This window comes from Magnolia sinica, chromosome 11 (assembly GCF_029962835.1).
Source record: "Magnolia sinica isolate HGM2019 chromosome 11, MsV1, whole genome shotgun sequence".
In the NCBI taxonomy this organism is placed as follows: Eukaryota; Viridiplantae; Streptophyta; class Magnoliopsida; order Magnoliales; family Magnoliaceae; genus Magnolia; species Magnolia sinica.
Genome location: NC_080583.1, coordinates 60,909,630 through 60,981,718, shown reverse-complemented (window position 1 = coordinate 60,981,718; position 72,089 = coordinate 60,909,630). Strand labels below are relative to the sequence as shown.

Sequence of the window (72,089 nt, the reverse complement as noted above, 5' to 3'; positions counted from 1 at the left end):
GTTTGTTAACGCTGAATTTTTGCACTTAACACGGAATGGGGAAAATTTTCCGTGTTTAGTGGTATTTGTTAACGCATTATTAACGTAGAAGACGGAAAGCGCTAAGTGGTTTTTCACTGAATTCTTTCCGTGATAGGAGTATAGCTTAATGGTGAACGCGGAATGCGCTCCGTAATTTTTCATTAAATAAAAAATTTTTGCTTCCAAAAGTATCCCTTTTCAAGTTACTGTGGAAAGTTTTTCTTTTTAATTGTTTGCTTAGTACAAAATCAACCTTTAACCTATGAAACTTCTATATGCCCCACCATGATTTATATGTTTGATCCACACCGTCTATCAACTTTTTTCAAATAATTTAAGGTGTGATCCGATAAAAGAAGCTAAGTCCAATGATTAATTAGACCATAAGGTGGGGATTGAACGTTCACCATTAAAAACTTCTTGAGAGCTGGAGAAGTTTCAGATGAAGATGACATTTGTGTTTTCACTTCATCCACGTCTACATGACCTAATGAATAGGTTAGATCGTTAAAAAAACATCACAGTGGCCCATGTAACTTTGATCTCTTTGAACCGGTCGTACAACGGACGCGGATTGCGTACTACCCCGCCCGTCCCTAACTCCGAATGGTTGGTGGTGGGCCCACCGTGATGTACCTGTACATCCAAACCCTCTATCCCTTTTCTCATATTATTTTAAGGCATCAGAACAAAAAATGAGTCAGATCCAACGATCAAATGGATTACAGCACAGATGACTCTTGCATTTAATGCAACTGTTGCATTTTAATGCAACCAAGATTATTATTTGGTGTGGTCCACTTGAGTGTTGGATCTACCTCATTTTTGTGGTCATGCCTTAAAATAATCTGAGAAAAGGGATTGACGGTTTGGATGTACATATATATCACGGTGGGCCCGCCCACAGAACTGCCCGTTCGGAGCCAGGGACGGGCGGGGGTAGTACGCAATCCGTCGTTAAACACGACGGGAACGGACTGGCTACTCCCACTGCCACCGGCCAGTGGCTAATGGTCGGTGCTCTGTGGGCCCTACCATGATGTATTTGTTTCATCCATGCTATCCATCTATTTTTTCAGATCATTTCATGGTATGGGAAAAAAATTAGGTATATCAAAATCTCAAGTGGACCACATTACAGGAAACAGTGTTGAATAGTGTTGACCATTAAAAACCTTTTGGGGACCATAAAAGTTTTGGATCAAGTTGATTTTTGTTTTTTCCCTTCATCTGGGCCTGTATGACCTAATAAAAATATTGGATGTCAAATAAAAAGTACAGTGTGCCTTAGGAGGATTTTAATGATGTATATCCAATCATTATTGTTTTCCTATTGTGTGGTCCACCTGAGATTTATATCCCTCTAACTTTTAGGTTGAAGCACTATAATGATTTGTAAAAATGGATGAACGGAAAGGATGAAACACATATATCATAGAGGGGCTAACAGCGTACCGACCACGGTGGCCAGTGTAGTAGCTGATCCGTTTCCGTCTTGGACTGGACGCGGATTTCCTGCGAAAACCTTTCGCAGTAAGGAAATAGGATTGCGTACTGAGTAAACTCAGTTGGGCCTACTATGAATGTATGTGGATTATCCACGCCCTCCATCCATTTTTACAGATCATTTTAGTGGTTGATTCTAAAATACAAGCATGCCCAAAGTTCAATTAGACCACACCAAAGGAAACAATGGGAATAATAAGTTCCACCGTTGAAACCTCACTAGGGCCGACGGTGATGTTTATTTGTCATCCAACCTGTTCATAAGATCACACAGACATGGATGAAGGGAAAACACAAATATCAGCTTGATCCAAAAATTCTGTGGGCCTAAGAAATTTTCAATGGTAGAATTTTAATTCACATTGTTTCCCGTGGTGAGGTCCACTTGAGATTTGGATATATTTCATTTTTGGGCTGAAGCCATAAAATTATTTTTTAAAATGGATGGATAGAGTAGATAAAATATGTAGATCATGGTGGACCCCACAGATTTTACTCAGTATGCCTATCATACTGAGTTACTTAGTACGCAATCCGCTTCCCGCGGCAAGTTCCTATGCTGGGAATGCAGGTGGGGACCACTAGGATGTTTGTGAGAAATCCTAACCGTCCATTCATTTTGTGAGTTCATTTTAGGACATGAGGCCAAAGATGACCCGTATCCAATGCTCAAGTAGGCCGAAACATGATAATTAAACGTCTATAGTTGAAATAATCGTGGGGCCACAGAAGTTTTGAATCATGATAATATTTGTGTTTTCAATTCATCCCAATAGGAGTGACGTTATAACGAAATGCATGGCATGTAAACATCACTGTCGAACCAGAGAGGTTTCAATGGTAGGAATTTCCCTAAATACCTTTTCCTTTAGTACAACCACTTGACCATGTTAATAAAATGTCTACAGTTGAAATATTCATGGGGCCATAGAGGTTTTTAATCATATGCATGCGAAGCTACGGAATGTAATCAAAAGGTCTTTTGGCGTGTTGAAGGCATGTTTTACAATTTTAAAGACCATGTTCCTTCCCGACACAAAGAGACATAGTTATTGTATGCATGACACTACACAACTACATCAGAAAAGAATCCATCTCCGATCCACTCTTCCAACAATACAATGATGAAAATGTTTTTTCAGAGATGAATATCGAATTAGAGAATGATATGCCCGAAGTGAAAGGAGTATTTGGAAACTTTAAACAAACTATTATGTCCAATATGCGAGAAGTAATTTCCACCACACTTATACATGCAAATCATTAATTTTTTATCTGTTTTTATGAATAATGATATTTTAATTTTCTATTAAGTAATTTATAGTTTATTTGAATTAAATAGAATAATTTTATTTTCATTTAATAAAAAATAATTTCTTTATAATGTAAAACATTTCCAAACAGGAAATAGGGGCAAATATGTCAAATTAACATATTTCAGACATTTCAGATGTTTGTTAACAAATTAGTTGTTTCAAATTCAATACTTAATTTTCAGACTTTAGCCATAATTACCAAATAGGTTTTTTGACTTTAGATTTCAGATTCAGCCTTCAAATTTTAGATTCAGGTTATAGACTTCAAATTTAACGAACGGTGCCTAAGTGGAGATACCTAGTTTCAACACTTGGGGTCTTGGTATCGATCCCTAGTGGTGGTGGCTAACATGGAGTGTGTGTACTGACATGGGTGTGTACTAACAAAGCCAACCGCAAGAAAAAAAAATTTTAATAAAAAAAATTTTTAATTTAAAAAATTTAAATTTTTTTTAAAAAAATCTCATTATGCTACAAGCTTCTTCTCTTAGCTCTATCTTAGAGGTTTAACTAACCATATATATGATTAAACTAAAGTCTCGTAAGAAAAACATGAAAACAACTAAGGAAGAAGAAGAAAAACTCTTAACGACGACTTCTTCACCCTTTTGCTCCACTCCTTAAATCCTAAAAGATTCCTAGGAACATCCTAAAGAGTCTTATTTATAGTTGTGGAACTCCAACTTTCGTACATATTTGAAAAACTCTAGAAACCACCTCAAATTTACGTAGTTTACTAAAATAGATCTCATTTTGCGTAGTTTCTCAAAATAGACTTCACTCTACGCAATTTCACAAAATGACCCAAAGTTTTAGAATATGATTTTTCAGGACGATTTTAGGATTCCTTTTCTTCACTTCAAATATTTGATTCTCTTCATTTCTCATTTAGTTTTCTTGGACCTTTGGCATGTGAATTCTTTAATCTTGGTCTCTTAAAATTCATCCATTGCCATGGTGATTCTTGAGCATCAAATCTATGCTTTTAGCACCATTTTCAATCCAAGCTCTTAAATTCACCTTGCAACACAAACATGAGTAAAATAGAACATTAATCATTACCATGTTCATAAAACCAAGATATAAATGAAGGATAATATTTAAAACAAATTCAAAGAGACAAAATTAGGAACGTAATAATTACCTATGCAAAGGTCATATCTTCAACGCTCTTTCTGACTCATTATACATTATTTACCGTCAAAAGAAAACTGCTAAGGATTTGTACTAGGCGCTGCTCACCAAATACACATAAGAGGATGAAGGTAACAAAAAATTTCTTGTAAATCAGTTTTTAAAATTCAAAATGTTGAATGAAAAACATGTCCTTGATCAAGTACATAAGTTATATGTTATCATCCAACAGATTATTACCGATGACATTAATATCGTAAAATCCTTCCAAGTATCCACCATTATTGCTAAACTTCAACCTAAATGGAAGTATACTAAAAAATCATTGAAACAAAAAAAAAAATGTCTTTAGAGGACTTCCTAATGTTTATTCGAATAAAAGAAAAATCTAGACTCCGTGACAAAAAGTGAGAACAACATGAGGCCCTAAGTAACATTAATGTAGTCGAGAATAATTTGAATATGGAATCAGAGAAGCCACTTTCAAGAAAGATGATAGGCTCAAACCTAATAACCAAGAGTTAAAAAAGAACACATTTAAGAAGGGTTCATGCTTCTTTTGCAAAATCTCTGATCACTTTAAGAAAGACTGCCGAAAATACAAAAAGAAAATGTAAGAAAATAAATGGTAAGTCAATATGACGGAAGACATGAATCTGACAATTATCGTCTTTAAAGTTAATATGATGAATGAGGATGTTGAATGATGGCTAGATTCTGACGCTACCAGACATGTTTGTAGAAATTACAACATGTTTAATTCTTATGAAATAGTGGGAGATAATCAAGACTATATATATGAAATGCTTCCACATCCAAGGTTGTAGGAAAATGGAAGGTATGTCTTAATTTAACTTTCGGAAAAGTCCTTACTCTAAACAATATGCTGCATGTACCAGATATTAGGAAGAATATTATATCAACTAGTCTACTGAATAAGTTTGAATTCAAACTCTTATTTGGATATAATAAATTGATTGTGTCTAAAAATGAAGTATATGTAAGGAAGGGCTATGTATCTAATGAAATATTCAAATTGAACTTTATAAATAAAAAATCTTCTTCTGTTTACATGCTTGATTCACATGATGTTTGGCACGCTAGATTAGGACATATTAGTTATCATAATATGGATAATATGTCTAATCTTAATCCAATCCCTTAGTATACAAAACCAAATGACAAATGTAGTATTTGTGTACAATCCAAAATATCTAAAAAACCGTTTCCAATGGTGGAAAGGGAATCACAACTCATAAACCCAGTTTATATTGACATATCTGAAATAAGCAGTTTAATAACAAGAGGGAGAAAGAGGTACTTTATAACTTTTATAGATGATTTCTCCCGTTATACCCTAGTATACCTATTGAAGAATATAGATGAGGCACTATGAAAATTCAAGACATGCAAGGCAGAAGTTGAGAACCAGTTAGATCAAAAGATAGTTTTGCAAAACTGATGGTATAATTCACCAAATTATAGCTCCCTATTCACCCCAACAAAATGGAATAGTAAAACAGAAAAACAGATCTCTCATAGACATGGTAAACTTTATGCTAAATAATGCAAGTTTAAGTTTAAGATTTTGAGGAGAAGCCCTATTAACTGTCTGTCATATTTTTAATAAGATACCTCACTTTAAGACTCATAAAACTCTATATGAACTATGAAAGAATATGATTCTTAATATCTCATACTTTAATGTATGGGGTTATAGAGCCTTAATTCAGCTTATTGAGACTAAAAACCTAAGATAAGGTTGATATCTCTTGAGTGTATGTTCATAGAATATACACAAAATAGTAAGGCTTATAGGTTTCTAGTTATAGAATCTAATCATGCGATCCCGATAAATATCATAATAAAATCTAGAGATGCTAAGTTTTATGAAAACTCATTCTCTTTTATGACTAGAAAAGAGATAAGATCTTAAAATCCTATTACAAGTAGTAGTTCTTAGATACTTGATCAAGATATCAGCAGCCTCGATAAAGAGGATATAGAACCTAGAAGGATCAAGAAGATCAGAACAAATACACTTTTGGACCTGACTTTTACCTTCTGCTAATAGAAGGAGATAAAGATAACATAATAGAAGAATTCATATTGATATATAACATAAAAAATGATTCAGTAATAATAGATGATGCTCTTAGATCTTATGATGCTTCTTTTTGGAAGAAAGCTATAAACGATGAGATGGATTCTATATTGCAAAATGGAACATAGAAACTTGTTGATCTGCCCCAAGGATCAAAACCAATAAGCTGTAAATGAATTTTCAAAAGAAAACTAAGACTGAATGGAACCACAAAAAGGTTTAAGGCCAAATTAGTGGTTAGAGAATTTACATAAAAATAAGGTATTAATTTTTTTCGATATGTATGCTCCAGTAGTAAGGATATCAACTATCCGAGTTTTAGTTGCTTTAGCATCTATCTGTAAGTTAGAAATCCACCCGATGGATGTAAAGACAACTTTTCTAAACGGTGACCTCGATGAAAAGATTTATATGGAGCAACCGGAAGGTTTTATAGTTCCAGGATAGGAAAATAAAGTGTGTAAATTGATCAAATCACTATATGGACTTAAATAGGAATCAAAGCAATGACATGAAAATTTTGATAAAGTAGTTAACTCATATGGCTTTAAGATTAATGAATCTGATAAATGTGTATATTTGAAATTCTCTGATAATAAAAGAGTAATTATATGTATTTACGTAGATGATATATTAATCTTTGGTAGATGTTTAGAAGTTATAAATAACACTAAAAGATTTTTATCATCTAGTTTTGACATACAGAATATGGGTGAAGTTAATGTGATTTTAGGTATCGAGCTTTTAAGAAACAATGATGGTATAACTATATCTCAATCACATTATATTAAAAATATACTTAAAAAGTTTGATCACTATGATAAGAACCCAGTTTCTACTTCTTTTGATTATAATATCAAGTTAATTAAAAATGAAGGCCGTAGTACATCTCAGTTAACGTATTTCAAGGTAATTGATAGTTTTATGTATGCTATGATTTCTACTCGACCTGATATTGCTTTTGCAGTAGGTAAATTGAGTAGATCTACAAGTAATCCAAGTTTAGATCATTGAAATGTTGTCTCTAGAGTACTTGGATACTTAAGAAAAATAATTAACTATGGTTTACACTTTTTTGGTTACCCTAATGTGCTTGAAGGGTATAGCGATGCAAGTTAGGTCATTGATTCTAATGAATCCAAGTCTACCAGTGGATGAATTTTTATACTTAGAGGAGCTGTCATTTCTTGGGATCCAAGAAGCAAACTTGTATATCTCACTCTGCTATGAAATTTGAATTCATAGCTTTGACAACTAGTAGTAAAAAGACAGAATAGTTAAGAAACCCGTTATTAGAAATACCATTATTGGTAAGGCTTTTACCATCGGTATCTATCTACTGTGATAGTGAAGCGACATTATCAAAGGCATATAACAAGACTTATCATGAAAAATCCAAACATATCAGTTTAAGGTATAGTTTTGTGTGGCAACTACTTGGTAACAGTGTTATAACAATACAGTATGTATGATTGATGTTTTATTCAAACCAACATGATTTAAATGATTTTTAAACTCGCAAGTATACGAATCAGATGTAGATATGGTACGTATTACGAGATCGTTCCCACAAGGACTGGTTGTCACAATTCAAATCTATGATTTCTCCTTAACTAACCAACAAATAATGGAATGAATTACTAAGCACAATTTTATGAAAAATAATTAATTAAGAACAGGGAAGAAAATTCAATCAGAGAGAGAGCACTAGGACTTTCGAATCCACCCCTAATTATCCTAACCCTTGTTTTGTCTGTTGATTCACCTTGATCTAGATTGATACCACTTATACAGAGAAAGCACAATCTGTGTCCTTAATCGGGCATACAAACTGTCTAATTCCTTTAAGCAATGCCATGAATGACATATCCCATATCCTTGGTCGGGCATAAGGGATGTACATTCATTAAAGCACTGTTTCTTCCTCTATAGGAAACTTGTTCTTGATCAGACACAAGTACCTATAATAAGCATCCAAACAACATCCATATATATACTTTCATAGATGGAGAAGTATAGAATTTAAACCCATAAAGCCCACTTAGAGAAAGAAACAAATTAATTGAAATTCAAAGTAAATCAACCAACACAAGAGCTGATCAAATTAAGGGCTTCATCTCAGCCCTAGCTGAGAGATTAGTGACCCATAAAATCCATAAAAAATATTAAATAAAATTCATAAAAAAAAAGTCAAACCAAACAATCTCTCTCTCTCTTCTTTCTTCTCTTTCTTCTCTTTCTTCTCTCCCTTGCTCCAGATCTGGAATCCCCTGGTTCTGAATGCCTTTCCCACGTCCAAAACTCCCCTTTTATAGCCGCTGGATGGCTGGGTGGCAGAGTCGTAGAAGGACTCGGAGTACAAATTTTCGCAGCTGTGATCGGTGGGCCCCACAGAGGTATTTTATGGAAAATCCACCCTGTCCATTGGATTCAGAACGAAATTTCAGTCAAGAATGGGTGGTTTTGAAGGTCCATTAGTGCGGCCCAGAGAAGAAAATACAAAAAGATCAGTTTTGAACGTCCCGGGGCAGTCTACTTTTGGCCTCTGCACCGCACACGTGTGTACGCATGGGCGAGGAATATCAACATGGTTTTGAAGCTCTCGACGCCCTCTACACGATGGACGGATCAGATCTTCCATCTGATCGAAGATGGTGGGCCACAATCGCCCGGAAGTCAGTTTTTCGCGGACGTGCGTAAGCCTTCGCACGTCCGGCGCTGCGATGCTCGGTGGGCCCCACATAAGCGTTTTCGGGGAAATCCACCCCGTCCATTGGATAGAGGACGAGATTTCGTTCAAAGATGGATGGTTTTGAACTTGCGTGGACGCGGCCCAAAGAAGGAATCATGCTGTTTTCATTCTGGACGTCATGGGGCAGCTTGCTTGTGTCCTGTGTACCGAACACGTGTGCACGTATGGGAGTGGAATATCAGCATGGTTTTGTAGTTCTCGAACCCATCTACACGATGGACGGCTCGGATCGGCCGTACGGGTGACGTACGGGGCCCACAGCGGTCCGTAAAAACGGACTTTCCGTCCGTTACACGCGCCAGAAACGGAAGTTTCTGTTTTTGAAAGGATGAAGTCGGGTCAGCGCTGCTGACCGACTTATGCTCGTTCGGTGCACAGGCAGTGCACATGTGCACCATGCACATGTCACCCAAGGTGGGGTCCACTGTGATACTTTTGAGAAATCTGCACGGTCCATCCTTTTTCTCATATTATTTCCACCGTCAGGACCAAAATTGATGTATATCCAGATATCCAGCGGGCCCCACTTAATGAATTAAGGGGCTGATCTGGCCGTTAGACCACTTTCCGAGATTGTCAATGGCTGAAATTTAATATGTACGGTTCATTTATGGTCCCCATCACGTGTATGAAGTTTCGAGTTGATCGGATGGCGGGAAACATGTGATCTTGCATTCTGGACCCTTTTCGAGCCCCTTTGCCTTGCTTTCCTCAATCCCAGGCGTGTAAAATCTTCACTATTGGTTTTCTGGAGTCCATCCCGTGCTCTGGTAATTTTGGAGCGCCAAATCCATGTTCTTAACATCATCTTTCAGTACACACTCCTGATTTCATCCTGTAATAAAAACACGATTAAAATATGGCATTAAACCTTATCATGTACGTAAATTTAGGCAATTACTGGGGTCTGATATGCAATATTTGACCCTGATCACAACCCCCAACCAGCATTTTGCTAGTCCCGAGCAAAGTATGCGAAAAATAATTTTAGAAATAAAAGATGATTCCTGTAACTCAAGTAACTTGTGAACAGACAGCTGAGATGTGAAAATTCTAAGATTCATGAATGGTAAGTAGAATTTTCTCCTGAAATCAAGCTCATAGTAAACTTCATAATCGAGTTCAACATATTAATCCATTAATTAGAACATTTCTGAACATCGAGCTCCATGAATGTAAAGTGTAATCTCGACTTACAAACATTAAGAGATCCAATTGTCAATCTCATGATATCATTGGTAATTCGTGACAACCAAGCTTGAAACCAACACTTATCTCACAGATTAATTTTTAATTTTACCAACCTTTGATTTTCTTTATGAGCAGTAACGCAAATGAGGGGAATCAAATTCTTACCTATAGGGAGCAAACCTATGGCGAAAACTCGTCGCCTCATTTTTTATAAGTCAACTATGGAGAATCAAATCTATACCTATAAGGAGCAAACCTATGGTGAAGATTATGTGACTTAGCCTTTTAATTCTTCTTTTTACCAAGTTAATCATTCAGTTATCGAACCGAAAGCTTACTGTGTAAGCGAGATGTGATATGTGAAATCATGACTCAATCAATGTTTACAACGTCTAATCATGGATTAACAAATCAAAATGGACTGTGAAATCAAGCAGATGGCCGAATCCAAGAGTCATTAGTTACCAACATCATGTATCTTATAATGGTAAAATCACAACTATCCTTCAAAATCACTTTGAATTCAATAGAAATTCCAGAAAAAATTTTAAAATTTTCACAAATTTTGCTCAAGACCAAGAAAATACTGATTAGGTAACCTAATCTCCCACCCCCAACCTAAAATCTACATTGTCCTCAATGTAAAAGAAATAATCATGCGATGCACATGGAACAACGAATAATAAAAGAGGAATGAGGGAAAGATAGTACCTGGACGGAGAATCAAGAGGCTTCCCAAAATTATCAATGTAAGAGCAAGTTAGGGCAAGAGAGAAATTAACAGAAGCAAAAATAACAAAAAGAAAAAGAAAAGAAGATCCTACCTATACCACTTTCGCAGGTGCTCTCGATTGCATTTAGCGCATGCAACAAGCCTTTAAACCCCTAGGTTACCCCTAGTGGACGAGTTGTAGTCTCGTGAGGGTTTGCAGTAATGTTACCCACAAACATTGAAGTAACTAACTAAGAAAAATGAAAATGAATGAAATAAAAAGCAATACAATAAAGCAAAAGGCTGGGTTGCCTCCCATGAGCGCTAAGTTTAACGTCTTCAGCCAGACAAGAACGGACCATGAATGAAATAATCTTTATAACCAGGGTCCGCCAAAGAAATTACCTCAACACTTTCATTAACCGATCCCAGACAAGTGATGTGAGTTCCCATGAACTGTTCTATCTGAAATAAGGCAACTGACACTGTCGTCAAATAATTTAAGGACTTCTGCTCGAACGACTTCTTCTATGTTAGGATCACGCTTCCTTTGCATGTTATGCGATATTACCTCAGCATGATCCATCCATACAGTGGGGCATACTCCCTGAATTTTTTCTATCTTCCGTTCAATTGCTGCCTTATATGCTCTAAGAACATTAAGCAGCCTGCTCGCCTTTGTCTTCTCATAGTTACAAACTGTGCTGTCAGGAAGAGTCTCAGAGGGATGAAGAGGTTCCACTTTCGCTCTCCATTTTTCAGTCTCCAATATAGGAGTAGAGTCGAGCAATGCATTGACTTCATGGATGGGACTATCAATGTCAAAATCCATGCCCGATTGTGCTAAGCAGGTCTCAAGAGGATCTTCAAAAGATGTACGGAAGGAGTCCTGCACAAGGCTCTCGATCATGTCCACTTCAAATATGTCATCCAAATCTGAGGGTTGTTGTCCTGCATTAAAAACATTGAGTTTAATATTCATGTTACCAAAGGACAATTTCATAACTCCATTCCTGCAATTGATAATAGCATTAGATGTGGCCAAAAATGGACGACCCAAAATGACTGGAATCTAACTATGAAATTCTGGACAGGCTGAGTATCTATAACTATGAAATCCACTGAAAAATAAAATTTATCAACCTGGATTAACACATCTTCAATAACACCAGGGCACCTTGACAGATCTATCGGCTAGTTGTAATGTTACCTTAGTCGGTTTCAACTCCCCAAGTCCTAGCTGCTCATAAACCGAATATGGTAACAAATTGACACTCGCCCCTAAATCAAGTAATGCCTTCCCGATCTTATGATCTCCTATGCCGCAAGAAATGGTGGGAGCTCCTGGATCCCTAAATTTAGGAGGGGTGTTATGTTGAATCATGGAGCTGAGCTGCTCTGCAAGGAAGACTTTCTTATGAACATTCTGCTTACGCTTTTGAGTGCATAAATCTTTAAGAAACTTAGCGTAAGCAGGGACTTGCTTGATAGCGTCAAGCAACGGGATGTTGACTTGCACTTTTTGAAACACATCCAAGATTTCATCAAAGTTATTTCTTTTCTTTATTGGTGCCAGACGTTGAGGAAAGGGTGCTTTGGGCACATAAGGTGGCACATTAGTGGCTCTTGGAGAGTCAGAGAGCTTTTGGACTTTGGATGCATTGGTATGGCTTTCTGCTTCATCTTGATCTTCTGTTTTAGAATTTGATTCATCCCCAGGCATCTCTATTCTGTTATCAATCTGCTTGCCTGACCTAAGGGTAGTGATCGATTTGGCCTGTTCATGATATTGCCCTTGGTTGGAATTAGAACCAATCTCATACTGTCCCTTTGGATTAGCCTCAGGTTGGCTAGGGAGCTTACCCTTCTCTCTCTCACTCAATGTGGCAGCTAGTTGACTCAATTGTACTTCCAGCTTGGCAATAGATTGTGCATTTGCATGTAAGCTTTGCTGGTTGGCCAGTAAGGTTTGTTGGGTGTCTTTTTGGAATTGGAGAGAACTCTGCATGAAAAGATGGAGTGTATCCTCAAGAGATGGTTTCCTTGATTGTGTAGGCAGTTGTTGATATTGTGGAAACTATTGAGGTTGTTGACTGCCAACTTGGGAGTAAGGTTGCATAGGAGGATTTCCAGATGGTCCTCCTTGTTGTGGTCCTTTTGCCCAAGAGAAATTTGGATGTCTAGCCCACCCTGGATTATAGGTGTTTGAGTAAGGATCATTCCCAGATTTTTGAAAAGTGTTCATAGCATGAACTTGTTCAGAGAGAAGTTCTGGGAATGCTGCACCAGATGGACAAGACTGCATAGGATGGGCAGGACTAGAACATGTGGCATATGCCTCGACTTGAGCTGTTTGTGGTGGTCCATTATTTAATACCAGAGCATCAACTTTCTTTGTCAGGTTATCAAGCTTGGCGCTCAGCTCTGGCATGACTCCTATCTCATATATACCACCTCTCTTTTGTGGTTGGGGACTTCTGTCACCTCTATTTGAATAATCCCATTGCTGGGAATTTTCGCACAAGGTTTCAAAGAAGTTCCACGCTTCGACATCACTTTTGGTCATGAATGACCCTCCACTGGTGGCATCAACCATGCAACGGTTCTGTGGTGTCAGACCGTCATAGAAGTATTGAACTTGTTGCCACTTCTCAAAACCATGGTGAGGACATTTAAGAAGCAAGTCCTTCCATCTTTCCCAACATTCATGAAAGTGCTCGCCCTCTTTTTGTGTGAAGTTAGTAATTTCTCTACGAAGGGCATTGGTTTTGTGAACGGGGAAGAACTTGTTTAAGAACTTCTTAGACAGTTGGTCCCATGTAGTGATAGATCCAACTTCTAGAGAATTCAACCATGCTTTTGCCTTATCCTTCAAAGAAAAAGGAAACAGGCGTAGGCGGATCGAATCGTCTGAGAAGTTTTGGAACTTAAAGGTGGAGCAAATGTTTAAGAATTCTTTCACATGATGATATGGGTTCTCCTTGTCCAATCCATAAAAGGATGGCAACAATTGTATGACTCCAGGTTTAAGTTCAAAGTGTGCTGCCGTAGTGGTTGGCAACACTATGCATGAAGGCGCATTAAATTGGACAGGAGCTGAATAATCTTTGAGAGCTTTAACTTCAGTCTCATTCGCCATTTCAACAGGATTATTTCTCAATCTTTCACGAATTGTTCTTTCAATCTCAGGATCAAACGGTGCTAGTTCTATATTCAGAGATCTACGTCCTAGCATAAACTATGTTAAGAAGCAACCTAAGAGAAATAAAACTAGACCTAGAAATTAAGAGATTCTAAAACAAGTTAAAACTATGTAAATAAGAATGGGAAGAAAGAACCCGGAAAAGGAGATGATTGATGTATGAAGAATAGGGAGCTCCTCCTTTTGAAGACAATGTTATTTAGCAGCTTCCTTCCTCAATTCCTGTAAACAAAAAGAAAACAAAAATAAATTAAATTTACTAAAATAATGCTAGAAAAAAAATCCTAAGCAAGGGAAAATTTCTAAAAAATAGGAAATTAGAAAATAAGAGAGAAACTTTCTAAAAAAATAAAACCTAAAGACTCTTAACAATAATAAAACTTAAACTAGAAAATAGAAAGTTACTTGAAAGAAGAATCAGAATATATAATTAGAAAATAGGAAATTTCTAAAAATAAAATAGCCTAGAAATAGAAACTTTCTAAAAATAAAAAATAAAAAATAAAAAATAAAAATAAAAATAAAAATAAAACCTTAATTCTAAAAATAGAAATTAGAAAAAAAATAGAAAATTTGGAAAGAGATTACCAAATTAGTAGTTTATGTCAGGTCCCTACAAAACAGGAAATAAGTTAGTTTCTAAAGTTAGTAAAAAAACTAAGACTATGAATTATGATAAGAGAGAATCTTAAATCCAATTGGACCGAATAGTCCCCGGCAACGGCGCCAAAAACTTGATGTTTTATTTAAACCAACACGATTTAAATGATTTTTAAACTCGCAAGTATACGAATCAGATGTAGATACGGTACGTATTACGAGATCGTTCCCACGAGGACTGGTCGTCACAATTCAAATCTATGATTTCTCCTTAACTAATCCAACAAATAATGGAATGAATTACTAAGCACAATTTTATGAAAAACAATTAATTAAGAACAGGGAAGAAAATTCAATCAGAGAGAGAGCACTAGGACTTTCGAATCCACCCCTAATTATCCTAACCCTTGTTTTGTCTGTTGATTCACCTTGATCTATATTGATACCACTTATACAGAGAAATCACAATCTGTGTCCTTTATCGGGCATACTAACTGTCTAATTCCTTTAAGCAATGACTTGAATGTCAGATCCCATATCCTTGGTCGGGCATAAGGGATGTACATTCATTAAAGCACTGTTTCTTCCTCTATAGGAAACTTGTTCTTGATCAAACACAAGCACCTATAATAAGCATCCAAACAACATCCATATATATACTTTCATAGATGGAGAAGTATAGAATTTAAACCCATAAAGCCCACTTAGAAAGAAGCAAATTAATTGAAATTCAAAGTAAATCAACCAACACAAGAGCTGATCAAATTAAGGGCTTCATCTCAGCCTTAGCTGAGAGATTAGTGACCCATAAAATCCATAAAATATTAAATAAAATTCATAAAAATTAAACACCAAACCAATCAATCTCTCTCTTCTTTCTTCTCTTTCTTCTCTTTCTTCTCTCCCTTGCTCCAGATCTGAAATCCCCTGGTTCTGAATGCCTTTCCCACGTCCAAAACTCCCCTTTTATAGCTGTTGGATGGCTGGGGTCGGTGGCAGAGTCGTAGAAGGACTCGGAGTATAAATTTTCGCAGCTGTGATCGGTGGGCCCCACAGAGGTATTTTATGGAAAATCCACCCTGTCCATTGGATTCAGAACGAAATTTCAGTCAAGAATGGGCGGTTTTGAAGGTCCATTAGTGCGGCCCAGAGAAGAAAATACAAAAAGATCAGTTTTAAACGTCCCGGGGCAGTCTACTTTTGGCCTCTGCACCGCACACGTGTGTACGCATGGGCGAGGAATATCAACATGGTTTTGAAGCTCTCGACGCCCTCTACACGATGGACGGATCAGATCTTCCATCTGATCGAAGATGGTGGGCCACAATCGCCCGGAAGTCAGTTTTTCACGGGCGCTGCGATGCTCGGTGGGCCCCACATAAGCGTTTTCGGGGAAATCCACCCCGTCCATTGGATAGAGGACGAGATTTCGTTCAAAGATGGATGGTTTTGAACTTGCGTGGACGCGGCCCAAAGAAGGAATCAAGCTGTTTTCATTCTGGACGTCATGGGACAGCTTGCTTGTGTCCTGTGTACCGCACACGTGTGCACGTATGGGAGTGGAATATCAGCATGGTTTTGTAGTTCTCGAACCCATCTACACGATGGACGGCTCGGATCGGCCGTACGGGTGACGTACGGGGCCCACAGCGGTCCGTAAAAACGGACTTTCCGTCCGTTACACGCGCCAGAAACGAAAGTTTCTGTTTTTGAAAGGATGAAGTCGGGTCAGCGCTGCTGACCGACTTATGCTCATTCGGTGCACAGGCAGTGCACATGTGCACCATGCACATGTCACCCAAGGTGGGGTCCACTGTGATACTTTTGAGAAATCTGCACCGTCCATCCTTTTTCTCATATTATTTCCACCGTCAGGACCAAAATTGATGTATATCCAGATATCCAGCGGGCCCCACTTAATGAATTAAGGGGCTGATCTGGCCGTTAGACCACTTCCCGAGATTGTCAATGGCTGAAATTTAATATGTACGGTTCATTTATGGTCCCCATCACGTGTATGAAGTTTCGAGTTGATCGGATGGCGGGAAACATGTGATCTTGCATTCTGGAACCTTTTCGAGCCCATTTGCCTTGCTTTCCTCAGATCTCAGGCGTGTAAAATCTTCATTATTGATTCTCTGGAGTCCATCCCGTGCTCTGAATTTTGGAGCGCCAAATCCATGTTCTTAACATCATCTTTCAGTACACACTCCTGATTTCATCCTGTAATAAAAACACGATTAAAATATGGCATTAAACCTTATCATGTACGTAAATTTAGGCAATTACTGGGGTCTGATATGCAATATTTGACCCTGATCTATCCAGAATCTAACGGACCCATTCACTAAGGAACTGGTAATGGATGTTGTTAGTAAAACATCAAGAGGAATGAGACTTGAGCCAATTTCACAAATACTGAATGAGGGAAACCCAATCTAAGTTAATAGGTTCAATAGGCAAAGTACATCATAGGAAGTGTCTGAAGTAGCACTATACGTTTTCTATCCGTCTCATTCCTGGATGTATGTATAGTGTTGGGTACCCGTAATGATAAAAAGGAGGATGAGCTGCTGCTCTTAATAAGTCCTTTCAAGGATGCTATAGCTACAGGGGTATTCATAAGGACTCACCTATATGAGTATTGGAAGCAGGGTCGCTTCCTAATGTTCGAAAGTTTTGGCTACTATCATGAACTCATGAATCTAGGACAGAGCACAATGCCTTTAATGTCCTATAATTTTAAAATACATGACAATTGAAATATGTGTGTGTAACATGTTCGGTTGTGTCATATAGAATACTTAGTTAAAGACCATAGTCACTAAAGATTCTGATACAACTTTGATTTGTTTACATTAAGTGAAGGTTCAAGTTCATAAGACACATTCTCCTATACACATATTTTCCTTAAAGACCCTGACCTCCGTATTTTAAAAAATAGTGGGGGATTATTGGGTTTTTTCAAAATAAGAAGAAAAAGATTTTAATTTATAAAAGAAATTTTTGAGAAAAAGGGTTATGGCTTTTGGTGATTGTTAGTGATCATTCATTTGTGAATGATGATACCTGTTGGTAAAGAGAGCATCATTTGAATTTGAAATGAAGGGATGCCATTGTCGAAAAGACACCACCATTATTGAAAAGACACCATAGAAGAAGATGTCTTTTCATGAAAAGGATTTTAAAGCGTCTCTTGTGATTCTATATAAACCCATCTTTGGGTCAATCCGAAATCACAATTCCAAAAATCTTCTCTCCATCTTCTTCTTCTTCTTCTCCATTTTTTGTTTTGGATAGTTTTTGGAAAGTTACAGTTTTTAGGCACTAAACTGCAGACAGTTTTTCATGCAATAACTTGCAAACAGTTTTTAGGGGGTAAATTGTAACAACACAAAAGTTAGGGGAGTATGCTGTAAAAATGTGTTCGGGGTGCAGTTTTTTGGTTTTGTAGGCCGAAACCCACATTTCTCCGATCTTGGAGAAGAGGCTTATTATATCCTAGAGGTGGATTTGTTGTAACCCTCTTGCAAATTAATTTAATCACCAGTAGGGTGCGAATATCGCTCTAAAGATAACAACATCGTAACGTGCCTTAAGCCTATCTTTAAGTGATTTATTTTCTATCTTTCTGCCTCAACCATAACAAATGCTTCATCTGGTCATTACAAAATGGATTTGACTACTCTGATGCTTGCTCAACCAATGAATCTTTGATTCCACTGTCAACCTTTCCAATCTTTAAATAAGGTAGAGAGAATTTTAATGCCGAGAAATCTAAGGGTCATTTGGAACCTTGATTTGGAGTTAAATTGCTATATTTTAAATTCAAGTAGCAACTTTTTGCATTTGATAACTTGGATTTGACAGTAAAAAAATTTGAAGCTATTTCAAATACCTCCTTTTGGTGTGTTTTGAAAATTCAGTAAAATGCTATGATTCTGGTGTAATTCAAATGAAATGACTTTTCTGACTCATATTTAAAGGCAAAAAAGTCGCATGTGCAACATAACAAAGGTGCTACTAGGCTACTAAACCATCGTACACGTGGCATGCTAATGATACTCCAAAATAATCTAATTATTGGCTGCAAAACTAAAATCGCATCTATAGGATAATCCGAACCATCTAAAGGTTGGACATCTAAATGATCGGTTAGAAAATGTCAGCGAGTCACTTATTTGTAATCCTTATATTTGTGGCCCACCTAAGGCTTGAAATTTTTTCATTTTTTGCCAAACTATATATTTCAAAAGACTTATTATAATCATTTTATCAAATATCTCACACACACACAGATATATATATATATATATATATATATATATATATATATATATATATATATATATATATATATATATATATATATATATTAATTTGACACATTTACCCATATGAAACAATTGTGATTGAATCTAACATTTAAAAACGGCCATAATACACAACGTCAGCCGCTAGTTGAGAGAGATCGGCTTAACGATTCCGGATTCGGATAGAAACTCCGTGGCCGAGAACATCATCATCCAGACATTAAGGCTTAGCTTCCCCAGCAAACTCCTTGCTAGTAAGTTGTTCATAGTTAGATGGACAAAGCCTCCAGTTCAATGGCTGAAGCTAAACACTGATCGATCCTCGAGAGGAAACCCAGGTGAGAGTGGTGGAGGCGGCATATGCCGGAACCACTTAGGCAAGCTCGTCTTCGCCTTTCATAGATATTATGGAGCTGCTACAAATACATGTGCAGAAGCATGGGCCATGCTTGATGGCCTTAACATCTGTTCCAACCTGGGACTTACAAATATCATAGTTGAAACTAACTCTAAGGTCATTGTAGATGCGCTGGGGGATTCGGCCACGTCCAATCCCTGGAACATTTGGTACACTTTGGGGGATATCCAGGAAAAAAAATGGAGACTAAACCTCATGATCAACCACATCTTTCGAGAGGGGAATTCGGTGGCTAATGCGCTAGCAAGAATGACAAGTGATGGCTGCCCCAACAAAATCTTCACATGCCATTCTCAACTTCCGAGGAGCTTTAGTGCTAGATAATGCAGGAATTGGAGCACTACGATGCCCGTGATTGGGGCAGGTGGCTTTTTTGTTATGTTTTGATTTTTGTAGTTTTTTCCTTGAAGGTTCTCATTTAACCTTCTGTCTAGTCTAGCTTGTGGAGATATGATTGGGCCCCCCCGAATGCCTGTAAATTTCTGATGATCAATGAAATCCCGGTGGCATGCGCCTTTTAAAAAAAAAAAAAGAAAAAAAGAAAAAAAAGAAGAAGAAGCTGATTTAGTTAATCTATTTCAGATCTTGTGGATGTATCGAAGAATTCCAATGCATTCCAAATACAAGTTTTAGATTCCAATGAATTTCAACCAAACACAACTGAGGATTATAGATTACCTTGATTTCAATGTAATTGTGATTTCGTTTCCAAAGCATTCAAAATCCAAGCTCCCAAACGGGGCTTTATCGGCTGAGGTCATGGAGAAGAAAAGAAGTCCAAATTCAACTGCTAGAAGCCTTATGTGTCTTATTGCAATGCGTGAGGATATATTGGTGCAGAGCTGTGAATTCTGCTATATTAGAGCTTTTAATCTGTGGTTTCACTTGCAACTGCGGTTTCCCAGTGATACAGATGGGAAATTCCCGGATTCGAGTTAAATCGTTTGTGCTTTGACACTAACCGCAATGAGGACGTGTATGCAGCGTGCATATCTTGCCCCATAAATACAAACACAAGGGCCCCACATGAGCCAACATTACACATGAGAGATCTTCAGTGTCCATAACGCACTCTTTTCTGAATGTATGCTACCCTGAATATCAGGCTGGCCAGCTCAACAAACAGGCCAATCAAATGCATTTGAATTTGGACCGTTGGATTCAAGAATGGGCTACTCCAACTTCTATCCATCCAGCATCGTGCTCCGGCCCAAACCGATGCGCATCATCCTGAGTGGAACAAATGCACACCGCCAAGGTCCCCGCATGCAACGCCGAACAGGCTCACTAGGGACGAAAAGGGAGGCGACAAAGTCTTGCCAAAGCAAAGGCCACGGGATGACATGGGAGGGGGCGACAAAGTCTCGCTGAAACAAAGGCCACAGGGTGGCCTGGGAGGGGGCAACAAAGTCTCCGAAGCAAAGGCCACAGGGTGGCGTGGGAGGGGCAACCAAGGGCATGCGATGGCCTGGGAGTGATACACGAGGGATTGCAACAGCATGCGATGTCATGCGACGAGATGCGGTGGCGTGGGAGGGGCACACGGGGCACGTGAGGCCACACAGGGCCATGGGAGGGGCACACGGGGCACCCGTGTAATGAATTGGTTACTCGAATTCCAGACCAATGAAACATTTATTCTGTGGTTGGCTAGATCAACAACCTGAATCTGTCCAATTCACTCTTCTGGTGGGCCACAGGTGTTCAGTTACAGAGAACAAGTGGTTCAAATTCAGCGCACATCTGGAGCCACTTAATGAGTGGGCCAGCCTGGGCATGTATAGAGAAGCTGTCCAGATCATATGGGTTGTTACTCATGCACCAGTGGTAGACTCATAAGAGTTCCAACACAAGGTTATGGGTTCGAGAACCCACTATGGTGAAAAACCACTGCGGTGTGAGTGCGTGCAGAGTGAATGCATGTTACCATAAAATTAAAAAAAAAAAAACGTCGTCCAGATCAGTCTTACCATATGCCCCATGCATGCACCCATCTGAGACTGTGACCACTGGTCGTACATTTCCCAGCCGGTCCATCAAGCATTGACAAAGAAGAACGGCCCGTTTGAAGACGGTAACTGCAGTTGATCCATCCATTAGGAAAACTTATTCTGGCAGCATCTCCGATTCAGTCATCCAGCCGACAGTGGAGCTATCATATTGCGAAAGGACAAACTATGCTCTCCCATCCAGAACCATGGCTCTTTTCAACATACAGATGTGGCCCATTAAGAAGTGGATGAGCCTGATTTTCGAGATGTGCAGATTTCCAGCACGTCAGGTGGGCAGGAAATAGAAGGCCAGCATGAAAACTGATGGCAACACCACGTGTAGGTGATCAGTTCTCCACCATATAATAATCTAATATGGGTGGTGGATGGGCAAATAGACGGCCGAAGTGTTGTGCTCGACGACATTAGACATTCGATTCCTGTTACCTGTCTTGGTTGCTTCAAAGGTTCCTGCATCATTAATTGCCAGATACAGCCCACATCCTTTCGTGATCAGATGATCCAAACCGTCCATCTGGAAGGCAATAGCGCAGATGAGCCACATTCCAAAATTAACATCAGATGGACATTGTTTTCATTGAATGTGTTACCATAGTAGAGATCCTCAAAATAGCTCGATTGGACAAGAGTCCCAAACAATGTGGACTGAGGCTCATCCATCGTGGTGCCCAGAAGGTGGATGGTTTTGACTATTTGTGAAGTGATGAAAATACCTATAAACATGAAACAATATCTATAGTCACAGAAAATAAAATTACAAGGAAAAAAAGAAAAGAAAAGAAACAAAACACAACCATATCTACAGTCACAGAAAATAAAAAATAAAAGGAAATAAATCCACGTATTGCAACGAAGTTTCCATACCACCAACATGATCTGTGGCACCTTCGCTGCAACCACGTCAAACAAGCTTACACTCACTAAGACAACAGCAGCCAAACATGACTATACCTGGACTGATTCTCATTATGAAGGTGGCCTGCCTGCTCAGTTGCAGATGCCAGCAAAATTTATGGACCCAGTTGCCACCTAAAAGGACAGTGGGCCATCGTCAAAAACAGTGAAGTCGTCGAATAACACCATTGCTTGGGAATAGAAACCAAGAGAAGCATCTATCAGAGAATCGGAGTGGCCATCGTCTATGCACAGGATCTTTCAATGAGAAATGAATGGCCCACTTCAAGTGATGATTTCTCTCACCAGCCAATCCAAGCTCGGGTATGCAAAGTAGAGTATCAGGAAAGATGGCAATGCAAACAGAACAGTGACAAGGATGTACAGGGCCAGGATGGCAGCACTGGCAGGAATGGCATACAAGACGATCAAGAGTAATATGAGGACCAGAGGGAACTTGGATGTCAAGTGAACAAAGAAAACCAGCGACTTCCGTAGGGAAGAGTGGAGCATCCCTACGTTCCAGTAGTCAGCAACGAGGCTAGCATGGTTTGTGTTTGGAGGCCGCTCAGGGTGTATGGATGGAGCCCTTCTGCCGCTGCTGCTGCGATTGGCTTGACTCCCCGAGGCTGAGCTCATGTTCAACGAAGGCCAAATCCCTTGGTGGTCCCCACAAAATGCTGAATGAGACTTCAGCCTATCGCCATTCATGCTCTCGACCATCCAGAGTAGGAAAAAGTTCTTGCGAGGAAACTTAAGATTTCCCTTGTAGACCAGCCGAAAGGATAATAGGTTGCACCACGGGCAAGAGATGAAGAGCGGGAGCTGGATTGGGAGAGTAGGGAATTTCACAACAGCCCACTGGAGTCCCAGGACGCAGTTCTTGCAGAGGGTGTGACCACACCATAAGACATAGGGTACATTCTCAACAATATTGAAGGATTCCCAACATATTGGGCATTCCAGCCCTTCTTCTCTGCTAGTGCTTGAAGAAGCATCGTCATCTGAGCACTCGGATGTAGATTGGCTCGGCTTTTGACAGATATTCTTTGGTACTATGTTTCCTGCTATGGCATTTGAAGCGAAACTCCACATGGTGCTGGCAGGAGAAGCCTGATTATTGAAAGGGCATTCGTCCGTGGCTAGAGTTGTGGATGAACCACAGAAAGAAAACCATAGGCCTGATTTCTGACCCTTGAGAGTAATCCTTTACCAAGTGTGTACCTGTTACAGCAATCATTACTTAAAGCCAGACCTGAAAGGAAACAATATGGTTGGACGAAATGACTCAGATCCTCACAATTTGGAACCAAATCTACACCTGACCCACTTATAAAACAGGAAATGGCTCACTTAAAGCCAGACCTGAAAGGAAACAATATCGTTGCATGAAATGACTCAGATCCTGGCATTTTGGAACCAAATCTACACCTGACACACTCATAAAACGGGAAATGACTCACTTGAAGCCAGATCTGAAAGGAAACAACATGATTGGATAAAATGACTCAGATCCTGACATTTTGGAACAAAATCTACACTTGACACACTTATGAAACAGTAAAAACAAGATAGCATCTATAGCACCCTAAAGTTCTCCATTACCTTCAATTAGGGGTGGCAAAACTTGAACCAACCTGCCAACCCAAACTGGACGTTCAGGGTTCGGGTCGACCCATTTCCCATATGGGTTGCATTCAGGTTGTGTTTTGTCAACCAGAAATTAAATGGGTTGGGTTGAGTTTGCTAGACTGCATCCAGCAGATCATGAATATGGTTTGCCCCATGCAACCTCGCTAAATGCTGAATATATATGTATTATATATTATGCTATCATATATAAGTTAAATAAAAATTAAACTTGAGTCTAATGGTTGTAACTTGGATTGTGATTAAGGTTTAATTCTATATTAGTAAGTGTTTCAAATATGTAGTTGATATGTTTACATTCATACAAAATGACATATATATATATTTTTAATTATGTGGGTCAGGTAATATCTGTTTGGGTTGACCCATTTATAAATGGGTTGGATTGGGGTTGAGATTTTCAACTCTTTTAATAAATAGTTTGGGTTTGGATTGGTACCACCATCCTTGTTATTACTTGAACCCAACACGACTCAACCCATTGCCACCCCTACCTCCAATGGTTTCTTCCAAACACAATATTCCAAAGAATCCTTCCATGTAAAACTCTAAACCATCCTTCATCATGGCTCTCTTACTACTCACCACATTGTACAACCTTTGAAATTCCAATGCCTAGGGTCCCTTGCCTCCCACCCACATTCTCTTGAAAACGAACACTATCCTCCTTTCCCTCTGGGCCTGTTTGAATTTTCAAATCCTCGGTAAATACTCTATAAATAAGCAATTATTACTTTTTTATCCTGTTTGAAAAGAAGCCCGTATTTCTGCTTCAAAAACCGGTCTAAAAGGACTTGTTTAAATTTGTGGGCCCCACCATGTTATATATGATATATCCGCTCCGTCCATCTGTTTTAGCAAAGCATTTTGAGGCATGAGCCGAAAAATAAGGCAGATCCAACACTCAAGTGGCCCACACCAAAGGAAATAGTGGCCCCAAGAAGTTTTTAACAGTAGGTGTTCGATTCCCTTTTTCCAGTGGTGTGGTCCACTTGAGCTTTGGATCTTCCTCGCTTTTTTTTGCTCATGCCCTAAATTCAGATGGCATAACGGATGGACGGTGTGGATAAGCCACATGCATCATGGTGGGCCACACATTTTGTAGTGTCCTCAGTTTTAGTGTTCAAAAAGTAGGTGTCAAATCAAGCATTGGGAACGATGCAGTACTTATTGAAGGAAATAATTATTACCCATTTACAACGCCTTGACATGGGATTTGGAAAATCAGACGGGCACTCAAAGTAATTGCCCTTATCACATGCCTTCATTAGGTAGCTCAAGGACTAATCACAGCCCCTGTGACAGTCCAAGGTGGGCCACACTCATCACATGTAAGGCAGCTTTTAATGGTGACACTAGCTTAACGGGTTTTTGGACCTGGCTTTCTATGGGTCAACCTCAAGGTGGGCCACACTCAATCATTTGCAAGGCTTTTAATGGTCTCATTAGCCTAACGGGTTTTTGGATCTAGCTTGTTATGGGTCAACCTCAGACTCATCTATGAAGCCATACAATCAGGCTTGGGCTTGAAAATGAAGCCTATTTCCTAATCAAGCTTAGCTTGGACTGTGTCTAAAGGCATGCAATCCTAACCTAGCCCAGTGTTCGAATTATCGGTATTGCACCCTTGGGATACAGATGCGTATCGGTTAATGCATGGGATATATCGGTTGTATTGTGTAATGTATCACTGTTGTTGGAAACATGGGGAAACATTAGGAAATTGGTCGTATTTTTCAATGAAACTTCAGTGATTGTCAAAAAAGACATCAACACATTTATAAATCAAAACATTACTAAAAACAAGTGCACACAATGGGTTTTCTTTGTATGGGTTCCTAATCTATGCACTATCTAACTAAATTGATGCAAGTATATTCAAAGTCTATTCATATAATTTATAAATGTAAGAAGATGTGTGGAAAGACTAGTAATACATTTACAAGCAAAAAAGAATCAGTAGATCAAATTATATACATTTTTGATTTTACGTTTGGACACAAAGATTGCAACTGATTTGTGAGAAATTAGGATTTATTTTTATTTTTTCAAATTTCCTCAACTCAGCCCATCTCCTCCAAATCTTGAAATCGAAGCTCCCCCATCCATGATTTTACATGGAAAATCATGATTTTGTAACAATTTGACACTGATTTAACATGATTTACAGAAAAAAAAAGGTATTGAAAATTGAAAATGCACGCCGGATCAAACATGTGGGTATACCCCACCACTTGTGTTTCGTATCGCACAGGTGGGATACAAGATATATCGCGGGATATATCGGTTGATATCGTCGATACTTAAAACATGGACTTAGCCTAACATGTTTTCTAACCCATTTATTAAACATGTTGAAAATCGAAAATGCATGCCGGATCAAACATGTGGGTATATCCCACTACTTGTGTTTTGTATCGCACAGGTGGGATACAAGATATCTCGTGGGATATATCGGTCGATATCATCGATACTTAAAATACGGACTTAGCCTAACATGTTTTCTAACCCATTTATTAAACATGTTGAAAATCTCAAACTCAACCCAACCCACCTAACCTATTTAATAAAAGATTAAACAAATATCGTCATTTTGCATCTCTCTCTCTCTCTCTATATATATATATATATATTATATCACATATTTATAATTCTTAATTATTAAAAAATAAACCCTTATAATAATTCAAATTACAACCATGATAACCAAGTTAAGGGGTTTTTCTTTTTAACTTACGTATTATATTATAATCACCATCACCACCATCATCATCATGGTCAAGCCTTATCCCAACTAATAGGGTATGCTAAATGAATCATTTTCCACCATGCCACTCTCTCAAGGGCACCATTGGTCATCTAGTCTTTTTTGTAACTCCTCCCACATCCCTTTGGGCCTTCCTCTTACCCTTTCGGAGCCCTCAACTTGCACTAATTCACTCCTAACTAGTGCAGTTCTTGGTCTCCATTGCACATGACCAAACCATCTAAGTTTAGTTCCCCTCATCTTATTACATATTGGTGATACTCCTAAGTTCCCTACAATGGATCCATTTCTTATTCCATCCTTCCTCATATTTGTACTCATCCATCTCAACATCCTCATTTCAGCTACTCATCCTATGAATATAGTGCAATCATAATTGATTTGAAATCAATTTAATCTACCTAAGATTGATCAATTTAATCTACTTACGATGGTAGAAGCCTAATAATAGTAAAAGCATATCTAGAAAATAATCCTTCAGATCTTCAATCACATCTTCAAATTAGCCCCTATATCTTCAATCACATCTCCCCATATCTTCAATCTCTTCTTCAAATTAGCTCCTATATCTTCAATCACATCTCCTCATCTCTTCAAATCAGCCCCTATATTTTCCACAAACGGGTAAATTGCAAATCTTAATATTTAGGCCCTAAATCTATAAATAAATTGTTCAAATCAACACATGTTGAGCCCTTTGGTGAGTCGTGGGCCCACATCAAGGATTAATCCCACATTTAGTGAAGGAAGTATTCTCCTGGTTTGCCCTCATGGATTCCATTATTATTGGGGGAACTGTGGTGGTGTAATATCTATTTTTGGGGTGGGGGTTTCCTTTGGATTTTGAGATGCCTTCTGGTCATATTTGTTGTTTTGCATTTGTATTATGTTCTTTGCAATAAATAGAGATACCAACTTACCATTCAGAAAAAAAGAAAAATAAAAAAGAAAAGCACTTGTTAATGTATATGGATGTGGGTTGTACCACTGTACAAAACACTTAGCCTTTGTTGATAGTCATTTTCTTTTGTTATTAAGGTTAGAATTGTCATTATGTTGGTTTGGGACATGATGGGTATATATTCTTTTGTTATTAAGGGTATTGTTATCTTTTTTGTTTTTATTATGTGTGTGTGTGTGATGCAGCCCGATGTGGTCGCAGCGAACTGCAATAGACAGCTTAAATACACCAATGTTAAAATAATACATCTTCTTAAAGGCAACTCTAGTTGAGGTGATTTGAAAGCCAAAATAAACTTGATGGGTCTAGTTTCAGGAAAATAAATAAATAAAGAGAAAATAAACCCAAACTCAAATGAGACTGACTTTAGGTTGTTTTGAAAATGTCCATAAAATCGCCAATTTCAGGCAGCTGGTACTTCAAGAATTTTAATAAATTTTCTTGGATTTAGAATAGAATGGAATTTTGTAGAATGAAAATAGACTTGCTGACGAATTACCAGAAAATTTATAAAAATCATTCATTAGCTAGAAGTACCAAAAATGTAGTAAGCAACAGACCCGTTGAAACGAAAAATTTCTGCAATCACAAAGCTGCAGATTCACTCACAACAAAGGTGGAATCACTCAACTCTTTCTTTCAATGGAAATTTGCAGGAAATCATACATTTCTTTTAGAAACTCAAAATTCCATTTTCTTCTCATTACAAAATCGGTCCTTACATAAGACCAATTACACCAACCTTTAGTAATTACATTTATAACAACTATGAGTTCCCAATGCACAGAACATCTTTCTAAGACAAAAAACGTCTCCAAATCATTCAAACACAACTTTTCCAAGACATCAATTTCAAATTCTTCTCTTTTCCATGCATGCAACATGGTCCCAAAGCCATGCATCATGAATGCACTTGGGCTGGAAATAATAGGCTAGATTTCCTGACTTGGGCCTGATTCATGGGCTGGACTTTTCTCTTAAATTGGGCCAATGGAAGGTGCATCATTCTCCCCTTCTTTGAAATAACTCATCCTCAAGTTCAAAATGTGATACCTTTTGGAATTGACTTCTTCTTTGGTAGTTGATTATGTAGCCCGACAACTCACCATGGTTTGTCTTCCTTGAATTCCGGATCGATGTAGACCATTTTCTTTCACATTGTTGAATCAAATGTGTAACTTCGTCTTTGTAGAAATTATTTTTATCAACTTCTTCAATTGCATCGTACAAACCTTCGCTTCGAAGATTAATTATTCCAGTGTGTTTTCTTCACTTAATACATGGGTAACGGGTTCATCCATTACTTTCGCAAGTGGTACCTAATCCAACGTATGCAGCATGAGTATTGTTCATCCAAGCTTTTACCTTTCATAATCATTTGTTCTTTATTTCTCTAAATTTCCTTCAAGTCTTCTATTTGTTAGCAAGCTCACCAAATCTACCGACTGCTCTATGATTTTTGTATCTTTTATATTGTGTTTTCTAGGATCTAAAGATGATGATGAAGATCAGTGGAGGACATGAACATGATGGGTTATACTATCTTGACCGTGATGTATTGGCACAACAACATAGAAGAACATCTCTCCTTATCAGTGGCATTACCGTCTTGGTCATCCACCCTCGAAGATTCTCAAAACATTTATCTCTTCTTTGTCGTTTGAGTTAGTCTTAGAGTGTGAAGTGTGTGAGTTGAGTAAACATCTCTGTGTTACTTTCTTATCGTGTGTAGAAAAGCATAGTTCAATTCCTTTCTCTTTAGTTCATTCAGATGTTTAAGGACCAGTTAAAATTTCTAGTAGGTCAAGAGTATAAGTATTTCATTCCATTTGTTAATGATTTTTCACGATTGTCTTGGATTTTTTAAATAGAAGACAGATCTGAATCATTATCTATCTTTAAGACCTCTCACATGAAAGTACAAAAATCAACTTCATTCAAAATATCTATGTTTTGTGCAAATAATGCCAAGGAATATATTCTCAATTCTTTAGTCAGTATTTTATTGAAATAGGTATACTACATCAAACTTCGTATACCCGCACCCCATAACAAAATGGTGTTATAGAAAGAAAAAATCGTCACCTGCTGGAGGTGACTCATGCTTTATCAAATCACATAACGTTCCCAAGAGTTTTTGGAGTGATACAGTACTCATGGCGTGTTTTCTGATAAATCAAATGCCATCGATTGTTTTAATGGGTCAATCACCTCATGAAGTTCTATTTTTCAAATACTTTGTTGTTTCCTTTACCTCCCAAAGTTTTTGGATGTGTATATTTTGTTCATTAATTTAACTCGGGGCATGACAAATTAGATCCTAAAGCCATTAAATGTGTTTTCTTGGGTACTCCTAAACACAAGGAATATCGTTGTTACAGTCCTTCACTTCAAAGGTAGTATGTATGTGCGGGTGTTAACTTTTTCAAGTCCACTCCATTCTTCTCAAAGGACAGTAAATCTCTTGACATGGAAGTTGTGCTTGTACTTGTTGCAGTTGAAGAAGAAAAAATCCAATCTTTGCCCTCTACTATTGACTCCTCCATTCCTACTATGCCTTGGGGGCTGTTTGATTTTCCAAATCCCCTGTAAATGCGATGTAAATGGGTAATAATTACTTCCTAAAGTAATTACCGCATTGTTCCCAATGCTTGATTTCACCCCTACTTTTTGAATGCTAAAAACAAGAGCACTGCGAAATATATGTGGGACCCACCATGATGTATGTGGCTTATCACCGCTCATCCGTCATGCTAGCTGAATTTAGGGCATGAGAAAAAAAAATTGAGGAAGATCCAAAGCTCAAGTGGACCACACCACCAGAAAAAGTACATCGAACATCTACGGGTACAAAAAATCGTATCGGCCGATACGGCCCCGAAACGGGTAACGGTTCGCACCGTTACCGTTACGTATCGGCCGATATGGCCCATACGTAACCGATTTGGCATACCTTGGGTGGGGCCCACACATTTAAACAAGTCCTTTTGGACTAGCTTTCGAAGCAAAAATACACGCTACTTTTCAAACAGTATGAAAAAGTAATAATTGCTTATTTACATGATATTTACGGAGGATTTGGAAAATCAAACAGGCCCTTAGCTGAAAGTCTACTCGCTACGAAAACAAGGAGATAGTGCGACCACTCATGATGTGTCATCCATAATCCACCATATACACTTCTGAGCCAAGTAATCCAGTGAGTTTTCCAGATAAGTCTAATGTTCCTATTGCCTTAAGAAAACAATAGCATGCATTTACCCTATCTCCAACTCTCTTTTCCATGCTTATCTCCCACTTTTTGTAGATTTGTCCTATCCTTGTCCTCTCATTCCATTTCTAACTCATACCAAGAAGCATTGTTGCATAAGGGGTGGAAGCAGGCAATGGAAGAGGAGATGGTTGTTCTTTGTCAGAATAATACTTGAGAGCTAACTAGTCTACTTGTTGGTAAATGTGTTGTTAGTTGCAAATGAGTATGCACCATTAAGTTTCACCTGAAGGTACGGCGGAACATTTGAAGGCTTGCTTGGTTGCTAAGAGATATATACTCACTCTTAGAGTCAATTACACTTGAACCTTCTCTTCTATTGCTAAGATGAACTCCATTTGTGTTATCATTTCTTTGGTTGTTAATAATGGATGGACCCTCTTCCAACTAGACATAAAAAATGCCTTTCTTCATAGTGATCTCAGTCTCACAGAGGAGGTCTATATGGAGCAACCACAAGGATTTGTTGCTCACAGGGATTTAGACAAGGCACGTAAATTGCAAAATGTGTTATGGTTTGAAGCAGTCACCACACGTATGATTTGACAAATTTAGTAAATTGTATTAAATTGTGACTTTGTTCTTAGTCATGTTGATCAATCCATTTTTGTACGAAAAGGCACCTCGAGAATTAGTGTTGGTGGTAAATGTTGATAATATTGTGGTTATGGGAAGTGATAATAAGGGGATTGAATACTAATACCAATACTAAATCGAGTTAGACGTTTCATACGGGTAGTAGAGGTCTGAATCGAATCTTTTCAATTCGTCGCCCGTGATCCATGTGCATTCAAAATAGGGCTTGTTCTTCTGTTTCACCAAGTATTGCCAGTATTGGCCCAATCGAGTGTTAGCAGTCTTCATTCGTAACACTTATTCAACTTTTTCCTTCTTTTTCTTTGGGAATTTTATGCAGGACAATTAGTCACTTGCTCTAAAAGCTTGAACTGATAGAGCATGGCAAATTAATCCCTTTATCTCATAGCTCGAGCCCCACATCCCATGGGTTAGGACCTCAGCCGAACTCCCCTCGTGGGCCCCACATCACATGGGTACCGCCTCACATGAGCCACCCACCTCACAGAAGCCACCCACCTCACAGAAGCCACCCACCTCGAGTGTGCCCCTGCATCCCACAAGCCACCCCACTTGAGCCCGGTATGAAAATGCCCCTGCATTAATCACCCTCAGTGAAGAGTCTCAAACATGAGACCTCTTGCTTTAATACCAATTTGATGCAGGACAATTAGCCACTTGCTCTAAAAGCTCGAATTGATAGAGCATGGCAAATTAATCCCTTTATCTCATAGCCCAACCCCACATCCCATGGGTTAGGACCTCGGCCGAACCCCCTTTGTGGGCCCCACATCACATGGGTACCGCCTCACATGGGCTGCCCACTTCGAGTGTGCCCCTGCATCCCACAGGCCACCCCACTCGAGCCTGGCATGAAAATGCCCCTGCATTAGAGTTGTTTATCCATGTTAGTGTTTTAAATAGAGGTAGTGTGAAGCGTAGCGCTCAACCCTCTATAGTGTGTAGCGTAAGCTACATGATACTTTTATTTTTTAATTAAAAAATATGACAAATATAATAAATAGTGGAAAAAATGCGGGAAAATATAAAAATGCCTAAAAGATTATTCATTTTATCAATTATAAGCATGTTCAAACAAGTTATTAGTTATCATTTATCAAAAGCCAATCCACATATATAAACCAAATCAAATAATTATTACATTAACAACTTTCTAAGCAAACCACTTTAATTAATAATGTCTAATTGAAACCACAAGTCACAATTATGAAAAGAAATAAAAATCTCATAGGTTAATAGTATCAAGTACAATACAAGTGTCACATTCCTCAACATTAGATATAAAGAAAACATGAAAATAATAATAATAATAAATAAAATAGTAAAAAAATACATTATAGTATATGCTACGCGCTATGTAGCTATAGCGTATGCTACGACCCCTGTAGCGTACGCTATAGGGGATTTACGCTATTTATGATGCTACGTAGCGCTACAACCACACTACCCCTACACTACGGGCGCTATTTGAAACGCTGATCCATATCGATAATGGCTTCATTTTGCACGTCAGATGCATCACCATGATACCTACATAAGTTCGCCACATTGAAAGTCGGTGAGATATCTAAGTCATCTAGCAATTAGATTTTATAGGCATTGTTGCCCAACTTCCTCTTGACTTGGCATGGACCAATCTCCTTACACTTGAGATTATTATAAGTTCCCCTCGGAAACCTTTCTTTCTGGAGATAGACCATAACTAAGTCATCTTCGTTACATACCTTTTCACACCGATGTTCATTCGTAGCTTCTTGGTACATGGTATTATTGTCTTCAATCTTCTTCTTTATTTGAACTTGCAAATCTTGGACATATCTAGCAAAAGCATCAACATCTTCGCTTACTTGATCCTAGCATCTTCTTCTTTATTCGCTCACTTGATCTTGTACCAGTAATGATACTAAGTCAAGTACATGATGTGGACTTCTCCCATTTACGATCTCAAATGGAGATTTTCTGATAGTACAATTCATTGAATTATTTTAGGTCAACTCGGCTTGAAATAAAGCCAAATCCCACTAGGATACATTGTCACCTACAACACTCCTAAAGAGGTTACCAAGGCTCCTGTCGACTACCTCGATTTGGTTGTTTGTTCGGGGGTGATAAGCACTAGAGAATTGAAGTTTAATCCCCAATCTCTTCCATTAAGTGAGCTAGAAGTGGCCCACTAACTTCGAATCACAGTCCAAAATTATTGTCTTTGGTACCTCGTGAAGTCGCATAATTTCTTTGAAAAATATGTTGGAGATATGCGTAGCGTCCATTGTCTTGTTGCATGGAATGAAGTGGGCCGTCTTTGAAAAACGGTCCACCACAACGAAAATCGAACCTGCTCCCCTTTGAGTCTTAGGAAGACCCATAATAAAGTCCATGCAAATATCCACCTAATGCGCAACTGGAATGGGAAGCGGCATATAAAGGTCGATATTTTGCACATGACTTTTGGAAACTTGGCATCAACGACATCGTGCCACGAACCGTTCAATGTCACACCGTATACAAGACCGATAGTATTTTTCCTCCACCATAGCTATGTTTTATCCCTTCCGAAGTGTCCACCCAATCCTCCTCCGTGTAGCTCATATAAGATCTTTTCTCGCATCGATCATTCGGGAATGCATACACAAGAACCCATGAATAGATATCCTATGAGATGAATTCACACTTTTGATCTCGACCATCCATACATCTTTCAAGTACTTTGCTAAAAATCGGGTCATCTTTGTATTGTTCTTTTAATGCCCCGAATTCGATGACCTCCACGGCGAGAGTTCCTAGCAGAACCACTCTCTTACTCAAAGCATCCGCGACTTTGTTATGGCTTCTAGCTTTATAACACAAATGGAAGGTATATTCTTGTAGGAAAGCCATCCACTTCGCATGGCAAGCACTCAACTTCTTTTAAGAGTCGAGATATCTCAATGCCTCATGATCCAAGTATAGAAGAACTCCCGATGAATCAAGCAATGCCACCAATGTCTTAGTGCTTGGACCACTGCATAAAACTCAAGATCATACGTGGAGTAGTTCTTCCATACATCATTAAGCTTCTCGTTAAAGAAAGCGAATGGCTTTCCTTCCTGACTCAACACCACGCCAATGCCAACATTTGAAGCGTCACTTTCCATTTCAAAGACTCTCTTAGAGTTTGGAAGTGCAAGAACTGGAGCTTCTGTCATTTTCTTTTTTATGGCAACAAGGCTTCGATCTGCCGCTTTAGTCCATTTGAACTTGCCTCGCATGCAATCGGTGACAAGTGCCATGATGGCGCTAAAATTTCGAATAAATCTCCGGTAAAATGTTACCAAGCTGTGGAAAGAACAAACGTCCAAAAGGGCTCATTGGGTGGGCCACTCTGCAATGGCCTTGATTTTCTCTTGATCAACCTTAGTCCTCTTACATACATAATATAACCCAAAAACACAACACTATCAACAAGGAGCACTTTTTAAAGTTAACAAATAGTGACTCCCTCCATAGTACATCAAATATTTGTTGTAAATGATCAAGATGCATCAGGACTAAAAACAAGAATATTATCAAAATATACAACTAAGAACTTTCCCATAAAAAGGCGGAGTACTTCTGTCATTGGCCTCATGAAAGTGCTTGTCGCATTTGAAAGGCCGAATGGCATGATGAGCCACTCATACAATCTATCTCTAGTCTTAAATGCAATCTTTCACTCATCCCTGAGCCGAATACGTATATGATGATATCCGCTTTAGTCATGCAATTAACTTGATAGTAATCTAGTTGATTGCATAACTATCCATGCACATCCTACAAGATCCATCTTTCTTATTGGTTAATAATGCAGGAATAACACACTGTGACATGCTTTCCCGAATTAAATCCTTCTGTAGTTACTCAGTAACCCGTCGATGGAGCTCAACATGTTCAACTGAACTCATTCGATAGTACGCGAGATTTGGTAGACTCGAACCCGACGCTAAATCAATGTGATGTTGAATGCTCCTCATAGGAGGAAGTCTAACTGGGAGTTCTTTGGGCACCAAGACTTTATATTCACGAAGAAGCTCCTATATAGGAGGCGGAATATCTGTTTGCTTCATATCTTCTTTAGCAACCAAGACATATATGATGCCAGTTTGCTTGCTTTCCTCTTCAAATTTTTGCACACTGAGTGATTTTTTACCCTCTTCTTAATCAAATTTGGGTGTTGGAAGATGTTTCATAAGATGCAATGTGATATTAAAACCATCCTTTATGAAGGAATAGGTGTTCGCCTGGGTCATGGGTACCATATCTCGATCCCACTAGTGTTTTAAATATCGACGATATCGGCTGATATATCTTGTATCCCACCTGTGCAATATGAAACACACAAGTAGGGAGATACATCCCACCTCTTCGATTCAGTGAAATTTTTTTATTTTCGATTCATTCTTCTTTTGTTGTGAATCACGTTAAATCAGTGTCAAACGTTTACAAATTTATGATTTTGTCATGTTTTGCATGAAAAATCATTAATATGGACCTTTCATTTTCGAGATTTGGGGGAGACAGGTTGAGTTGCGGAAAGTTGAGAAAAATCGAAAATTTCCAATTTTTCATAAATAGGTTGTAATTTGTGTCCAAACACAAAATCAAACATTATGTAACTTAATCCAGTGATTCTTCTTCTTCTACTTTTAAATATATTTCTTATGTTTCCATACATGTCTTTTTACATTTAAAAGTTATATGAATAGACTTTGAATATACGTGCATCAATTCAGTTAGATAGCGCAAAGATTAGGACCCTATACAAGGGAAACCTATCATGTGCACTATTTTTTTTTTTTTTTCTTTTTTCTAATTGTGTACTCATGTCTTTTTTAAACAATCCCTAAAGTTTCATTGAAAAATTCAACGAATATTTTCCCTACATTACCCAACAACAGCAATATATTACATGATACAATCGATATATCCTATGTGATAACCAATATGCATCCATATCCCAACAGGGCGATACCTTATGTGATAATTATATTGAAAACATTGGATCCCATAACCACGGTCTCCTTAACAAAATGTGGCATGCATCCATGGGGACCATGTCACACCACATATCCGATAGAGAAGGAAACTAAGCACCTGAAGTTAACGGAAACTTCTTTCCCTTTCTTGAACCAACGAATCTGATATGGTCACGGATGTTTATGTTCTTTGAATTTTAATTTGTTTACCATTTCTTGTGAGATAATGTTCTCATTGCTCCCCTCGTCTACCAAAATGATGCATTTCTTTTCACCAAAAGTATAAGGGGTGCAAAAAATAGTGTCGCAACCATCGCCCCTCATCTAACATTTGAGGCATCGATAGCATAGTTCGTTAGATAACCAATGACTTTCTCCTATCACCATACACATCTGTTACATCTTCCCCAACATGTACCTCATCTTCATATGCATGGTCTTCATATTCTATGTCCTCTTCAATTTTGTTTTCATGCAGTCGAGTGTCTTTAACATATTCCCCTTCCTCAACCAAATTTTCTTTAATTGTGGATTGATGTTCAGGATAATGAAATGAACAATGTCCCGGTTGCCCACACTTAAAGCATGTGAAAGGATACATTAGCCCCTCATCCATAACCACATCCCCTCGGGTTGGGCCTTGACTTTATTATTGGACATTGGCCCATTGTCCCTAGGCCTATGGGAAGCTCTGTGGTTGCTTTATGTGGAAAGCTAGCATGCTGCTCTGTCATCAATGATGACCCTTGTGGGGCACTAAATCGTATCCCAAGTCTCCAATTAATTATCTCCTCGGCTTTCAATGCAAGTGTATATGCATCGGACATTTTTAAAACATCTTTGAAAGCCAATTCATTTCAGATATCTGGGTTAAGACCATTAAGATATCTTGAAATCTTTTGGTCTCTGTACTTATGAAACCTTGCTCGTGATGGCAAGGTATGGAACTCCTATTGGTATTCATTTACTGATTCGTTCCCTTAACATAGATTGTGACATCTTTGATAGAGGTCACGAGCATAAGTCACAAGTAAGAATTTCCCTTTTAACTTATTTTTCATCTTTTCTCAAGAATATATTTTCTCCTTACCTTGAAGGATTAGCTCAACTTGGAGATCATCCCACCATGCTAACGCATGACCGGAAAACTTCACGGCTACTAGCTTCACCTTTCGATTATCCACTTCCTTGTACTTGAACACTTTGCTGAAATGACGTATTTAAAGACCCAGGGAGTTATAGAAGATTGGTTGAAAAACTTATTTAGCTATCACTCAACCAGTCATCTTATGTTGTGAGGATGGCAAACCAATTTATGAGCCCTCCAAGTGTACCACATGTGGATGCAACTATTCAAAATTTGTTGTACCTTAAAAGAGCACCAAGTTAGGGAGTTTTGTATAGACAAAATAATCATCATCAAATCATAAGGTACTCTGATATAGACTAAGCAGATTCTTTATTAGATAGGTGGTCTGCTACTAGGTACTATACTTTTGTAAGAGGATATCTAGACATGTGGAAAAGTAAGAAGCAAAGTATTGTGGCCCGATCAAGCACTGAAGCAAAATATAGAACAATGGCTCATACTACTTGTGAGTTAATGTGGATCAAGAAACTATTATAGGAAATGGGGCTTGCAATGAGTCCACCTATGTAGTTGTTCTGCGATAATCAGACAACATCCCACATGACAAACAATCTAATCTATCATGAGAGAAGGGCTATAGCAGGGATGGGTTGGCTATATGGTTCAGGCGGGATATGAACATGAATAAGAGGGGTTGGTTGAAGTATTGGAGAGGCTTCAGGAAGGATGGTTAGAAGATATTTAGAAACGTCAAGAGATTTTTCATCGTCACTGCTGGAGACTGAACATGATTCTTGTTGGAGAGCAAGAACTGCGTCAGGATGAAATCATCAGTGACTGAGAAAATAGATTCAATATCTGAGAACTTAGTATCCTTTGCCAAGGCGGCTGCTTTTTGTAGGAAAGTCATGTTGCGTTTTTTTTCGAACACTGGGGACAATTTTTGGAGAAGTGTCCTCGTTTGCCATAAAGGAAGCATCGTTTAGTCGTATTTTGCTGAAATTGTTTCTTCTTGAAGAACTTCCATCATTTCCGCTTAGCGAAAGGAATACGACGAGCCAACGATTTATTGAATTTCTTAAAATGATGCTTCTTTTTCGTATGGCATGCACAGGTGCAGTCATCTTTGCATTTTTGATCAAAAGATCATGTCGGTCACATGCTGAACCGAAATGTTTTCCTAGGCAGTCCATATGCTTCATGAACTTATGTTGGTTGCATAGTTTCTCTACCGCTTGGATACTGAACTGATGGATCAAACTGAATGATATCTGTTGGAGATTATGGCCCTTTAGGTTGAGGAGTTTTAAGGTCTCATCTCCCAAAGGTTCAAGGAGAGAATTCAAGTATGTTTACTTAAGATTTGGAACATCAATGCCACTGAGGATATAAAATCTTCAAGACTGGGCATTATAATGTTTTTCTAGGTCCTTTTTGTTAAAGGAACACAACTTGGCTTGGAGGAACTCGGTTCGAGCTATTTCTTTTTAAGTATCCATAGATCCTACGAATTCACCCAAAAAAAAGGCCCATGAAAGCATCAACTGACTGCATCTGTAAAGCTTGAAGTTGCTGATACTCTCTTAGACCGTTCCACCAGTCTCTGAGATGTCCGGTAAGATGATCAACAAACTTTTGAATAGTGCAAGTGACAGTTGCATTTGGAGTCTGTAGCTTAGCAGTGCACCAAGAATACATCTAAAAAATACGACATTATCATTGAGATTGAGGCATGTCATCAAGATTAAAGAGATGCTTTTGGTTAATGTTTTCTGCATGAGTCGTGTGAGAGTTTGACACGATGGAGGATCATCAATCGTTGAGTGCTCATCGTCAGATGCCAAATGTGCAGTTGGTTGAGGATCAATTTTTGCATGCACGGAATCAGCTAAGTGGTTGTCTAGGTAGAATGAGACTAGAGATGAAGTGGAAGTGTCGGAGACAACTTCTGTAGAGGAATTTTCTAAGATGGAGAGGGTGTTGGAAGATCGGAGGGTATGGCTTCGAAGAAAAGAATGGATTGGGTTGAGGTCTTGATCAGTTGTGGGAAGGGAGGACATGGCAGGGTTGGAAGAGGCATTGGGTTCTTCAATGAGGAATGAAGGGGAGGAGACATTGGTGTGGATGGTTTGAGTGTTTTAGAAAAGCTTTTAGAGCTGGTAGATTTGGGAACATAAGGTGATGAGGCTTCCTATTGCTGAAGGTAAGGTTTGGAAGGCTAAAGGGATTGGGTCTTTGAAAGGATTAGAGGTTGTAGGTGGTATGTGGAGAGGTTGGGGTTGATAATGTGGGACATAGGGTAATGAGGTAGGGGTTAAAGGGGGAAAGTCTTGGAGATAGTTTGGTTGTGGGTGAGATGAGGGGGCCATCATCGAGTTGAGCTGATTTTGGAGTGATTTCTTTTCGGCTTCCTTAGGTGTAAGCAATGAGCTAGTAATGTTCCAATATGTAATAGTAGTGGCGATCTACATAAGCTCACTATGGAGCTCTCCAAGTTTAGCTTGTAGCATGTTAATAAGAATAGTATGATTTTGTGCTTTTTGGTTCAGCAAATGTTTCTGAGCTGCTAAGAGCTACTGGTGAGCTTGATTTTGCTTGAGACTATTTTCTGCTTGCCAATTTAGAGCTGCTTCAACAGCAGAGATTTGTTTACTAGCTAGGGTTTTTCTTTTCCAAGTATGAGCTTCTCGTGCTTGCAGATATTCAAAATCTTTAGGTGGTAGAAAAGAAAAAGACACAGGCGAAGATTCCATCATGCAAACTTCAGGTATTTGAGGAGTAGAGGGAATGGTAGGTAGTGACGAATAGGGAGATTTGGTGGTGAGAAGGGAAAGTGCCTTTTGATAGTCTGGAGCTAGTGTAGGTTTTAGAGGTGGTGGCTTTAATGGTGGAATTGGTGATTTACATGGCAAAGGTAGAGAAGTAGGGGAAGACTTGTCCTTAGTATAAAGCATATAAAAATCAAACTTCACAGACGGTTCACCTAGGAGACCAACCTCAGGGTCCCCTGCTTCATATCGTTGCTTAAACTGTTGATGAGAAGAGGGTCGTTTCTTTTTAGAACCATGGGAATCATCTTCATCAAGCTAATCTTCCAAACGTTCATCACAATCACACACATCCCATGAAATGTGTTTGCCTTCCTGCCATAGAGAGGAATGCTCACCTGCGCACCTTCTTACGTGAGCACCCATGCGTACCTTTGCACGTGTCATGGGCATAGAATCTGAACGGTCCACGTGATGCGGCACCCCTTGAAACTCTATGGGCCCAATTTTCAGCCTGATCCAAAACTCTAGTGGGCCATAGAAAAGAGAAATGAAAATCAAGGGAGGAAACTGTTTCCTTTTGCCATGGCCCACTAGAGTTTTGTATTGGGCCAAAAGTTGGGCTTATGAGGTTTCAAGGGGTGCAGCATCACATGGACCATTCAAATTCTTTGCCCATGACACGTGTGCAAAGGCGTGCAAGTGAGCATTCCTCTGTGTGTGTGTGTGTGTGTAACACACAAGGGGAGAGGGTGTGGACGTCCATATGAGTCCGACCCTAATTCCCTTTCACTTTTTTCTCCCAACTCTCTCTCTCTTCTTCTCCTCTTTCCCTTCAATCTACAAAGTTACCATGCTAAACGTTGCCTTCGTTTTTGGAAGCTTCTTGATTTTAGAAAATTTTCCTGTTTTTCAGAAATTCATGCATCTCTTTTAAGAAATAAGTTTCCCAGACAAACAAGTATCATTTCTTAAGAAGTGGGTAAAAGGCACATCACAAGTTCCTAGTACCATGCTTTAAACATACCCAAGTTTTTCAAACCTATATCTACTGGCTATTTAAAATTTATAGTGCAAAGTTGTGACCTTTTAAACAATTATACTTGGAGAGTTGTATTTAAAGATGACTATACTTATAACCACCCTTGTACTTGTGGCCAGAGAAATTTGAGGTTTAGAGGATTTGCCACATCCCTCACGACCAAGAGGTACTGGATTCTCTTTCGGATAGGCCCTGAAAGGAGGAATGCCGGAATGCCAACAGACATCTATTATATAATTCATCCGACCCTATAGTACCCATTTTGGGAACGTCCAATGCCAAAGTCAGTGAATGGGGAAGTCGCCAATCCCTAAAATGGACTATGTAATGTACATTTATATGTTGGGTAACGGGCAGGCATTTTACCTGTTGTGTTATATACCTTGACTCATTGTCAAAGCTGTTAAAACAGTCCATGACCCACACCATGCATAAAAAATCTATAAGAAAAAAAGGATCAAGGTGTTGCCACAAAAGAGAATGCTAATAAGTAATCTGAAGGATTAGCCAATTCCCAAAAATCTCACAGGTGTATCCAGTCATAATTCTAACTTCCCCATCCATCTATGCTTGTTAACATTGTTTTTCCGAAGGTTCAAAATATCATTCGAATGTACAATATCACTTTACAATAATTCCCAATATGATGTGACACATTCCTATATTATCAATCCTGGTATGATATTGGATTTCATTAAAACCATTTAGAATAGGAATGCATCGACAATGAATTCAGATACTACGCATCTATATAAGAATCCATCCCCATAAAACCAACAAATAGTACTTTCCCGATACATTGCCTCATGAATTTATCTTGCTAAATTCCCAATACAATACCGTCATGCTGATATCTTGAAAATTGGGTTTTCCCTCCCTTTCAAGAGATACATTTCATTCAGATAGAAACGAAGACAACTACAAGGATCCACCACAGCTACAAAAACGACACAATCAGCTATAATTGAAACCCTAGGAATCCAAATCAAAACTAAAATTCCCATAAATTCAAAAAAAAAAAAAAAAAAACTAATTTTCCAAAAAGATGTAAAACACCAAATCCAGAACAGAAAGCATACAAATCAGGGGAAAAAACTAGGGTTTTGGCAGAACCCAGAATCGAAACACCGAATTCATCAAGATTCTTCATCGGAAAAGATCGCGATTTTGCGGTGAGGAGAGAATAGCAGATGGATTTAAGTAAAGGAAGAGATTGGAGGAAGATCTAACCGTTTATTGGGAGCCGACATAAGATTAACGGAGGAACGAGAAGGAAGATCAAGGAGAGATGAAACGGAAGCAACCCTTCATCTCTCCCTCTTTCTGTCTCTCTCTCTCTCTCTCTCTCTCTCGATACACCGGAATCGCGAAATGGCCAAAGGTCTTTGGACGAATTTAAAAGGATGAGTTATTTGATACTCTGCAACTCTGTGATGGTTGATACGCGGGCGTTCGGAACCTGTACAATGTGAAACGCTTAAAGTAAACCGTTTTGAGTTGTGTGACCTACTGTATAAAGGGCGCCTGCCAAAACTAAGATTGATTGAACTATCTTAACCTCTGATTAGCAGCCATTTGTTCGTTGAATCAGGACCACTGGACCAACTCGCGGACAACACCTAGTTTAGGCATCGCATAAAAAACCACAGCTTTGTGAGCCCCACCATGTGGCTGTGTGAAATCCACACCTTCCATCAGGTCGGAATCCTTTTTTTTCACCGTACAAGCAAAAGATAGTTTGATAGAAAAACTCGAAGCAAATCAATAGGAACAAAGTAAAATTGCCCGTAAAACCTCTTAGTTCACTATGTGTGGCCCACCTGAGTTTCGAATCAGGCTGATTTTTATATCTTCCGTTCCCGATTGTCATTCACGCCTGATGAATGGGTTTGAAGAAATACATACATGGCGTCCCTACACAAAAAAAAAACCTATGGTCCTTGCCCCATCTCCATTGCTCCATGTAGTATGGCCCACCTGAATTGTGGATGTGTCTGATTTTGGCCTCTGGAACTATCGTCAAGGAGGAAACATGATGAACGGTGTGGATGTCAAGTAGACAACATGCTGGACTCACATAGCTTTATTGTTGGTGGGCTTGGGTGGTACAACGGAAGTGGGTCCATGTGACAACTTCGCAGGTCCATCGGATACGCTGCCTCATGTTAACCGAGCCCCGAAAAGCAGCCTAAAAAAGGAGTGGAGCAAGAAAGGGGCAGGTTGGGAGGGTACGCCCACCCTTTATTGGGTGGGGGCTGCTGTCGTATTATCCATATGGAATTCAGACCGTCTAGACCATTCATCTGCCTTGGACGAAGGATCACAAAAAAAAATCCAGCTCTTCGTCTTTGTATCGTGGCTCACCAAAGTTTTGAACCGGGCTGATTTTCATGCCTTGGAATAACCCGAGGGTAATCACCCAATGGCTGGGTTGGATGTGACACACACACCACATGGGCCCACAGGCTATGGAGGATTCCAGTGCCAATAAAAGCACATTTGAAGTAACGAAAGATTTCATAAAGTAGTGCCATTTACGAATTAAGCAGCTCCTCTTTTTTATTTCTGCCAAATTTATTTACCTGATTTGATCTTTTATCATCACAATATGTCTTGTTAGGACCATTATATGTATTAGGAGTTATTTTTCTATTGTCCATTGTAATTCTTTTTAATTTATTTTGGATCGTGATTATCCTGTTAACCAGATTTATTTATTTATTTTCCTTCTGTCGGTGAATCATTTGTCCAATCCACATCTAATTTGAATGATTGATTCATGGTTAATAATTATGTTAGTTCAATAAATACTTTTTGATCACTAAACACCTTGAAGTTATTTATACTTACAAGTAAGACTATATTGCTTTTTAACTTTTCATTTTTATACTCCCTCTCCTTGTGATGAACTGTCCATCTCCAGGAGGCCTAGATTGATGGAGGGCTAGTATAGGGTTGGGGCCATATTATGGATGGTCCCCATTAAAAGTGGGTTTTACAAGCTGAGAAATGGACGTTTAAAATGAGCCCCACATAAAGGACAATTAACATTAATGAGGGGGCCCACATAATGGGCAATCTAGATCAAAGATGGACACCTAATGATGAATGGCTTACATCCAAAATGAACCTATCATGATGGACAACCCTCATTGAAAGTGTGGCCGACACAATGAACTGTCCAAATCACAGGTATGCTCCACATAATGGCGGTGGATATTGAAGGTAGGCCCCACATAAGAGAGGACCCACATTAAGGTGAGCCCCACATGAAGAAATTTCACACAAATGCCCATCAATTGGTCAGTTAAGAAACAAGGGAAGCGGATTGTGTTCCAACCCTAGCTGGGCTGCCTGACCAGATCTATGTGGGGGTCTACCATGATGTATTTGTTTATCCAAGCTGTCCATCCCTTTTCCATCGTACTAGCACATGGGCCTAAAAATGAGGTGGATCCAACGCTCTAGTGGACCACACCAGTGATGACTCTTGCATTTAATGCAACTAACATTCGATACTTTGTGCATTTAATGCAATGAAAGCTTACTTTTTGGTGTGGTACACTAGAGCATTGGATCTACTCAATTTTGGGCACATACCCTTGCATGTTCGTGAAAAAGCAATGGACGGCGTGGATAAACAAATACATCACGGTAGGCCTGCACACAGATTTGGTCGAATGCTTAAATGTCTTGCATGATCTTGGAAAAGCAATGGACTGCGTGGATACACAAATACATAACGGTAGCCCCCACACGGATTTGGTCGAATGCTTAAATGTCTACCAGGGTTCAGACACAATTTGCTTCGAAGCCAAGGAAAACTTTTAGTGTTAGAGCCATTTGACCAAGGCAAGCTTGCTTACCAACCATGACACATTGCTGGAGACGTTGAAGAGGTGAACCATTTTTCATCAGTTGAGCATGGACAAAAAAACTGTCCTCCCATCTCTTTATTTACATCTGGGCCTATGATATTATATCCAAATTGTTCATCTGCTTTATAACCTCATTTTATGGCATGGGCGTAAAAATGAGAGAGATCCAAAACTTATGTGCCCCAAGGAAGTTTTCACGGTTGGTCAATCCCCTCTACTTTCTATGGTGGGGTCCACTAAAGCTTTAGATCTACGATCTTTTCGCCCATGCTCTAAATGATCTCGAAAAATGGGTGGACGGTGTGGATATAGCCCACACATCATGGTGGGACCTACACAACTTACTAACATTGAGTGAAATTGGCACGGGACCCAATGCGATTCCATCTAATGTAACTCCAAGCTTTCCCATTCTTCCCAAACATTGAGTGGAATTAGACAGACCAAATGCAATTCCATCCCACCTAATCCCATCTAATGCCATGCCCTAAACACGGCATGGCGTTGGGAAGGATTAGGTGGGATGGGATTCAAAAATATAATTATTACCCATGGCGGATTTTCCGTGTTACCATGGGATAAGCTTAATTCCGTGCTTTGTTTGTAATACGGTGGTGCATTGAATGGATATTGAAAGTGTTATGTTGATAAACCCTGAGTATTGTCAAATTTTGGTGTGCCAAACCATTTCAAGTTTGTATCTTGATGTGTATCAAGCTTGTGTATCTATTCACATTAAATCTTCGATGTTCGTTCTATTCGTGCTAAATTTATCTTGCTGATATCTACGACGAACTTGCCAAGATCTTTAAACTGGAAGAAAGTGAAGACTTAGTGTTCAAGAACATTGCAGTTCAAGATCTGGAACCAGAAAAGTCCTAGAACTCAAGTCCTAGTTGAAGATTATATTTGGTTTGTTGAGTTTAAGTGCAAAATTTAAAGCTACTGAAGTGATTGATAGTTTGATGGTTCATATGTTCTATCTCACAAGTAAGGTATGATTGACCTAGATTGACCTTAGATCATGATTAGATCATTTCATACTTTCGGTCGGTCATTTTGGTAATTTTATAAGTGTAAAATTATGTTCTTTCGACTAGCCCTAGCACTAGCTCGATCAGTCTTAGTATTTCCTTGACCAGTTCAGGATTTGTTATGAATTTTTGAAAATTTTTCGTTGGTCTACGACCAGTCCTGGAAACTGCTCGACTAGTCATGTGAATAGTGCTCGACTCATTTTCCAACGAGTAATCTGGACTCACACGACCAGTCATGTGGTGTCCATGAACAGTCGAGCAGGCTACTCGACTAGTTGTGGGACCCACAAGGCCAGTCGTGCAGGTGAAAAATCTTATCGCGCCAGAATTTTTTAAAATCTGTTTAGATAAGGCCAATCGTGGCTAACCAAAGGCCAATCGTGCGAACCAATTTTTCACCTATAAATAGTGCTCGAATTTCAGAGTTTTCTATTCAATTCTTATCATTCTTAAGCAATCACTTTGAGTTAATTTTGAGTACATTTTAAGCTATTCTGTGCATATTTAAGTTTTTTTAAAGTAGCTCTTGTATTTTGATTCTCTATTCCATTCTTATATTGAAAAGAGATTTTGATTTACCCTTTCATGAGATCAAAATCAAAGCAAAGCCCTTGCTGATTTAATTAAAAATCATCTAAACTTAGAACCCTATACACTCGTAAGACTGAACATTGAACATCTACGTCGTCATCAAGTTGGTTTTACCGGGCTGCTTAAGAATCGTCATACAGATAAGTATTTTACTTTTTCTGTAATTCAATTCCTTTTTGGTTTGTGAAATTGTTTCAGAAAATCTCTGTTTTTGGTTTGAGGTGTTCCAGAAAACTCGGAGCGTGGGGTTTTTGAATTGTGTAAGCCCACTTGAAAGACACAATTGTGAAGATTTTAGGTGAACCTTGAAAAACCTATTTTGATTAGTGAACACTAATATCCCGAGGGAGTGGATATTAGGAGTGGAGTAGTTGTGTGGCTGTTGTTTAACAGTTAGTGTACACACAAGCGAACCACTATAATTCTCTGTGCTTGGTGGATGTGTGGTTTATTTCTTTATCTTTTATGGTTTAAGATTGTGGGATGTATTTATGGATGTGAATGTTGTAATCTTTACAATTCAACATTGTGTAGTGAATGTTGTAATAGATTAGTTTTTATTTCTTTCATATCCTCTTCAGTTTGAGTTTTTGATACTCACCCACATTTTAGTAAGGTTGTCCTGCCATAAACCATTGGTTTTTGGTGTTAGGTTGTCCTTAGAACCAAGTTTGTATCAACCTCTCAATACTTGACTATTGAGGTTGTTATTTCCTCTGGTTAACTACATTTTATTTAGCTATCTTGTTGTTGTTATTCCACTTATAATTTTTATTTGGTATAGTCCTATTCATCCCACCCCCCCTCTAGGACTTTTTTTGCTCGGCCTTTTTAAGTGGTATCAAAGCCTAATAGCTTGTTTATTTGGATTTAATTCTTGAGCTAACTGATCTGAGCATTTAAGATGTTAGATTTTGATAGTCTTTTTATCACTAGGCATCCACCTTTTGATGGCTCTAACTATGCTTATTGGAAAGCCAGAATGAGAATATTTTTGAGGTCTATTGATGAGAATGTGTGGCAAGTCACAGTAACTAAATGGACTCCACCTACTGTTGAAGTTCTAGGCCTTGATGAAACTAAAACTCTAAAAGTTGCTCCTTGTAGCACTTGGACCACTTTTCAGAGAACTGAGAGTAGTGCCAATGCCAAGGCTTTAAATGCAATCACTTGCGCACTATCGCCAGATGAATTCAAACGAATTATATCTTGTGATACTGCGAAACAAGCCTGGGATATCTTAGAAATGACACACGAGGCTACGACTACTGTCAAGAAATCTAAATTACAAACTCACTACTAGATTTGAGGAAATATGTATGGAAGAAAGTGAAATATTCATGGACTTCTATACTAAGTTGAATGACATAGTCAACTCTATGTGAGGTCTTGGAGATAACATCCCAGAAAGCAAAGTCTGTGCAAAGATAATACGCTCACTACCTGAAAGGTTCAATTCAAAAGTCACGGCCATTCAGGAACTTTGTGTATAAACCATATGCAGGTTGAAGAACTGTTTGGTTCTTTATAAACTTGTGAGTTAAACTTTAAAGCTCTAAAAGGTAAAACTATCGCCCTTAAATCTTCTAAAAGTATTTCTCATGAAAATAATAATTCTGATTTAGAAACTTATAAAGATTATATGGCCCTTTTAGTTAAAAAGTTTTATAAGATTTTCAAAAATAAAAAGAGGGTTGATGTTTAAAAACCTGTTAAAAAGAAAAGATTAAGATCTAAAAATTGAAAATCTTTAAAAGACAGCCAATGCTACAACTGCCATGAATATGGGCATCTAGCAAACAAATGTCCTAAAAAGGACAAACCTAAAAAGAAAGGTATGTTGGCTACATGGGATGAATCTTCCTGCTCTGAAGCCTCTTCTAAGTCAGAAGATTCTGAAACCGAGTCGGGTAATGATGTTAAAGCCCTAATGACTCTAGCCAAGTTCACTTTCTCAGATAATGATATGGCCAGTGAAGAAAATCTGGGAAGTGATCATGAAAATGAAGAGGGTCTTCAGGATGCTTATAGTGCCTTATACAAACTAAGTTGTAAATTAGCTGTTAAATTAAAACTACAGAAAGAAAAGTTTTCAAAATTAAAAGAAAATTTTGATAATCTGGTTTTGGAAAAATCACACATTTCAGATTGCTTTGAAAAAACTAAGTGTGACTTAGATTTCAAAACATCCCAAGTTGAAAACTTAAAATCTGAAAATGAAAACCTAAAACTAGAAGTCTCTTCACTTTTGAGTTTGAAGGATACTTGGAGGTATGCCCAAGGTGACCCTAAATTAGAAAAACTTCTATCAAAATTCAGAAAATGTGGTGATCGATCTGGATTGGGCTACAATAAAAAAACTCCTCCCAAATATAAGAATACACCTCCTAAATTTGTTAAAGGAGAGTCTTCTAACTTAAAAGGGAAAAGTCTGAATCAAAATGTTTTTAAAACAACAAAAACTTTTCAGTCTTTAAATCCTAAAAAGAACCATATCAACTATAAAAATCAGAACCATAATCCTTTAGCTGAGAAAATTGTTGACTTGCTTAAAGAGCTCTTAAAATCCAACTCAGTGGGTAGGACGTATAACAACTATAAACAGAAAAAAGACCAACTATGTTCATAAACCCAAAACTGTAAGGAGCTGTTAAAATCTAACTCAGTGGGTAGGACGTATAACAATTATAATCAGAAGAAGACTAACTATGCTCATAAGCCCAAAACTGTAATAAAATGGGTCCTTAAGGTTGCTTGTTTGGTTGCCGCCACCACATTCAAAACCACGAGCCATTCAAAATTGTTGGCCAAGGTACGGTTCAACTCCCTAACCTCCCTCTATTTGAGAATGTTTTATATGTAGAAGGTTTAAAACATAATTTATTAAGCATTTTTCAAATTTGCGATAATAATCATAGTGTAAAATTTTCAAACAAAAAATGTGAAATCTTAAATAAGAATAGTTCTATAATATTAACTGGTCACAAAACTTCTGAGAACTACTATATAGTTAGTAACTCAAGCTCATCTAAGCTATCATGTTACATGGTCTATACCGATGAGACCGATCTATGGTATAAGCACCTAGACATGTACACTACCGCAACTTGTATAGATTGAGCAAAAGTGAATTGGTAAGAGGTTTACCCAAAATAAAGAAAATGAATAAGATATGTGGCAAGTGCCAAATTGGTAAACAAACCAGGAGTACTCACAAAAAGGTGAACTCCAATGCCACATTTAAACCACTCGAACTTCTGTCCATGGATCTCATTGGACCAGCTAGAACGGAGAGTCGAGGTGGCAAAAAGTATATTCTGGTGATTATAGATGACTTTACCAAGTATACTTGGGTATTCTTCTTGAGAGAGAAATCAAAAACTCTCGATGAAGTAAAAAGGGTACTTAAATATATCCAAACTGAAAAAGAATCACAAGTCACTAAGATCTGTAGTTATCATGGGTCTAAATTTGAAAATAGCTGTTTTGAGAAATTTCGTAGTGATCAAGAAATATCATATGAATATTCTGCGCCCAAAACACCACAACAAAATGGGATAGTAGAAAGGAAAAATAGGGTATTTCAAGAAATGATTAATGTAATGTTAAATAGTATGAAGCTTCCTAAAAATCTTTGGATTGAAGCCGTAAATACTGCTTGTTATATAATTAACCATGTTTATATTAGAAAATCTAATAATAAAACGGCTTATGAGATGGTTTAATAAGAAACCTTCTGTCAAATACTTTTGAGTTTTCAGCACTAAATGTTATATCTTGCGTGACCAAGAACATTTGGGTAAATTTGACACCAAAAGTGATGAAGGGATATTTTAGGGTATGCTCTGAATAGTCGAGCATATCGGGTACTTAACAAAAGGGCCGGTGTAATACAAGAATCTATTAATGTGGTCATTGATGATCATATGAATACACCTGTCTCAAGTTTAGAAGATGATGAAGTTCTTCAAATTGAAAACCAAACTCTTTAGCTAATCAAAATAACACTGAACTACAATCAAATAAAGATCATCCTATTGATCAAATCCTTGAAAATCCCCTCACTGGTATCCGTACTCATAAACAATTAGAAGATATGTGTAACTACATGTGCTTTACATCTCATATGGAACCGACTAATGTAAAAGAAGCCCTTACTGATGAAAACTGGATTGTAGCTATGCAAGAAGAGCTCAATCAGTTTGTAAGAAATGATGTTTGGTATTTAGTTCTAAGACCAACTGATAAACATATTATCGGAACAAAATAGATTTTTAAGAATAAGTCTGATGAACTTGGTAACATAATTAGAAACAAGGCTAGGTTAGTTGGATAAGGGTACACTCAAATTGAAGGTATTGATTATGATGAAACCTTTGCCCCAGTAGCTCGTCTTGAATTGATCAGACTGTTTATATCTATTGCGTGCTTTAAAAAATTCAAAATATATCAAATGGATGTTAAGAGTGCATTTTTAAATGGTGATTTGCATGAAGAAGTATATGTTGAACAACCAAAGGGTTTTAAAGACCCTAAACATGCTAATCATGTTTATTGCTTAAAAAATGCACTCTATGGATTGAAACAGGCTCCCAGGGCATGGTATGAGAAATTAACTAAATTCTTGTTATGTCATGAGTTTGTAATGGGGAGTGTAAATAAAACATTATTTGTTAAGAAACATAAAAATTATATTTTAATTGTGCAAATCTATGTTGATGACATTATCTATGGATCTACTTGTACTAACATGACTGTTGAGTTTGTAGATCTTATGAAGTCTAAATTTGAAATGAGCATGGTTGGAGAACTAAACTATTTCCTAGAGTTGCAAGTTAAACAGCTCCCTGGTGGTTTCTTTATCTCTGAAACCAAATATACTCTGAGCTTAGTTAAAAAGTTCAGATTTGAGTGGAAAAAATTTTGATACTCCAATGAGTACTACTGTATAACTCTCAAAGGTTTAATAAGTAAGAGTGTGGATCCTAAGTTGTATCGCAGTATGATAGGTAGTTTACTTTATTTAACTACGAGCTGACCTGATATTGCATTTAGCATAGGAATTTGTGCTAGATATCAATCTGACCCTAAAGAGTCACATCTGATTGTTGTTAAGCACATTTTGCGATATGTCACTAGTTCAGCTAATCTTGGTCTTTGGTATCCACATGATACTGGTGTGCAATTTAGCTGGTTACACGGATGCTGATTGGGCTAATAACATTGATGATCGTAAATCAACTAGTGGTGGTTGTTTTTATGTCGGGAACTGTTTAGTTTCTTGGCTAAGTAAAAAGCAAAGTTTCGTATCGCTCTCCACTGCTGATGCTAAATATATTGCTACAAGTAATGCATGCACTCAGTTAGTATGGATGAAGAGAATGTTAAGCCATTACAGAATTGCACAAGAATCTATGATGTTATATTGTGATAACTTAAGCGCAGTTAATATTTCCAAAAATCCTATTCAGCCCTCACGAACCAAGCACATTGACATTAGGTATCATTATATTCATGAATTGGTGGAAGAAAAGATAATTTTATTAGAATATATTCAGACCGAGAATCAACTAGCTGACATATTCACAAAATTGCTCGACAAAAATCGATTTGCAAAATTAAAATTTGATCTTGGTATGTGTAATATGAACTGATGATTTGTGCTCATTTGTATTATAATGTATGTATATATTATTTTACAATTTTCTAATTTAAATATATGCAAAATTGTACATTTTATGTGTTACACGACCAGTCGAGTACATACTCGACCAGTCGTGGGATGACCGGTCGAGTATGTACACGACTAGTCGTGAAATGCGTGAATTGGGTTTTTATTCCATTTGGATGAGTAGTTATTGATTCTACTTCCTCTCTTATTATCTTCCTTTATCATTATTTGCTTCCTTTGTCATGTTGTGACAAAAAGGGAGAGAACATTGTTGATGATATGAGGATAATGATATGATGATGATGAATGTGGCTAATAATTTTTTTATTTTTTATTTTTGCAGAGAGTAGTGGATTAAGAGGGAGATTTGATTATTGTTGATTATATTATTGATTATGGATCATATCATAATATGCTTGTGGAATGTGTTGATTGAATATCTACTATGCATATTGTAATTTTGGTTTTGTCACAAATTTGACAAAGGGGGAGATTGAAAGTGTTATGTTGATAAACCCTGAGTATTGTTAAATTTGGGTGTGTCAAACCATTTCATGTTTATATCTTGATGTGCATCAATCTTGTGTATCTGTTCACATTGAATCTTTGACATTCGTTCTGTTCGGCTGAATTTATCTTGCCGATATCTATGACGAACTTGTTGAGATCTTCAAATTGAAAGAAAGTGAAGACTTAGTGTTCAAGAACATTATGGTTCAAGATCTAGAATCAAAAAAGTCCAAGAACTCAAGACCTAGTTGAAGACTGTGTTCAGTATGTTGAGTTCAAGCGTAAAAGTTAAAGCTGCTGAAGTGATTGATAGTTTGATGGTTTATAAGTTCTATCTCACAAGTAAGGTATGATTGACCTAGATCGACCTTAGATCATGATTAGATCATTATGTACTTTCGGTTAGTTATTTTGGTCATTTTATAAGTGTAAAGTTCTGTTCTTTTGACTAGTCCTAGCACTAGCTCGACCAGTCTTAGTATTTCCTCGACCTGTCCAAGATTTGTTATGAATTTTTTAGAATTTTTCTGTTAGTATACGACCAGTCCTGGAAATTGTTCGACCAGTCATGTGAATAGTGCTTGACCAGTCATGCAGTGCTCGACTTGTTTTCCAATGAGTAATCTGGACTCACACGAGCAGTCATGTGGTGTCCACGACTAGTCGAGCAGGCCACTCGACCAGTCATGGGACCCACAAGGCCAGTCGTGTGACTGAAAAATCTTATCGCGCCAGAATTTTTGAAAATCTGTTTGGATAAGGCCAGTCGTAGCTATTCCAAGGCCAGTTGTGCGAACTGATTTTTTACCTATAAATAGTGCTCGAATTTCAGAGTTTTCTATTCAATTCTTATCATTCTTAAGCAATCACTCTGAGTTAATTTTGAGTACATTCTAGGCTATTTTGTGCATATTTAAGATTCTTTAAAGTAGCTCTTGTATTTTGATTTTGATTCTCTATTCTATTCTTATGTTAAAAAGGGATATTTGATTTGCCCTTTTCTGAGATCAAAATCAAATCAAAGCCCTTGCTAATTTAATTAAAAATCATCTAGACTTAGAACCCTATATACTTGTGAGATCAAACGTTGAACATCTACCTTGTCATCAAGTTGGTTCTACCAGGCTGCTTCAGAATCGTCATACAGATAAGTATTTTGCTTTTTTGTAAATCTCTTTTTGGTTTTTGAGGTTGTGCCAAAAAACTCTATTTTCATTTGTGGTTTGTCTGAGGTGATCTAGAAAACTCAGAGAGTGGGGTTTTGGAATTGTGTAAGCCCACTTGAAAGACACAATTGTGAAGGTTTTAGGTGAACCTTGAAAAACTTATTTTGATTAGTGAACGCTAATATCTTGAGGGATTGGATATTAGGAGTGGAGTAGTTGTGTGGCTGTTGTTTAACAGTGGGTGTACACACAAGCGAACCACTATAATTCTCTGTGTTTGGTGGATGTGTGGTTTATTTCTTTATCTTTTATGGTTTAATATTATGGGATGTATTTGTGGATGTGAATGTTATAATCTTTACATTTCAACATTGTGTGGTGAATGTTGTAATGGATTAGTTTTTATTTCTTTCATATCCTCTTCAGTTTGAGCTTTTGATACTCACCCACATTCTAGTAAGGTTGTCCTGCCATAAACCATTGGTTTTTGGTGTTAGGTTGTCCTTAGAACCAAGTTGGTATCAACCTCTCAATACTTGACTATTGAGGTTGTTATTTCCTTTGGTTAATTGCATTTTATTTGGCTATCTTGTTGTTGTTATTCTGCTTATTATTTTTATTTGGCATGGTCCTAATCACCCCCCCCCCCCTCTAGGACTTTTTGTTTGTAATATGATGGTACATTGAATGGATATACCCATCATCATTTGAAACTATTGAGAATAACACATATATCTTATATCTAAACCGTTCATTTGCTTTGTAACCTCATTTTATGGCATGGGCTTAAAAATGAGGCAGATCCAAAACTTATGTAGCCCTAAAGAAGTTTTTGACGGTAAGTATTCAATTCTCATTGCTTTTTATGGTGGGGTCCACTTGAGCTTTAGATTTACCTGATTTTTTGGCCCATGCTCTAAAATAATCTCGATAAATAGGTGGATAGTGTGGATATGGCCCACACATCATGGTGGGACCTACACAACTTGCTAACATTGAGTGAAATTGGCATGGGACCCAATGCAATTCCATTTAATGTAATTCCAGGCTTTTCCATTTTTCCTAAACATGGACTGGAATTGGCACAAGACCATACGAATCCCATCCCACCTAATCGCTTCTAAACCCACCGCCCAAACAGGCCTTTAGTGTTAGAGCCATTTGACCAAGGCAAGCTTGCTTACCAACCATGACACATTGCTGGAGACGTTGAAGAGGTGAACCATTTTTCATCAGTTGAGCATGGACAAAAAAACTGTCCTCCCATCTCTTTATTTACATCTGGGCCTATGATTCATCACGATGGGGACCATCTAAAGATCACACAATATAGATGATCTTAACCATCCAATCTATGGTGGTTTTGTCAGTTGCCAGTTAACTGACGGTTTTGATAAACTAGCGATTTGGAAAGGACAGTACTTTTGGCTTTCATAGTGAAAGGCATCCCGAAGCAAAGAGTTATAGATGACTCTCTTTTGTCCATTTCTTGATGGAAATTAGCCTCTCCACACGGAGAGATCCAACGACAATAGGGGCTTTGTTGGGGAAACAATTTTCTATGTTGATACATAGAGTTGGGCACCGGACAAGTGGACTCCGTGAACTCAACTCATTCGACTTGTTTAGACCCGACTCGATCCAAACCAAGTGGGTTAGTTGATCCAAACCAAGTAGACTTCGCCAAATCTAAACTCAAACTGAGTCAAATCTAGGCCACCCATTAACTCGACTGGACTCAACCTGAAATCCAACTCGGTACTTACTCAACTTGATCTGAACTCTGACTTGACTCTTGTTCAGGTAGTATGTGTGTAACTAATCTGACCTACCTACCGCACGCTCGCACCCGACCCAACCTCTCTTCCCCCCTTCCTCCTCCTCCTCTCTCGAGCTCGACAGTCACCCACCATCACCAGGCCAAACCTCTCTCTCTCTCTCTCTCTCTCTCTCTCTCTCTCTCTCTCTCTCATCTCCCACATGGCCACACCCGATTGTCCGTCTGTCCCCACCTGACAACCACCAGGCCCCTCATCTCTACTCAGCGGCTCGTCCGCACCCACCCGGCCCACCCGCTCACCGCTGACTCTCGACATCCACCCAGCTCTTCAAAGTAACTAATCATTATAATTTCTATACTTCCATTTCATGATTTTCATCTATTCTAATTTGGGAGTTTTATGAAATTGGGGTCATATAGGATTGAATGTCCAAATTGAAATGGTCGGGTGCGTCCGGGCTGGCTATGGTGTGGTCAGATTAGCTTATGTTGAGCCATTTCTAAACCGTAAACCCTAAAACTTAAACCTTAACCCTAATCTCTAAACTCTAAACTTAAAACATAAAATCTAAAACCTAAAACCTAAACCCAAACCCTAAACCTAAACCCTTAACCCCAAAACGGCTAAACATAAACCTAAACCCTTATTCCCCCGACCCCTAATTGCTTAGCTTATTATTGTGTATTGGATAAATAACCTAATGTGGTTTATTTTTGTGAATTAAATAAGTAGTGGTTTATTTTTGTAAATTATGGATTGCATTGCTTATTATTTAGCTTATTATTGTGCATTAGACAGTTAGCCTAATATGGTTTATTTTTGTAAATTAGACAATTAGTTGCCCATTTGAGGATTTTTATGTGGCCAACATAAATATAGTGTATTTTTTATGGCATAAAAATTGCTCAAATTATCCCATATTTTACAGTTCAATGTTAGATAGTATGCTTTCATGCAACCTATTTAAATGCTCATGTTTGTTCTGCGCTCCATTTCTCTCTAGATATGTTTCTTTATTTTTATTTCTCATGTCAAATATCTTCACATTTCTTAGATACTTGGCATGGGAATTAAAATGAAGATCAACTTATTTGGGAAGGGGAGATGCTGCCGGAATTTTGGTGTGAGCATTTAAATGAGAATATGAAAATATTATAATATATCCAACCTTAGATGAGTGACTAATTTAGGGTTCAGTATATACTTTTAAGGCATTATAGTGTTAGTCTAATTTAGTATCTTTCAATTAGTAGATAACTAATGAGAAAATTCCCAATAACTCCAACAGTTTATCAGTCACTTCATCGATGATCTTGGATGAAGCATTAGGTCTACAAGATGAAGAGGTACCCATTGAGATTAGTGCCTCCTAGAGTTCAATAAAAGAAAAAAAAAGATCATTAGTGTGGGAAAGATTTTCAAGAAGTAATCCTAAAGAACAGCATAGTGAAGAAACAGTGTAAGTACTACAAGGCTCAATATGCAAAATAAGCTATTGAATAAGTTGACGACTAGATATGAAGAAACACCTATTGAAGTATCATTAAAAAGTGAGGTGGCATAGAAATCACTCAAATTGTCCCATTTTGAACAGTTCAAGGTTAGATAAATAGTAGGCTTTCATATAACCTATTTAAATGCTCATGCCTGTTTTACACTCCATCTCTTAATTTCTCTATGGATATGTTTCTTCCTTTTTATTTCTCATGTCTAATATCTTCACATTGCTTAAATATTTGGCATGTGAATGAAATGGAAGATCAACTTATCTAGAGAGACATGGGGACCATTTAAATGAGTTGATGGCCAGATTTATTATTACAAATGAAAAACCATTTCAGAAGGTCTCCTGTACAACAATAATGAGAGTGTGCATGAAAATGTATACAGGCTAGAAGGTCAAGTTGAAAGAACAGTTGGCATCGATTTCCTGAATTAGCCTGACATTAGATTAGTAGACGACATCCAATTAACGAAACGGATATATGTCACTAATTGCTCGCTATGTGGATGTCGAATGGAGGCTCTACAAAAGAGTTACAAAGTTCTGCTATCTTGCGCCTCCTCACACTAGTTTGATGATTTCAGACCGTATTTGTAGATGTCTTGTGGAGTGGGGCATTGAGTAAAAAATATCCTTGATAACTTTCAATAATGCCTTCACAAATGATAGCATGATAACAAATTTGTGAAACCAGTTCAAGGCCATCGGTGACTTGTATTTCAGTGTAAAAATATTTCATGTAAGGTGTTGTGCCCACATTCTAAATTTGATTGTATAAGATAAGCTTAAAACAATTGAGCCAATAATTTTTTTTTAAAAAAAAAACCATAAGAGAGATTGTAAAGTACATACAACGGTCACCTTCACGATTAAATACATGGAATGAGATTGTGAAATAATTGAATTTGTCATCACAGAGAATGCCGAAGCTGGATGTCATGACAGGTTAGAATTTAACCTACGAAATGTTGAATTCAACAATAGCTTTCATAGATGCATTCTCTCACTATGCAGAGCATGATAGTGCATATCGGTGGTTGCCTTCTAATGATGATTGGAGAAGAGTTGAAGCAGTTCATGAGTTTCTTTTAGTTTTTTATGACACAACAAAGATTTTTTTAGGAAGCAAGTATTTAACAACAAATATATTTCTACCAGAACTTTGGAGAGTTAAGGATGTTTTGAGTAACTGTAGTAGATCAGGCTTTTACAAATAATGGTTACGTGTATACAGTTAAAGTTTGATAAGTATTGGTCTGAGTACAGTTTGGTAATGGCCGTTGCAGTTGTTCTTAATCATCGATATAAGGTGTTCATGGTTATATTTATTTTAAAAAATTGTATGGTGAGAAGAGTGCCACTGAGGCCAATAAGATTTATGATGCAATAAGAGATTTGTACAATTTCTATGCATAAACTTTTACAACCATAAAAGAAAATACCGTAGGTTAGACTCCTCAAGTGGGTTTTAGTTCTAGTGTTGTTACAAAATGAAACACGATCGATGATTTCATGTCTTTCATGGCACAAGTTGAGACCCAAACAGAATTTGATTACTATCTCAATGAGTCACTTATAAAGTACAAAGGTGAAGAATTTGATGTTTAAGACTGGTAAAAGTCGAAAGTTTGTGAATCATAGTAGCATGTGCTCTTGTTGATGGCACGAGGCATATTGTTAATTCCAATTTCAACCGTGATGTCAGAATATGCTTTTAGCATGAGTAGGGTCGTGAACTAGTATTGAAGCTCACTTACACTGAAATTATTTGCAATGCTCATTTGTACATATGATTGATTGCGTTTGATCTGGGGAAAATACAATTCTGTTGATGAGGAGTTCGAGGAAGAGTAGAGTGAGAAGTAGGATAAGATAGTACCTGCAACAATTACATGAAGCAAGATGAGACAATACCTTCTATTTTCCTTGCATTTTCTTATGATGATTTGACAATTATTATTTGTGGACTTGAATTGTAATATTTGATGGGTGGATGGATATTTTCTATGCCTATTAGCTTATGTATTTTAATATTTTTTAAATATATTTCTCATCTTTTCATTTATGCTTTGAAATGACTTAATATTGCTTAAATCTCATATGGTTAGCTGGTTCCATTTGTTTATCTTCATTTTCCTTAATTATTTATGTTGCCTCAGCCTAACCAAATATTCATTCTTTTAAAATTCACACTTATAAATATATCATCAAAAGATGATCCATTGGTACATATTTGGGATTATGCAGCCCAAGTCTACTCCCAAGACAGAAAGATAAAGTTGCAATGCAAGTTGTTTGGAAAATAACTTTTAAACAAAACAAATCAGTTAAAATTGCATTTGAACTCGTTCCTGAATCATTGATTGTAGCTCACCTATAAACCGTGCTGAATCACTGATCATGACCCACCTATAAACCGTGCTATCTTCTATGATTCGGTTTCTAATAGGTCATTCCGTGTTGCCAACCACTGTAATTCTTCAGTGTAATCTATGACAGTTTGATTCACCTATTGGGAATTTTAGTATTGCTAGAACAATACTTACTCATAATCACCAGGAAGGAATCGTGATTGAAGAAGGCATCTCATCTGTGGCCATGATCAGATGGGTGTCTTGTTCTGTCAGGCATGTGAGAGTTGTAATTGCTCCCACCATATAGAAGCACCGAATTTTAATTTGAATGCTACTAATTTTACCTTTTTATATTTTAGCACATGTAATCAAAATATCGTTCTACTTTGACTAACCATTTGAGAAAATCTTTTATACACAATAAGCTATTAAAACTAGAAAGTTCAACCTTACCTCGATAGTCTCTTTGAACACGATTTAGTCGATTGCCTCCATGGATTGGTCATTGGGCAAAGCTGCCATTGATGTCCTTGTTGCTAGAGCTCGACTCATTTGGGGTAGTCCTACGATTTACATTTGGAAGTGCCCTATGGAAATCTAGGTTGTGCCATACACTAACCACGGGCAGCTGAGCATCATCGCCTTGGGCTTGGGACAGAATTAACATATCTGTAAGATGGTCAAGTGTTCCTGTAGCCCTTGCATGGTTAACTAATTCTCCTGGTAGAAAGATTTCATTCTTTCTAAAAGGTAACGAATCCTTAGATTACCCTCCACGGGATTTTGGTTCATACGGTCATTATTTGCCATCGGCTCGATGCAAGTCCTCACTCTGATACTAATTGACGTAGGGATGGACGTGATAAGGTCAATTACCATCCTCCTCAAGGAGATAATTACTCTAAATCCACGGAGCTTCTCTGGACTCATAGAGATTCCTCAAATCCACGAGGGAAAATAATAAAATAAAAATAAATTCTAATAAATTTGAAAATAAATTGATTGATGATAAAAATGAATTTACAATTCTTTAAATAGTGATACCAAACCTAGTAAGACGTTTCATAATCAAACTCCAACTCAAACTCCCTAAAAAAACGTGACTTACTATAAATAATAAACTTACTATTTATAAACGATCATAATTTCTACTAGACTTCATGGTTTTTGGCCAAAAATAATAAGTGTCTAATTTTTCCTAATCACGTTATTCTCCTAATTTTTCTAAGCACTTTTCATGTTGGGCACGACTCCTAATGCCCAAAGGATTAGGAGTAATGATCTAACTAAAACTTACTATAAATACTAAAAATGAAATTAAAATGGACTTTCGACCATCGATATGATGAAATCTCGCAAATTTAGCATGGTAAATCTAGTAAAGTAAGATTGGTTAGCTAAAGTAGCTTCTCCTACCCCAAAATCATATATTATACATTTAGTTCTTCATTCGAGCGATCCTTCTCCAGTTTTTGTGCAGAAGAAGACCGATGCTCCATTTAATTTAATATGAAAATCAAAGAAGGATTGAAGGAGCATCTGTTGGTGCACAAAAAAATACATTTTCAGACATCCCAGTCCCTGTGGCAGCATTTTCAGACATCCCAGTCCCTATGACAGCACTTTCAGACTTTCTACTCTCTGTTGTTGTAGAAATATACTTCCCAGTCCCTGTTGTTACTCCCTATCGTGCGCAATTGGCCTTCACACATGTGAAAAAGCCTATAAATACCCCTCTCTCATCCTCATTTAGAAGGAGAGAAGTAAGAGAAACTCAAGGAGCTCATGGAGTAAGAGGATATCCAGCACCACGGAAATCCCGCACAATGGAAATCCCGTACAATGGAAATCCAGCAAAACAGAAATCCCACACAATGGAAATCTAGCACAACAAAAATCTCCTACAACGGAAGTCTCCCACATACAGAAGTACCTGCACAACAGTTTAACATATTTGCAACTTGTTCTCATGTGTACAAACTGTACATATATGAGTGAAGAACTTGAGATCTCAAGCTTGTGCAACTCTTTGTCAATGCAACAGACACTTTTCGAACTGAAATGCTTTCGAATTTACCATTAAACCACTCTTCGTTTCTTTCATTGTACTTTGTTTCTAAATTAAGGGAAACATGAGGATGTAAAGAAACTCATAATTAATGAAATTTTTGATGATGAATGTTCTTCTATTTTCTTTGTTATTATTGAATGATAATTCCCTTATCGAAGCGCATTTGTTTCTTGTCAAAACACATACCAAAGGTGGGCCTCACATTATGAATGATCGCATCAAGGTGAGCCCACATAATGGATTATCCACTCAAAGGTAGGACCCTAATGATGAACAATCCACATCCAAAGTGGGCTCCACATGATGGATGACCAACATTGAATTGAATAACAGGTATTTCGTCCTTACACAACCGCAATGACTTTTCTCCCGACTTACATGGTTGTCTACTTCACACCTAACGGATTCCCAGTAGATTACATCGACAATACGAGATCATTACTACAGAAAGTACCAGAGAAGGTTAAATTAGTTACGATCAAGGATAGGCAATGTCAAGTGATGTCCGGAATGGTTTCTGCTTCACCAGTAGCGCAGTGAGATGATGAAGGATGGATGATATTGACATCCAAAATACGAAGGGTTCAATCTTCTCCCACAAGGAGTATCGTCCTGCCAAGTACAGTTAAAGGATCAATTATGTTAAATGCCACGAAGCGCAACCTCACTTCAGTCACTCAATATCACAACAGTTCATCTTCCTCAACGGCATCAGCAATGCAGTGTTCATTTTCTCCTTCAATATCAGGACAATCAAAGTATAAAGAAATAGAAAACTTGTCGGCAGATATTAATCAACCTTCACCAGATGAGTATGTTGCTGAAGAAGTCCCTAATTTTCCAACAGTGACTGCCGTGAACAACATTGAACTACAAGTAAAAATGCCACAATCACAAGCGATTACATTTCAAGGATCGACGCCTAATATTACTTAGAACATAACGCATGAAAAAATTCGACAAATGGTCACCGAAACCATTTATCTAGAGAGGAACAAAATCAGAACAAAAGGTTCCGATATCAAACACCATATCCCACTAAAATAAAAGAAATATCATTTCCTGCTGACTTTAAATACCCAAACTTTAAGAAGTTTATTTGGGATGGGTCACTAGAAGAACATATGATGCACTTCATAATAATGATTGAAAATTTCTCTAAAGTTCCTCGATATTGTTTGTGATTATTTAGGTCTTCTCTAAAAGGGAAAGCCTTCAGATGGTATTTAGCTTTAATCCCAGGATCTACTCATACTTGGGAACAGATGCAGAGTATTTTTATGGAAAACTTCTTCTCTTTCAACAGAGAAGTCAGTTTAACTGAATTAGCCTCTGCTCGCCAATGAGAAGACGAATCAGTTGACTAATTCATCAGTCGGTGGAGAACCCTGGGGGCATCATGCTCACAACTTGCCAGAGAAGAAGAGAAAGTCAAGCTATATATAGAATGCATACAACTAGGCATTATGCTAACAACTTGCCAGAGAAGAAGAAATTTTCAAGATTTGATTATAAAAACTTACAATTTGGAAAGGATCAATGTGAAGCTGCTCAATTCTCGTATGAATCGGTTATTTCAAAATCTTAAGAGAGCAACAACATATATTGCCAAAGAAGAAGAGAAAACAAAGATTTATGATTTCACAACTAAGAAAGTAAAGAAAGAGTTCGGACAATTCAAGAACTATGAGAAGTATACATTTGAAGAAGACGATAAATTTCCTATGATGAACCAATTGCTAGCCATAAAGAAAATCAAATTGTTATGGCCAAAGTGTCCAAAGGAAATGAAGAAGATAAGAGAAAATACTGCTATTATCATCGTTTTCTTGAACATCGAACTGAGAATTGCTTCGCCTTGAAGAATATTTTGTAAAAAATGATGAACAATGGTGAAATAGTCATAAGGAAAATGTATGATATAAGAGAGAAAGTAATAGCACGCAATCCCGGTCGAAGATAGTCAGGATCATTTGAAAGAAAAACAATATTCTAATATGGACACGACACTTCATATCTTTGTGATCGGAATGTGAAGCCGTAAGACAAGTATATTCACAAGACTAGAGGTAGGTATATTCTTGAAGATCACTACAATTTTGATTCCGAAGATTATCATTATAATACTTCCTAATCAAAAGGGGGCAAGACAAGCAGAATGATGAAAAAGTTTCAAAAGGTAATGCCATGTATTCCTCTCCTTATATAAAAGGCAGATTCTCAAGCATATCAAGCGTATCAAATTTATCACTGATTATCTCCAAGCGCTGATGATTATCGTCAAATTGATATTTATCGCCATCGCTAATTGCTGTTGACCACTATTACAAAAGCCATTATTGTCGAATTGATAGTATTATCTACAACATAAGTACTACAGTTATCAATTTATTATCTACGGTAGCGGAATATCACGTATAAGACCTACCATCAATCAGCAATACGTCAAATATTATGTGGGTAGCATTGAGAAGCTAGTGGCCCTAAAAAGCCCGTATAGGCCATCACATGTTTAGACCCATGCGGCCAGTGGATGGAGCTAGCGACTAAAAGCCCTAAGCGGCCAAAAAGTCCACAACGGTCAGTCACGCGTGAGACCAATGCCATCTGTACAACTTTCGACAATGTCATGGGGGATGGTGAGAGAAAATGCCCTCCCGTGAATGGGTCCGACCTGGTAGATGAAGAAAAAGCGGGGTTGGGGACAGGGTCTCTAAAACAAATTACCCCCTCATTGATAGACTGACGGCCTTGGATTTGGTACCTTAAGGTAGCCTCGCGTGCCCCGTAAACTCTAGAGAGTTACTGCGTAAAACCCACCGAGTTCACTGCCCCTGCAACTTCACTGGGCCCCTTTGATGGATCATGGTTTATGAACTCACCGACCATGATAAGTCCAGTGAACTCATAAGAGTTACAGTGACCATTCGCGTAAGACCCGACTCCAACTACTTATGAATCTAAAAAATCGTGATTGCTCCACTACTCATGAGCTTAAACTGTGTGTGAAAGTATTCTAGTCAAGTCAAGTCAAGTTCAATTAAGTTCAGTCAAGTCAAGTCCAGTTAAGCTTAGTGAAGTCAAGTCAAGTCAAGTCCAGTTAAGTCAATTCAACTAAAGTCCAGTCAAAGTATGTTTAGTCAAAAGAATACTAGGTCCACTATTCAAGAACTTAAACTATGTGTAGCATCAAAATGCAAATACATATATGATCATCTATTTTTAAGATATACTTAAATATACAATTACCTGATAAAAATCTCAAACACAGATTAAACAACATACAAAAATGCTTTTTTCTTGAATCAGGTTCAAATTACAGCAATAACAAGTTTGTTCAAAATATTTGGTACTTTCTATTCAAAAGTTAAATTCTTAAAGATCAACTACGAGTCTTCAATTATAATATTTTTATCCTTCCGAAGAGAATAATGATGCCTTCCTGTCTCTTGCTTTCCTGACAATGAAGGAAGGTTATCTCATAAAATCTGCAAAGGTGGAGGATGATGAAAATTTGAAGAATTATCATTCTCTTCTAGACGATCTAAAAATTCAGATATATTCTTTGGATTCTGCAAAGGAGCACCAAATTCTATCCATCATTCAAGGGTATCAGAAGGCTTCACTTCATAAATATTATCTTCTAAAGAAATCTTTATACAAAGTTGACCTGGAGAGGGGGCATGATCTATTTCTTCAAAGTAATCTATGCCTTGGTCTTTCTGATAATTTCTTATATGCAGCGAAGGAACCAAATGGCACAATCAACTAGGCAATAATCGCGCACCAAGTAATATTAATGAGCTCAGCAATGCATCCAACTATAAGAAGTATGAAATGGATAATTATAGGCAAGAATTATGAAGCGTGATCCAATATGAACGTTCAAAATTGTTTCCATAACAAGGCCTAGTTATATGGTCCAAAGTCATAACTTCTTATTGTTCTAGTTATGATATTGTAAGTCTCCAGCATAATCTGATCAAATCCAAATTGACGAGTAAATCTGTTTAGATAATATGGTTCACGCCAGAATGTGCTACCTTCCCTCAAAGAAAGAGTACTGGATCTGATGGAAATAAGGAATGAATGTTCGCCAAAAGAGATGGAATCATCATCAGTCACTTCTATATCCTCTGGAAAGCTACTGAACGGAAACTGAAAAAAGTTGATAGAATTACTGTTCTCTATTTTTCTGGTGACCCAACCATTCGATTTTTCGATCATCTTTCTCAATTGATAATGCTCGAGTGAAAGCCGATGAGGATTTGATAAGGAACACAAACTAGAAAAAACTCAGCGGTTGAACCTCTAGAGCCAAAAATGACATCTCCGAAAGAACGATATAATGAGCAATGAATACAAAAAATGCAATGCAAAGCACACTGACAAGCACAAAGATGGAATGGCTAAATCATTATCATATTGCAAATATTATAATCATTCTAAAATCTTTCAATATATTTCAAAATTATCAATACTTCATGAAACTAAATTGTAAAATTATGATATCTTAAGATACTAATTCCGATTAATTTGGTGCCGACAGCCTCCGTAGTACCCCATTCTCGGCTCCCAACGCTCATATGCCAAATTCCGATCCTAGGATCCTATAAGGAGGATTTTTTTTTTGTTTAACTCATAATAAGCATAACCACAAGATTACCCAATTCTCAAAGGTAACATCATCATCACATATCCACTAATATAATCAGTTGAGTACAATGCTGGAAGGAAATACATAAATAAAAACTAAGCCCCAGAAGATCGCTGCACGCTCCAAGCTCAACATTACTGCAACCTAACATCACCTGCACGCATCTATCGTGCATAAGCTTATAAAAAGCTTAGAGGGTGGTGTAAGTGTGTGCACAAGGTAAGTGTCAAGTATTCCATATCAGAGTAATCAAATTAAGTGGAAGTACTGACAAGTCCATGGATCAAACAATATCAGGGTACACATCATAAATCAACTATGCAAATGAGGAGTCAAAGCGAGCCAAATATTATATATCGAGGATTCAATATCATAAATCACACAATATCGAAAGTACTGGTAATCCATAAATTGTATAATGTCAGAATAAGCAGAAATACTGACAAGAGCATGAATTATCATAGTAATCAGAATATTAACAAGATCATAAATCATACGACAACAGAGTAAGCGAAAATATAGACAAGTCCGTGAGTCAATCAATGTCAGAATATGGAATATAGAACCACTATGCAAATGAGGAATCATATATAGCTAAATATCAGATGCAGAGGATACAATACATTATACATTCCTGATGAGTAACAGGAATAGCGTCAGCCGTACCTAAACTATATAAATGCAGAGACTCAATAGCCCAAAATGCCATATGCCATGAATGTTCTGCAATATACGGTGCGGATGGAATGACCATACTGGAGTGTGAAGTCGGGATGATGGTACGTAGTATCGCAGGCTATGGGGTCCATCACAAGGGACTTCTATCCAAACCAGTCCCATACCTAAATTTGGATAGTTAGACTCAATGTGGTAAACTCCTGATCTCAGGTTAGTCGCGCGCCCCAACCGAAATCCTGGCCATTGCGAAAGCACTCGTAACAAATAGTTGCGCACCACCAACCCGAGTGGATAGTGAATGAATGAATGCATGAATGAGTATGCAACTCCTACTCACTAAATCCACATATCGGCGATTCATCTCTAGGATCATCAGGGTTTAGTACACTCCAAATGGCACGGCCGCTCTCCTCACAGTCAAGTGAGCATAAGAAACCTCACTATCCGCCTTGCCAATAGTCCCCCAATATCACCTCGGCGATAGCGGACCCATTCACGAGTGGTCAAACTCGGCCTAGTATTGCCCCCTACCCTCGGGCGAGTAAGGCCACACCCTCCCAACCGACCACGACACGGTGGGAGACGCGGCCTCCGGTATTCGGCACTCGGGCACTCATGTATCCACTCGGTCTCGGCGTTGGGGCGTCTCATGGCCACGGAGGTTTAGGAATTTTCACCCGGGGACATCTATGGCGCCGTATGCTAGAACCAAACATTTGGTGTCCTATTTGGCCATCCACGATATGCTTGGGGGCCACGGCCCGATGTCGCTAGGGCATACAATCATAATGCGAGATGCATGAGTCATACAATCCTTTCATCAGTCCCGCACATACCGCGTGCTCATGTGAGATAACCTCCACCTATCGGGAGTCTCATAACAACATGCGCTGAATGACATATGCAATGATCAACCACCTCTCATAACAAACATGCGATGATGCGTATGGGCATGTATCATGATGCTATGCCGTCACATACTCATAATCGTATCGCAATCGATCGATAATCGACCTCGACCATGTGGACATTTAACCAACATTGCCCCCAAGGAATGGCATACAAAGAGTCAAACAAAAAATGGTCCCACGGCCTCACACAAGGGCCTAATATACAACACAATGGGTCTTACTCAAGGGCCACATATACACAACAGGTGGACCCTGCTCATGGGCTTAATACATATCACAATGGGCCTTGCCCATGGGCCATGAATACATCACAATGGGCCTTGCCCATGGGCCTCAAATACAGACATGTGGGCCCTACACATGGGTCTTGAATACATCAAATGGACCATGCATCATAGGCTTAATACATATCACAATGGCCCTCAACTACGGGTCACATATACATCATATAGGTCTCGACAATCGGCCTCGACAAATCGACACCGATAATCTACATCGATAATTAGCACCGACAATCAGCATCGATAATCAACACCGACGACCGGTCACATAGACAAGACTGGGTCCATAGATGAACATCTGATCAACCATAATATAAAGATCAGCCCTCGGCCGTGGTTATATCAAATCTGGTAGCATGGAGCCATCCGTCCATGGTAAATGGGGCCCACTTATTTGGGTTAACCCACTAAGAGAATGATGAGAATGGGCCTGATAAGGCCTAAGGAAGGGTCACAATGTGGACATCTAACCATCACTGCCCAGCAATGTGGACATTTAACCAACATTGCTCCCAAGGAGTGGTCCACATAGAGTCAAACATAAGGTGGGCCCAAATATCCAACAAGTGGGCCTCAAACAGTCATCACAGGTGGGCCTTACACATACAGCACGTGGGCCTACACATCACGGTGGGTCGATACATTGGGCCTTACCATTGGGCCTAATATACACATCACGGTGGGTCGCATCATTGGGCCGCACCAATGGGCCTCATGCAATTCAAGTCGGGCCTCAATAAATGGGTCGGAAACATATCACAATAGGCCACGACATACGGGCCAGAAATACGTCGCAATGGGCCGCACTAATACATCAAGGTGGGCCTCTTTATATGGGCCGCACCAAAAATCATTTCAATAGTTGTAGGTATAACATGTGTATCACTACACCCATGGCCCACGTATGATGATCAGCACTGTCCAAATATTGTCCAGGTAAATCAGTACCGTCCAAACATTATCCATGTAAATCGGTGCCATCCAAACATTGTTTATGTAAGCGGGCCGCACAAGTGGACGGTATGGGTGAAGTACACACAGCATGGTGGGCCTGTACAGTGTAGGCGGGCCCAGCACATGCAGTAAGCGGGCCCTACGCCATCAAGACGGGTAGATGGTGCGGATATACAATACATTTATCATGGCAAAATCACACATTGAAATGGGCCTTATATACATCATATTGGGCCTCGACCCATGAGCCCCAAATACATCTAATGGGCTGCATCACAGGGACCTCATATATAACAAGGTGGGCCTTAACAATGGGCCATAAATATGGTAAGTGGGCCACACCACATGGCCACGTGTATATCAAATGAGCCACACTCAAATATAAGTGGTGATAATGATTTCCACTACTAAAATTTTCAAGGCCCGCCATAACATTTATTCCTCATCCAATCTAATCATAAGATCTCAAGGATTTCAAAGATAGCCGTTCAATCCTCACCGTGCACTATGGTCTACTTGATAAATAAATCTGTCTTATTTTCGTCCCAAACCTAAAAATCATTTTTTATGGTTGGGATGAGACTCATGCATCATGGTAGGTCCCATAGGGATGGAAGGCATACATAAGTCACATATTTCGTGATGGAGGTCCACAATTGTGGACACAACACATACATAAATGGGTCTTAAGTAAGACCCACCAAAATGTTTATTTTCCACCCAACCTAGGGCCCAACATACTGTCCATCCAAACTGGGGCCAACATGATGTTTATTTTCCAACCAAACTGGTCATAGGGCCTAGGGCCCACTGCAATATTTATTTGCATCCAACCTGTTGATAAGGTCATATAGACCTGGGGCCCACCATAATGTTTATTTCCATTCAAACCTGTTGATAAGGTCATACAGACATGGGGCCCACTACAACATTTATTTTTCTCCCAACCTGATGATAGGGTCACACGATCATGGGACCCACTGAAATGTTTACTTGCATCCAATCTGTTGATAAAGTCGCATGGGCCAGGGGCCCAATGCAATATTTATTTACCATACAACCTATTTATAAGGTCACGTGGACTGAGCCACTGTAATGTTTATTTGTCCACCAAACTTTTGGTACAGTTATGTGGTCCTGGGGTCCACTGTGATGTAGTTCACAAATCCAACCCATTCATTGCGTGTGTCCCACCAATTTAAGGGTCCAAACCGAGTTTCAGGTGGATCCAAGCTGCATGTGGATCCCAGCAGTTGATTCCATGTGGCTTGGCATACCACCGCATGAAAGGTGATGGTGTGGGCCATCCGAGAACTTTTTATGACTGATTTTTGGAATCAACGCATCATAAAAGAGGACCTATTAAATGAACGGCATGGATGTAGAACATACTTCATGGTAGGGTCCACAATTGGGGCCAAGGGGGCCCTCCCTATTTAACTTTGGACGTCCAGGAGTCTGGACGTCAAGGTATACATGTATATATATATTTTTTTCTTTTATCCTAGGTGGGACCCACATTAACTAGATCTACTCCATCCATTATATGTGTCCCATAAACTTAGAGGTCCAAACCAAGTTTCAATCACATCCAAAACTTAGGTAGGCCCCACCAAATGATTTTATATGTTTAGACATGTTTTCACATGATTTTAGATGGTGTGGCCCGCCTGAGTCCTGTATAAGGCTGATTTTTGGGATGGACATCTGGATTGTGGGGACCCATCAAATTCATGGTGTTGATGGTCGAAACACATCACGTTGGGGCCCACAAATAGGGCCGTGCGGCCCTGCCAGACCGTCCGCCCGCCAGCCGCAGGCAACGGTTTGATGTTTTTTTTTTTTTTTTTTTAAATGCCGTTTTCTCAAGGATTTTCACAGGTGGGGCCCTCATCAGAAAAATCTGCCCCACTCATTGGCTTCCATACCCCAAGACCATCCAAACAAGCCCGATATGTAGCATATTTTTGGCAAATAAAAACATCTAGGCGGGTTTTAATGGTAAACATTATTATTTCCTATTGTATGACCCGCTTGATTGTCAGATCAGCCTCATCTTTTGGCTCAACGCCTAAAATGGGCTGAGAAGTGAAATGGACGCGTGGATTTTATACATACATCAAGGTGGGGCCTGCATGAGTGGCCCACCCCAAAGCACTCTTCCTTCTTTTTTTTTTAGCTTGTTAGTACACCAACATGTCAGTATACGCACTACACGATAGCCACTCCCTGTCCAGCGTCCCCTGGATGCTGGATAGCATGGATATAACACAATCATCATGGTGGGTCCCACGTGTAGGTGGCCCACGTGTCATTAGGGTGGTCCCACATGAGCGTAGCCCACCGTTCTTAAATCAATCTGATGTTTGTGTGTTTCCACCACCATAAGGTAGGGTCCACATGATTTGGACGGTTTAGATGAAACATACCTCAAGGTGGGGTTCATCCAAGTGGGCCACACATCACACCAAAAAAAGAGAAGGAGAAAGAAAGGAGCACCCACCTCATGATCCTCTTAGACTTCTTCCGCCAACACGATCTAAAGCTCCAAGAAAACGATTTCGACGGTTGAGATGGACTTTGGATGGTGGAGATGGAAAGTAAGAAGGTGGGCCACACATGGCATTCTCTCATGGAGGTGGACGTTGGCTCTCATGGTTGCTTGGTATGGAGAGAAGTGAAAGAGAGAAGTGATGTAAGGGAGTGATGGGAGAGAGGGATGGTGAGGTGATG

The 72,089-nt window shown here is 38.4% G+C and overlaps 1 protein-coding gene and 1 non-coding gene across 8 annotated transcripts; one reads left to right on the top strand and one right to left on the bottom strand.

Annotated features, from left to right (window-relative positions):
- Positions 1-13,390: 13,390 nt before the first annotated feature.
- Positions 13,391-13,497, top strand: LOC131219693 (small nucleolar RNA R71). Its single transcript, XR_009158339.1, has one exon. It is a non-coding gene; the product is annotated as a small nucleolar RNA R71 (small nucleolar RNA).
- Positions 13,498-21,997: 8,500 nt separating this feature from the next.
- On the bottom strand, positions 21,998-42,682 carry LOC131219219 (uncharacterized). 7 transcript variants are annotated; one of them, XM_058214242.1, is made up of 3 exons: positions 42,543-42,669; positions 23,529-23,650; positions 21,998-23,399 (listed from the first exon to the last, which is right to left on the bottom strand). In XM_058214242.1, exon 3 carries the CDS (start codon positions 23,268-23,270, stop codon positions 22,461-22,463), a length of 810 nt encoding a protein of 269 aa, XP_058070225.1. In that variant the 5' UTR covers positions 23,271-23,399; positions 23,529-23,650; positions 42,543-42,669; the 3' UTR covers positions 21,998-22,460. The 7 variants fall into 7 exon arrangements, with proteins under 7 accessions (XP_058070225.1, XP_058070222.1, XP_058070226.1 ...); XM_058214239.1 differs by having other exon boundaries at positions 23,541-23,650; XM_058214243.1 differs by having other exon boundaries at positions 23,529-23,606; positions 42,543-42,665.
- Positions 42,683-72,089: the final 29,407 nt, after the last annotated feature.

What these genes read in the sequence shown, in the direction of transcription:
- LOC131219219 (XM_058214238.1), bottom strand. Translation starts at nt 23,270, where the DNA reads ATGTGGAGTTTCGCTTCAAATGCCATAGCAGGAAACATAGTACCAAAG.